This window comes from Glandiceps talaboti, chromosome 6 (genome assembly GCF_964340395.1).
Source record: "Glandiceps talaboti chromosome 6, keGlaTala1.1, whole genome shotgun sequence".
NCBI lineage: Eukaryota > Metazoa > Hemichordata > Enteropneusta > Spengelidae > Glandiceps > Glandiceps talaboti.
Genome location: NC_135554.1, coordinates 2,606,006 through 2,656,545, shown reverse-complemented (window position 1 = coordinate 2,656,545; position 50,540 = coordinate 2,606,006). Strand labels below are relative to the sequence as shown.

Below are 50,540 nucleotides of genomic sequence, written 5' to 3'. Positions count from 1 at the left end.
CAACCACTACAACACTTAGACTACACACTACCCAATCTCACTAGGTAAAATGCAATCCAACCACTACAACACTTAGACTACACACTACCCAATCTCACTAGGTAGATGTAGTGCTATAAGATTTACAAATTGATATGGTTAATACATGGTACACATAGAATAATACTAGTAGTACACACCTAGATTAATACATGGTACACATAGAATAATACTACATTGTAGTAGTACACACCTAGATTTATTTGATGGACTTTACAATATACAATCTGTATCAAATGTACACCAAACAATATAAAGTGGGGATTGAAATTGATTGTAATCTCTACATGTTAAAGGGGCACATGCTGAGTTGATATGTTTTAGGGTGAGATTTATGCTGCATTTTAAAAGTCACTCACAGTATTCTACTTACTGAAGCAAATGTAACTATCACTTGCAATTGACTAAACTCAAACCTGATATTAAGATATAACATGTAAATGATCCAGCGATGTAATTCTTTATACATGTATGTACCAACAAATGTTGAGGAATCCATACTTGGCAATCAACTAATCTAACAAACTTAGAAGGTAATTTTGTCATAGAAGGAATGCACCAACATTAATATTATACTAGAATAGTTTAATCAAGGTTTTATGTCAGTATTTTCACTTGAAAAGTTTATAAACTCAGTTTGTGCTACTTTGAGCACTTTATTTCAATCTCTACATGTTAACACTTTATTTCAATCTCTGAGTTAACACTTTATTTCAATCTCTACATGTTAACACTTTATTTCAATCTCTACGTGTTAACACTTTATTTCAATCTCTACGTGTTAACACTTTATTTCAATCTCTACGTGTTAACACTTTATTTCAATCTCTACATGTTAACACTTTATTTCAATCTCTACGTGTTAACACTTTATTTCAATCTCTACATGTTAACACTTTATTTCAATCTCTACATGTTAACACTTTATTTCAATCTCTACGTGTTAACACTTTATTTCAATCTCTACGTGTTAACACTTTATTTCAATCTCTACGTGTTAACACTTTATTTCAATCTCTACATGTTAACACTTTATTTCAATCTCTACATGTTAACACTTTATTTCAATCTCTACGTGTCAACACTTTATTTCAATCTCTACATGTTAACACTTTATTTCAATCTCTACGTGTCAACACTTTATTTCAATCTCTACATGTTAACACTTTATTTCAATCTCTACGTGTCAACACTTTATTTCAATCTCTACATGTTAACACTTTATTTCAATCTCTGAGTTAACACTTTATTTCAATCTCAGACTGCGGTTTCAAAAGGAAAAATTTATTTATCATATGTATTTTATGTCTGAAATCTCTAGTATGCAATCAATGCCAGAAGACAATCGTAATGTCGTAGAAGACATGCATTTTTTTCACTTGAAAAGTTTATAAACTCAGTTTGTGCTACTTTGAACACTTTATTTCAATCTCTACGTGTTAACACTTTATTTCAATCTCTACGTGTTAACACTTTATTCCAATCTCAGACTGCGGTTTCAAAAGGAAAAATTGATTTATTTATCATAATGATTTTGACTAGACTAACATTTGACACAGCATGAGTGGTCTTTGTTAAAGTGCACTTCATGAGTATTGTCTGGACATTCCCTGACAACTTGAAGGAGATGACACCATCAATTGGTTATTTACCATCTAGAATCATTCTAAGCTCTCTTTCAGTTTTTTGTTTTGAACTTTTCCAGCAGTATATTAAAGATACGGTCAGAGAAAGAATAGCCCCTGATGACAAATAGAATCGTAGTGACTTAAACCATGCTGGATAACCTGGTAAATTAATATCAACAATAGCTGATCCAGACAGTCCTGAAATGAGACAAATAAGACCAAGACTAGGTTCCAGTAGTAATCCAAGCCAGGCAATAAGAGATGGAGTCACGCTATATCCTAGGTTTAACCAATTCAGTTTGACTGATTCACTGCTAACAGTCATTCCCCAACGTACACCACCAAGAAATGCCAGGATAGTACTCCCATAGGCAATCTGTGCAAATAGTATACTTGCATCACAAGTATTGAAAACAATACTGTACAACGCTGCACTACCAAATGGAATGAGTCCTGAGAATCCAAGTAACAGGGCAGGCAATGGTGCCTGGCGTAAGTATTGCAGTTTGTAGACACTACCAGGGTTGATGTCTCTATTGTCTTTAGCCATGTGTTGAAATAACTGCCTGGAATTGGTGTGAAAGTAACACTTCCTTATTGTGAACTCTCTTGGGATATTTTTATGTACACATCCATTTGTTGAAGCAAAGGTTTGCACAGTTGCTACAGGACAGACATAACAAGGCCTTGCACATCCATTTATGAGTTGGTGACTTAATACTCTTTGGCTACAGTATTTACCATGTACAGCATTCAAATGTCTTGAGTAAGACTGGATCCCAAGACAAAACAATGGCTTTGTCATTTGTCTACCAAGCATATTGTAACCTCCCCTGATGCTGTGGTAGTACATCATCTGAAGCAAGACAAAAGAAAAAACATAAACAAGTCAAAACAAAACAAAAGATGAGAATGAAAAACAAATATTTCTATCTAATCAATAATTAATTGTTCTAATAAAGGATAGCCTGTTTATCATCAGACTTTTGTATACTGGTCTGAGGTTAATGGCAATGTTGAGATACATCGTTATGTGGTCATACCTCCCTAGGCTATAGTGGTTTGAGGTTAATGGCAATGTTGAGATACATCGTTATGTGGTCATACCTCCCTAGGCTATAGTGTTCTGAGGTTAATGGCAATGTTGAGATACATCGTTATGTGGTCATACCTCCCTAGGCTATAGTGTTCTGAGGTTAATGGCAATGTTGAGATACATCGTTATGTGGTCATACCTCCCTAGGCTATAGTGGTTTGAGGTTAATGGCAATGTTGAGATACATCGTTATGTGGTCATACCTCCCTAGGCTATAGTGGTCTGAGGTTTATGGCAATGTTGAGATACATCGTTATGTGGTCATACCTCCCTAGGCTATAGTGGTCTGAGGTTAATGGCAATGTTGAGATACATCGTTATGTGATCATACCTCCCTAGGCTATAGTGGTCTGAGGTTTATGGCAATGTTGAGATACATCGTTATGTGGTCATACCTCCCTAGGCTATAGTGGTCTGAGGTTTATGGCAATGTTGAGATACATCGTTATGTGGTCATACCTCCCTAGGCTATAGCCTGTTTATCACACTGTTAAGATACATCGTTACATTTGTATGTGGTCATACCTCCCTAAGCCTGTTTATCACACTGTTAAGATACATCGTTATGTGATCATACCTCCTTAGCCCTTGCATAACTGTTGATGCAGGGCTAGGAGGTACCACCAATGTATCTCAACATGCAGCGCTGTAAACAAAGGGAGAAACAATAATAATATCAAAGTTGTTCACAGACAAGCACAGTCTTAGCAGAATTGGTCTATCCACTTATAGATCACAACAAATTCAGTAATAATCAGCTAATTTTGGCAGTAACACATCCAAAGGGTAAAAAAGTGACCGGGACCTCTGATCAATCTCTCCTGCATTTTTCTGGTAGTAGAAGTAAACAATTGAAATTAAAAATAACCTTTTAAATATATTTAGAAATAAAGGTGCTACAATAAATTAATTAAAAACAAAAAATAAAGTAATTTTAATTAAGCAAACAGACCAAATAAAACTATTGGACAACGTGTGACATTCTGTCTTGGCAATGAACATCACAATAACGACATAACAAGACACTGACATAAAATTAGAATCAATATACAAATAAACGATTAAAATCAAATTCACTTTCTGGCACTTAACTTACACTAGTTACACTGTATCCAGGTATTTCACATATCAATGAACTCCGTGTATACATATATACACGGATATAAAGCGGTCCGTCCTGACACTATTTAGTATCGTTCGATTTGTTTTAGATGTACCTTATATCTGTTACAAAACGGTAGTCAGATTACCTAATATAGTACAAGCAGAAACTGTCCTTGCAAATCTACATTGATGTTTTGGCCAGAGAACAAACCCAGCTGTGGAACACGTGATAGTCATGTGATTTCGAAAACCCTCCGAAATACAAACATTGAAATAACTGTGCTGGTGTCGTCATTTTGCAAGATAAATTATTAATGACGTAGAATAGATGCTAAATATTACAAAAACACCAACTGAAATGTAAATATTGACCACTAAATACAACATTTGTGCCCGTAAATATTAGTCTCGCCAGTCACGAGAATTTATGAGATTTGTGATATTTCGCCAATGCGCATGCCAATTTTCGTATTATGGGATAGGCGACAGGAAGACATCTTGTTTGCAATAATCTGAAACTTGTTGCAGAATTCCACGACAGTTTTGCCAAAATTCCAAGGATAATTAACTATTTCCTCACGCTTCTACGACCCATATTACATAAACAAGGTACGGTCAGCACAGAAGAATATAAGAATTAACGCCAGGTACATGTAGCGATTATTTTATAAACTTTTATTTTGCAAAATAATAACTTGTTGGTTGCAAAGTGTAACTGGGATGACCCATGACACCGAGTCAGAGACGAGAAGACAGAACATGCTGGAAGGAGTTGCTTGAATTACAAATATATATCTAACCAACACACTCTCACATATATATACTGAAAATTTGCCTCGTTTATTTTTTCAGGTATTCCGTACAAAGAGGTGACAATGTGCTAGGTGGCCACAAATAACCTCAAAACTGATAACGAAAGGACGTCCTGCAAGCTGGCCACCACAACAAGAATAGCAAAACTATTGACACGTGAGTTGGCGTAATTTGAAACAGACCAGACCTTACCGAAACTTATAGCGAAGCCTTTAAGAAATAGAGATTGTTTCGGACAATCAAATTAACCGAAATTCAATGAGACGCTGGAAGTAACAGTTCCTGTTTACACGACAGACGGGTTGAATTGGACGCCATGTACTGTTGAGTTCGTTCCAAGGGTCAAAGTTTACTAAACAAGCAGATTGGTCACATTGACAGTTTACTCACAGTGTAGTTCGTATTTGAAAATAAGATTGGCGTGAAGCATAAAACAATGTGAGAAATCAACACTATTGACAAACAAGTAGCTATAGGAGCTTTACATATTGTATGAGATTGTCAGCTTTGTTTGTACGCTCTCCACAAGTGCCATTTTGTGACATTGTCTTTCCGCAGTACGATTTGGCACGTTGTTTTCTTGTGGTAGATTAGGCCTGTCTATGTTGTGATTATAAACGTCTAAGAGTAGGATACTGTGTACAAATCATTCTGATTTCTTTTAGATTGTATATTCAGGTGTGTGATATATTTTTGTAAATAGTCAAAATATTTGAAATTTTCAGATTCACTGTTATTCATCCCTTTGACTTTCATATAGGGAACAGTACATTGTTGTGTTGTTGGGTTCAAAGCAGGGCAAGCCTTTAAAGGCTATTCAAGCAATATCAAGTTAAATTTGAAGCTGTTTATTCTGTTTTTCAAGTTAACAGATTTCAATTTGAATATGTAAAATTAGGAATTATTGATGTTATCACTTCTCATGTTGATGCCAATACTGCCAGGAAAAGTGACTCAGTTTTACTAGTAGCAAAACTTATGGAGGACGACGATACAGAACTGTAAACATTATATAGATTTGTTGTCAACTGTAAAGAGATTGTTACAATTGAAAGGACTGGAACAGTAGCAGACTATATGAACTACCTTTGAAGAGAAGTTTACTTCCCTCAAAGAAACTTGCACATTGTACTATGACAAGCTAGCCAAAGTTGACATTTCTCATTTGGCTAGAACTGATATCGATACGAGGACTGAGAGTTAGCTTTCAATGGTAGACATTGTTAGTGGGGAGACAGCCATTGGTTTGCTCCCCCCAACTTCTTCCCACTCTGTCGTCTTATAGTATTCATGAAAAAGGTAAGTCAACTTTTAGTATTCATTGTTTGACCCACAACCCTCAGACTGAACTATTTGTGCTATTATGAACCAAGACTTCTTGAAAGAGGTAAAGTGCACATTGAGCTAAATGCACACTTGCTCACTTGCAAACTTTGAGCTTGTGTTTTCATTATGGGGAAAATGATAATAGTATTTGCACTACATGTAAATCTTGACTCAATAAATAAATTGAATTTCTAAATGACAAAAACCATACCCCCACCTGCACTCCCATGCAGACCAACAAGAAGAAACCCAGAAAATTGTCATTAGTGCAAGTTAGAACCAGTGTGGCCTCTACGCTAATTTCTTGTTCCACTGATGCACATAATTTGGTATTCTCCTATCTCTTACTTTATGTTGACTCAAAAAGAAATGTCAGGTTTTTTTTACCATTTTGACTCAACTTCGACAACATTAGAGGGACACACTTAAAACACAGATGAATGTCAAGTAAAATGGAACTACATGCAAAAGTTTTGTGGTGTGATGTCATTACCACAGTATTAGATAAATTTCTGTTAGAGACAGTGGACGATGTATTCATTGTAAGCCATCTATATAATGTACAAATGTATATGTTATGTTCAGTTATTGTTAATGCAAGTTTTAGCACATTGTATATTTTCAAAATACATTTTGAAGAAAAACAAAGACAAGTGTAGCCTATTTTCAGGGAAAATAGTAGCTGCAATAATTGTGATTTTGAGCACGTTTTCTTCAGTTTTGTGCTTTTTGTTCGTTCCGATGTTTAACTGAAAGCAAACGCTACAATTCCTGTAATGTTAACACAAACAGACAAGACAAAAACATGAGCAAGATGTCGGCGTACTACCCCCTTCCAAAATGCTGCATGCTGCTGCGGCTGCCACTTTTGCCGATTTTGATGGGATTCGGGTACCTTTGAACATTTCTTGGGTCTTGAAAGCTCTGTAATTAATGTAGGAGTTGGGAAATGTTTGATTTTTTTAACAGGTAAGGTGTAATTTAGCAGAAAAATCCTCCCAACTTTGCAATTCAGATCTGAATCTCTTCCGTCTATTTGCATTAATGTTACAGGAATTGTAGAGTTTGCTTCCAGTTAAACATTGGAATTAAAAGAAAGCACAAAACAGAAAAAAATACCATTAAAATCACAATAAACTCTACAATTATTGCAGATGGAGCTCTTGTAATGAAAACTGTGTGATGTAATTACTGTGCCTTGTATGATTGTTTATAGTGCAGTGAACGTAATGTCACTTTGAATTGACAGTGTGTAAAATAAACATTTCCTCAATGTTTTTATTGCAGGAGAGGTATGCTATGCCTATAGAAGTGATGGCTAACCCTCCTCAGCATGATTTTGCACCCGCATGGCTCAACTTTCCCAGTGAACAGGTATGTCACAAATCTACAGCTTATGACAAATTACTGTACCAGTTGCATGTCTTTAAATTTAGATGTACAAAATTTGTTTGCTTGCTGACTATATTACTTTCAAAGGAAAATTGTAAGAATGTATCACAGGCAAGATTATATTTTGTATTTTTGCTTCTCGGATGTCTTTATTATTGCAGTGTTCTTTTGTCCCAGTGGGGCTACTACGTTGAGTCCCATGTATCCCCACCTGTAGCACAAGCATACATTGTCTGATTTCAACTAAACCTTCAACAAATGTCAGGTGCTGTAGTCAGCTTATGCTTTCACTTACTTTGATGAGCTTTTTGACAACAGCTGAATGGCAGCCATTTTGTCATAAAACTTCACATTTTGACCATTAACTCTGGAAGCATGATAGAGACTTCATTTGTACACCCATGTTACAAATGTACATGTACATGTATATTCATAATAAACTTTCTATTGAAACCTTGACCTCCATCCTCAAGGTCAAATAGCCCAAAATTATCATAGTGCATACATGTGTATTTACACTTCTGAGATGCACAGGCTGATTTCAACAAAACCGATACAAATGTCTGATACAGTAGTCCACATATGCACATCCCTTTGTTTCGTGACCTTGACCAAATGGTGGCCATATTTTTTATTTAAAAAAATTCAGAATATGAAATAGAAAGTTGGAATTTTCAGAAACATGTCTTTGGCAAAGACTTGTTTATTGAACATCTATTCATACATTTGTATGCAATCCAGCATTCATGTGTTAATATACCATAATGATGGTGTGCAAAGCAGAAATGTAAATTATCAATAAAAATTACCAAAATCAACTTGCTTTGTTTGTCTATCAACCAACCTTTTAACAGCTTACTTTCAGTAACTCATCACTGACTTGTATAGGATATTTTCATCTACTTTGTTACTATCCTAAATGAAATTCACATCTGCAAAGGAGAGGGTGTGTAGCCATGCAAGTACATGTACATGGTAATAGGCTGATCCATGTCAAAATATCTCAGACATTTGATCTCAGTGTTAGCAGTAGATTTTGAAAACCATCAGCCATTTTGGCTAATGTTACCCAATTTCAATTAGCCAAATTGAAAACTGATTAGCCAAAATTTTATTTAATAATTATTTCACATTTCAAGCGTACAAATTCATTCTTTGCCGTAAGCATTCAAAATTAATTCAAAATAAATACAAAATGTACATGTACTGCTACAAACAATATATGGGGTGTATATATACATGTACCTACATGGTGTCACATCTGGCCAAAATCTCATGATACCTGAGACTTACATGTACTATACTTTACTATGAAGGACTTCAAAAACTCACAAGATTTTGTGACGTCATTACCCGCCATGTTTGAATTTTGGTATACAGTCGCCCTGGTCAAACTCTGCGATATACAATGGCCAACTATTAACCTAAAAGTGTTTTCAGAGTAAATTCAAACATAAAACCAATGATAGGACACAGCATCCCCACTTTATCAAAAGGTATTTGAGTCTGTCATACTTTTTTGATGACGTTGAAGAATAAGTCGAAAGTCTATAGCATCGCGTTTGCCATGTATGATGTAATTGTATTTCAAGTCATCATAGACAGTGGAGGGGAAACGTATTATCACATGGCACAACGTTGTCACAACATTTGAAGCAGGATGCAAAACATTAAAGCAGGGCGTTGGCTGTCATACCAGGCACCGCGTCCTGCTAAAACCCCTCATGATGGCAACTACCAGAATTACGGAGAAGTATATGTTGTGAACGATCATTTGACCATCAAGATCGAACTGTCACTGTGGCGAACAAAGCATAAAATATTTTTATCAAATTTAAAATGAGTTTGCATTTGTGAATTTGGCGAATGTTAGCGCAAACACTGGATCTGTCACAAGATCCTCAAGTAAAAACAAACAAACAAGTACATCCAATCAAAAACAATGAATAAGTTCAAATTAAAAATGTGTGTTATTCAGGGCTCAAAAAATGAAAAAAATTACAGAATCAAAAAGTGTTTATCTATATCAGGAAATTCTGTGTTGTCAACTCAAAGTGGATCTAGTGTATATTTTATTTGCACTACATGTATCAGTGTTCTCCACGAGGGGTTTTTGAGGGGCGCACCGCCCCTCTGTTTTCATGGACCACCCCTCTGTTTACAGAACCGCCCCTCTGTTTGCATTCAGCGCCCCTTTGTTTTGGTGTGAACGTCTTCAAGAGATTCTATTCAATTTCAATGCCGTTAATGAAGGAAGTGAACATCGACACTGTGTCTATCATCATTTATGAACTTATTTATCGCCTTGATTATAACAATGGTAGCCGAAACAAAAACAGTAAATGTAGTACCATCGTAAAGTAGAAGACGGTACGTTGGTAGTTTCTATGGCCGGGTATATCAAGCCGGTAATTTCCAAGTCTTCCCGTATACGCAATACAGTACGCATACGATGTACGATGTCACGACAAATTTCGCATTGTATCGATAAATACGAACAAAATCCTAAAATTTATACATGTTCTTTAGAAATAACTACTCCGGTACAGTTCCATGGTAAAATTTATGTCCTAAATGATCACGTTTGGATGTGAATCGCGATCGTAGTACCACGAGGTAGCTCCGATGTGGCAGCCATGTTTGTTACTGTACATTTGCACTGAACGTATTCGGTTATTCTTAGCCCAAATTCGTCACATTAAAAATGTACGTATTTCCGGCAAATTTGGATGAAAAATCATTTTCCATTCATGAAAATTAAAAGGATATCAAATTTTAGAGAAATAAAGGGAAATGAATTGTTTTCAATTAATTTGTATGAATGACATGCACATTTACAAGGTGAAACCAACAACTCAAAACTAAGTGATAGCTAGCCTAGAGGTGCATACATGTACATCAACAATGCCATGTGTTGTCACTCCTGTGTGTAAAACATGCTTGCCAACATTACTATAACATCGTTTGTGTAACTGTCAACCTCTTTCCTGAAATTTTTACATTGTGAATTATGTTAAAGGTTTGGAAATTGGTGATCTCAATACATTTCAGTGCATTTTAGTTTGCTGAATGAATAAAATAGGAGTTTTTGATTTTGGAAACTTTTTTCACTTCCTAATATTATGATCTGGAAATATGCTAATGATATGCAAATAAATATGCAAATTAGGGCGCCCCTGTATTTTTCAAAATTGTGGAGAACCCTGTGTATATACAGTGTATGTCTTCTGTTGTGTATTATCATACATGTTATGCATTTCTGTATTGGGAAATTGATAAAGTACCAGTCCTTGTTGTGATAATTTTAGTATTTTGCATAGTATTGATTGAATTGAAACTTTTTTGTGACAGAAGCCATTCAAATCTCATCATTACGAACACCACCATCGTTATGAAAGGAGTCCGCGCAGTGATGACCGTTACGAAAGTCAGGGCTTGAGTAACCGAGAACGACACTACTCATCAGAATCTCACCTTGCCCATGCTGGACACCCACCCCTACCACCTTCCCATCATGCAGGCTATGGATACAGAGGTAGAGATGGTAAGCAACATATGTCACCTTGTTAGTGACTAGTCATTATCATTTAGTGTCAAATTTGTCTTTTTGCAAAATGTTTTTTCTGACAATGCAATATATCATGTTATATTCTGTACATAGTGTAACATACAGCATACATGTAGTCATTGTTATGTGAATTTGCTGTCAGACTGGACATGCATCAGTATTATCATTTCAATGGTTTGCATTGGAATTCAGTGTGTAGAAATGTAGTGAAGAAGCCTATTGACTGTTAAGCAGTCATTTGAGTCCTCTTTCTTGTGGAGGGGGGGGGGGGTGGTAGTAGTATTTGTTTGTACACAAAAAGCTACAAGTTTCATTGGAAATACAGGATTAGAAAATGACAAGACTTGACCAGTTGGCGGCACTGGATGGTGAATATCTCCCATACATAAAATCAGCTACACTGACCACCGACTTAACCTGATAGTAATTGCATAGTAATTAGTAATTCAAATGATTTATTTATGTATGTAATTATGGAATTCTTTCCAGACAAACGTCACTATCCTCCTCAAGGATACACAAGACACCATTCCCTAGATGACGACCGCTACCATCATAACTTTTACCAAAGTGGTGATGCAATCTATCCCCCTGGTACATTATGGCGCCCTCGTGATGGCATCTACCAACATCCAAACTCTCGCTTCGGCAATGGAACTTACCACAACAGTGGAACTAATTACCATGGCAACCGAGGTGGTGGTAGACAGCGATACAACTCTGGATCTCGGAATGGGTATCATGAGCATGGTCTTGCAGATAACCAGGAAGATAGTATAGATGGTGAATGGAAAGATGTTAGTGAGGCTTCCAATAATAATAATAATAGTGTGGACACAGAGGAGAAATTTGAACAGGACTTTGTAAGTATAATAACAGACCATGATCATAACCAGTGTGTTTGCTAAGGAAAGTAAGAAGGTAAATTGTAGTGGAGTTGTCCAGTTATTTGACAAGGGTTATTGGAGATTATTTTGGAAACTATGCTGCTTTACCCCCTTCTGTTAGCAAAATTCCTTAACCTGAGCAAAAACCTCGATGGCATGTATATTGTCCACAATATGTCTATTTGTAGAGCAGTGTACATGTACACATATGAAATACTGTAACATTATGTCAAATCATCATACAATTATAATGCTGGATAAAGAAACAATTACTTTAGAGAAAAAAACGTTATTGTGATATAGTGTCTAGCATGGCTTATACATTGTACCATTCAATAATGTAGTGCTTTATGTTTGTGTACATGTACATTGTATATTAAGATATTTTTCCCCAATATTCTTCTTCATTCAATCAAGGGAAATACAAGTGACCTAAAGTGCATTGTCACATCACAAGTCACAAGAAGAGCAGTGGCAAAGCCTTGGGTCATGAATATTTTTTAGCAGAGTGGAGAAAAATATTGGGAATGAAATAATTAAACCTCCTCAAACATAGTTTATGAAAAAATGAAAATAATAATAGCAATTTGGCATGTTTTGACTCTTATTTCAAGCACCACAGAACCAGAGACGTAGACATGGATTGCCATAATGTAGAATGACCAGTCCAGAGTATATAATCCATATTTTCTGTTCAAAGATAATTACTTGGCTTATGTGGTGAAATATGCATAGAGCAAGTATTTGAATTCATTGATGTAGATTTACATGAGTTGGTAATTCGTTAACTTGGATGTATTTTGTTGCATCTTTCTACAGCCGTCACTGCTTGGTGGGGATGGTAGGGACAGTGGTGGTGTGAAAGAGGCCCAAAATAACAAACCAGCTGGTGTATGGGGTGAGTATAATATACTATAGCAGTGGTATATATGTAATATAATAATTGCATTTCTAGTATAATATACTACAACTTACTACAAGTCTTACTGCCAAGATGACACTCAAATAATTGCATTTCTAGTATAATATACTACAACTTACTACAAGTCTTACTGCCAAGATGACACTCAAATAATTGCATTTCTAGTATAATATACTACAACTTACTACAAGTCTTACTGCCAAGATGACACTCAAATAATTGCATTTCTAGTATAATATACTACAACTTACTACAAGTCTTACTGCCAAGATGACACTCAAATAATTGCATTTCTAGTATAATATACTACAACTTACTACAAGTCTTACTGCCAAGATGACACTCAAATAATTGCATTTCTAGTATAATATACTACAACTTACTACAAGTCTTACTGCCAAGATGACACTCAAATAATTGCATTTCTAGTATAATATACTACAACTTACTACAAGTCTTACTGCCAAGATGACACTCAAATAATTGCACATCTAAGAGACATTGGGCAAATCAGTGACAATTTTATATTGAATAAAACTTCCAATAATTCTTTTGTATATTAGCCTTTTTTCTAAAAACTTTAACCAAAATGGTACGTGTCTTCTTCTTTTTGTTTAGATTATAAAACTAAAATGCATATATGTATCTCGTCCAATTTTGTCCACTTTTGCCATGTTGGTATTCTAACATCCCTCATGCAGTTTTACATATCTACTTCATTTTGTTTGGTTTACAAAACTTTTAAATACACAACACAGACAACATTGTATTGTACACAGTTTATTAATATCAAGTCCAATATTCTCCAATCTTACAACATAGGAAATGTACATACATGTAGTAGTTGTCTAGTTATCTGTCTTTACCAACAGGAAATATGTATTTCAGCATTGTCATTACTTTCATGACATCACAATATTAGCAAATAATTGGTTATTGTGTAACCGTGACAACACAAGTTGTGAATGATGTTTAAGATAAAATAATATAATTGTAATCATAATCTTTAATTCTTATAAAGTCCATTATATTAAAAACAATCACTATGCGCTGTACAACTGATTGGAAAACAAAAACAAACAAAAGACAACAAAAATGCACTATTTGGAAAAAAAAACTGTTAAAAATGTCCCGACATTAGAAACATACTAGTAAAAAGGTTCATGAGCAAAAAGTAAAATATGTAAAATGACTAGTTATAAAATGAATTAAAAAGGTAAGTTTTCAAACTGCTTTTAAAACTGTTCAATGAAGAAGATTGGTGATGGCAAGACATTCCATAGACGAGTGGGCTCGGATTGAAAAGCTTGATTTCCATAATACATAGTGTTGCCAATAGGCGGGTGTAAATTAATGTTACCATTGGACTGAAAACGAAGGGTATGAACAGTGGCTCGTTTTGTCGGCAATTCCTTTAAATAAGAATGTGCAATTCCATTTATAAAAGTAATACATAAAATTTTGAATTCAGTATGTACTGTGTACTTCCTGTTTTGGAGTACGCAATGGTTGTAAGTGACTGCCATAGAGCCTTTTCCCCCAATATGAACAATATTAGTAAATCTGTGAATGTGTCCTTAATTCATCAACATCTACATGCACTTTTGTCATTAATTTTATGCCAATTTCTAGTCCTCAAAGGGCACTGCTGATAGGGACTTGCATGTATACATTGGGTTCCGTGCGTGCTTGTTTGTGTGGGTGCATGCGTTCACAATATGCATCATAACTTTGGAGGTATAATACGTAGTCATTCCATTCAAGTGCCGACACCCATATTATCAAATATGGGCTTTCTTTCAAGCCCTCGACCTTTGGCCTTAAAACTCTTTTCAAGGTCAAATAGCCAAATTTGAGGTATCTTGACAGCTTTGTAAATCAAGTATTCAAGTGATGATATTTTAAACATGTCATCGTTTTTACTGTGTCATAACCTTGACCTGAATAACAAAATGGTGACCATATTTGTGGTACAAAGCACATTTTGCCTGTTATCACCAAAAGTTTGATACATATGGACACCATTTAAATGTCTAACTTCACATTATCAATGATGAGCTTTGTAATGAGACATAACTCAAGTAGTTGAATAAACTAAGACTAACTACTCAGAGGTCAGCTTTCTTTACCATATCTTGACCTTTGCCTTTGGTCTCCATGTTCAAGGTCAGAAAGCTAATTGGTCAATAAACTATGAAGTTCTGTATCTTGAGACACCATTCAGATTTGCACAATAACTTTGCCATAAAACAAATAAGTTTAGGGTCTATGTCTTCGATTGAAGACTTGTACTATCTTAACATACAATTTCTGAATCAATAGAAGTGGCTAAAGTTGGTGTAAATCATCAAGAGCTGAATTTGACAGAGATATAGGCTAACATCCAGAATTTCACTAGGTGATATATAATGTAATAACTGAATATTACTTTATATTTTGTAAGGACATTAGGCAGGTAAAACTTAACTAACCCCCCCCCCCCCCCCCCCATACCTGTGTGTACAGGAGGTGGGAAATATGTATTGCCACATTGTGTATAAAGTTGACCACATTTTCCATCTCAGTTATTTAGGTTTCTCTACAAATTAGCAAAAACATGCTTTGTATGTGAGTCATTTGATACATTGTATGTGTTATTTGATACATTGTATGTGCATCATTTGATACATTGTGCATCATTTGATACATTGTACATGTTATTTGATACATTGTATGCAAGTCATTTGATACTTTGTATGTGCGTCATTTGATACAATGTATGTACTTCATTTGATACATTGTGCATTATTTCATACATTGTACGTGCGTTATTTGATACATTGTATACGAGTCATTTGATACATTGTATGTGCGTCATTTGATGTATTGTATGTGAATCATTGTATGTGCATCATTTGATACATTGCATGTGAATTGTTGTATGTGTGTCATTTGATACATTATGTGTCATTTGATACATTATATGTGTGTCATTGATACATTATGTGTCATTGATACATTATGTGTCATTTGATACATTGTATGTGTATCATTTGATACATTGTATACATTGTATTGTCATTTGATATATTGTATGTGTGTGATTTGATACATTGTATGTGCATCATTTGATACATTGTATGTGCGTTATTTGATACATTATGTGTCATTTGATACATTGTATACATTGTATGTGTGTCATTTGATAGCGAGACCTCATATTTTGTCAATGTTGTTGTTTGTACATTAGATAAACCACCAAATGCTAAGATGCATAATTTGGGTGGACGTCGACTACAGCTGATACAGAAACCACCACGCAATGAGAGTACAGATAGCAGTTGTACTAGTATTGCTATAGGAGACACCAATCCAAAGTTAAATCCTCATGCAGGAATTGTGAACCAAGCTATTAAAACAGCCACCTCAAATACTGCCAGTAATAGTATCTACAAATCATTGGTGCCTTCAAAGGGTCATTCAAAGGTAAGCCAAGCAATTGTCATGCAAACATGATAAAAGTAGATGAATAGAATTCAAATACAGTGAAACAATACTCAGAGAGATAGACAAATATGGATAGTTACAGATGTGTAGTCACAAATCAAGCCTAGGAAACTGATAGACAAGTTAGTTAACAATGTACATTATACATATTGCGTTATAGAATATAGTTGTTGTTACACACATAGAAGGAAGACATTTGACAAAATAGAAGTATTTACCTGCTGTATGATTTTACTTCACTGTCATGTATTTATAATCTACAAAGTGCATTGGGAACCTGTCTTCAATATGGTTTGTTCAAGGTGCCCTCACATTGGTCTTGACTTTGCTAAATGATATAAAGGATATGTATATCAGAGTTGAAGCAGAGATCGTGATTTTATATGTAACATATTTTTGATATCTTTGTTCAATTGACAGAGTGTACCTCGTAAACCACCAGTCAAAGAATTGAATACCAAGCCAACTGTTGTGTCAGTATCTCAGATTAAACCAGCTCCACCAATCACATCAACAATTCCTTCTACCACTCCTCCCCCTCCCCCTCAATCATTCATGAAGGAAGTAAGTTTCTTTCCACCTCTCACTAAGTTCCTTCTATCACTTCTTGAATGATATCTTGTAATGGATATAAAAATGAACCAGATTTAAACTGAATGCCTCCCGTAAGGGAATCACTAATTATGCAAATAACACATTAAACTAAAAAAAATATGGTAACAGGCTTTGTTTTTGGACAAGTGTGCTTTCTTAGGTTAATGTATGTAAGAGTGTATGATACTGCTTAATTACTGAATATCGTTCATTATTCAAAATACTCATTAAAGGTAAAAGTTGTAGCAACAAACTTCATAGGACAGGTGCGTATTATTATGGTTGATATATGTATCATATTATACGAAATTTGAAGCTTGCATTTTTAAGATACAACCTAGTTACCTAAAATCATTAATTATGCAAATTTTTCATTAAAACTAAGCTGTATCAAAAATGTTATAGGACATACACAATTTGTTATGGTTAATGTATGTACTGAATTGTATTGAAATTGAAGTATGCAGTCTTAAAATGTAGCCTAATTACCAAGAATCATTAATTATACAAATTATTCATTAACACTGAAAGGTACATCAACAAGCTTTACAGGATATATGCGATTGTTAAGGTTAACGTGTGTACTGAATTATATTAAAATTGAAGTATGTATTCTGAAGATATAGCCTAATTACCGAAAATCATTAATTATGCAAATTATTCATTAACACTGTAAGATACATCAACAAACTTGATAGGACGTATGTAATTTCTTACGGTTAACGTATGTACTAAATTATGTTGAATTTGAAGTATGTATTCTTAAGATATAGCCTAATTACCAAAAATAAATAATTATGCAAATTATTCATTAACGCTGTAAGGTACATCAACAATTTTTATAGGACAAATGTATGTTGTTATGTTTAAAAAATATACTAAATTATATTGAAATTGAAGTATGCAGTCTTAAGATATATACGTAATTAGTTGATTTCATTAATATGCAAATTTCTCTAATTAAACATTAACAGATCTGGCTTAAAACCTAATCAGGTCTAGCCATTACCCTAAAGATTGTATATCCCAAATTACAATTGAGCCAGGCGATTTTTAGAAAATGATGACACACACACACAGACGGACAGACAGACAGACATTCCCTTTTTAATACCCTTACGGGAGGTAATTAAATGAGTCTAGTATTTTTATAGAATTCTTGTTTCATAAACTGAAAGTTACTTTAAAGACGGAGTAACTTTGTGATTGCATAACAATGAATGCAGAGTTCTGCCAAGCTTGAGAGTGGTCCCAGTCACTAATTAATATTCATGCTAATTTGCATATATTCATGAATAAATTACTGGTACACTCAAAGTACATGGTGTATAATCAAAGTTGCCAATGAAAAAGTTAAAACCAAGTTTTCTTTCTCTACAGATTTATAACTCTAATCGCAATCTTTGCACATCAATTTTTTTCTATCACAGTTTTTGATAAGTTATCTCAGAAAAGCTAAAATTGTTTCAAACTAAATATCCAAAGACGAGTGCAGTTTCAAAACTCTAAAAAGTTGCGTATACCCACACATACGCATTGCGGCTAGACAAAATCTTGTGATACTTGAGACCTCACGATAGTTTGTGACATCACCACCCGCAATTTTGGAAATTACATGTTTTCATCGTCGTGCTATGTACGATGTCAAACTACTGACTAAAAGTGTTTTCAGAGTAAAATTGAACAGAAAACTAACGATCGAATACAACATCAACGCTTTATAAAAAGGTATATGAGGCTGTTATACTTTTTTGACGACGTGGAAGAATGCTAGTCGTAAGTCTGCAGCATCTTGTTTGCCCTGTAATTTACAGTGCTGTACATGCAGATATCAATGTGTAGTGTCAGCTGTGGTCAGTTCACACGTCGTCTTTATAAATAGTCGAGTATTTGTCATTATTGTAATTAATGGTCGTAATTAATGGTCAAAGACATTTTTATACTTCATTGTATTTTAAATCAATACGCACGCTTGAGCAGAAAACTTTGGTGACAATGAATCAATGATGGATCAATACAAGGGGAGAGAGAAAAATGCATTTCAAGTAGTTACCATTGGCAACCTCTGAGTCAAGGTCAGCAATTGTGAGTGGCAGTCGGCCTCGACAGCCTCCGACCGCCGTAAGCCAGACCTTGGAATGTAAATGTACATCAAGTCCTAAAAGAAAAGTATTTGTTAGATCTATGTTATCTAAATTTGTATTAAGTTATTGTATTGAATTATATCGATAACACATAATTTTTACCTTGCATCTTTAAAGGTTCCACAGCGTCCAGCCTCCACTCCACCCATTGAGATCCTGAACCCCCGACTCGTGACTGCACAAACAAAGAAACTTGATAAAAGTGATTTCCTGAAAGAGTTAAGAAAGGGTGGCGGCAGTCAGAAAGATGACAGTAATAAAGATGACAGTGTTTGCAGCAGTGATGATGACGGTGGTGGCGGTATGAATGAAGAAGAGAATGGAAACCCAGATAATGAGGTATTGACAAATAACATAGTAACTGGCCAGTACTTTTATACAGTGTACACTCTGAAGTGAAGTTTAGGGTTTGGTTTAGATACTAACATTTGCATTCAAGTGAAATTTCACATTTGACCAATCTGCCATCAAATGAAATGTTTGGTTTACAGTCAAAATTATAAACACTGGGTTTTCTTGCAAGTCACAGCATGGTAAGGGATTAGGGAATACCTGGTTTTGGCAAGTCACAGCATGGTAAGGGATTAAGGAATACCAGGTTTTGGCAAGTCACAGCATGGTAAGGGATTTGGGTAATACCAGGTTTTGGCAAGTCACAGCATGGTAAGTGATTTGGGAATACCAGGTTTTGGCAAGTCACAAAATATTGTTCAGCATGTTTGGCACTTCAATGTTGCTATGACAGCACACTCCATTTTACCCCCATATTTAGCTGGTATATCCATAGAGTAACATGTTTGGAATAGTTGTTTGTTGAAAAAGATGAATGAGTAGTGTACAATATTGGTTATTATGGTAGAGAGTTTCAAAATGAATAGTAATTGTCATGAGTATAGGTGGTCAACCAGCACACCATTGGAACTTACAGAGAGCCCTGTTTACTGTATGACATTCTGTAGTACTGTTCAAAAGAGAGGATTGTCTTTTTACTTAAGCAATAAACCACCCCTTGGGATGGTTTACCAAAAGGTTTTCACCAGTGAACGAAATGTTATATTGAGTTCACTGGTCAAAACCAAGTGGTATACCTTCCCTAGGGAGTGGTTTATCACTATTATATTATACCAATATATTGAAAATATCGGAAACAAGATAAGAACTAACGTTTTCTAGTTTCATATGCGCCACCTGTGACTAATTTACATAACAATAACACTGCTTTCAAGACATCGACAGCTGATCTGGGCCTCAACCATGACATGAACGCCATGCAGCGACTGGATTTATTTTATCTGCTAGTCATTTCTAGGGATAATCTGTACATTGACCAGCTCATTAAAAGTGTACAGTGACAAATAAACAACCTGTTTGACTCAAGGTATAAACTTGAAGTACTTTATTGAATACAGCAAGCTTTGTGCCCAGTCAACATCGCGACTCGGTGGAGTGACATGGCAGCGGATTGATATTTACAATGTATTTATATTACTGGAAGTTATGTCAATAGATTTTTGGGTTTGAGGTTTGATGACTGATACTCTAGGACAGGATTCCAGACAAATTTTTATTTAGATTAATGGTAAGTCGGCTGGTGTAAGCTCTTACACTTGCTTCATTTTTATGACAGACAGGACAACTCACTTGCTTCCACTCCAGCCGAGGCTAGACGGTGCTACTAATACTAGAACTGATCCTGTGCATGCCTTGACCTTAGTAGGCAATGATTTGTACAAATACGTGATAACTCGGCTGCTTTCGAAATTTCTGTCGTAATTTCCCATAAAATATTGTCTCATTGAGAAAATCCTCCACTGACTATTCGTAGAGTTCACTCGTTTTAGACATGCTAGTTCGATGTCTAGACCAATCAGATCTCTCGATTTGCGCCACCAATATACTGGTATAATATAATTACAGTTTTACCATGACTTACAACAATATGTGTTAAACAAGAAGAGAAGAGTGGTTGTCCTTACAGTTTTACCATGGTTAACTTAAATATTATATTTTCAGAACAAGGTGAAGGAGAACAAAGCCAACAGAGTTGAGAGATTTAGTAATAGAGAAAATATAAGCAGGTCTACTGACACACTAGATGTCAATCATTTAGAAAATGTGACAATTACTCCAAGCCCAGGTTCCTCACCAATCAAGACAGAATTGTCAAGTTCTTTAGAGGCAGAGAGAAGGTAAGTTTATTTGTGTACAATATTAATGATGATCTAGAGAGATGGCTCTCTCACTATCTAGATACGCACAGCAAATAAATTAATACTGTCACCATATTTATTTTGACACCTAGATTTTTGGCTAGTCACGTTTTTACAGCTTTTTTACAAAATGAAGAACGAACATGTTTACATAGATATTGTTAGATTACTAGTATTTGTTTCCAACTTTGTCTTGACATTGTTGATGATATTATCATTACTAAACACCAGGGTGCACACACTTAGTAGTTCCTTGTGTGGAAATACTAGTCCCATGTATTTTTTAATGATATGGCTGCTACATTAGTAATTTATTCAATTTTAACCCTAATCAGGTCAAGTCAGTGGTCAGTGTAGCCAATTTCATGTATGAGAGATTCAACATCCAGGGCTGCCAACTGGTCAAGTCGTGGTCAGCGTATGTCAAAATGTTGTGTAAATTGGGTCAAGTCGGTAATTTTTGTTTTCCAAAAAAGTTGAACTCTGAGGGGCAGGCCCTCCGACCCCTGAGGTTTCAGAGAATGGAAAGGTTAGGTCAGAGACTTCCCTGATGTACTGTTCACCATGCCAAAATATGCAAAAGTGGGGGTTGATTAATTTTGGGTAATGAATCAATGCTTTCCTACAGCTGGTTTTCACTGCCTTGACCTGTTAGCGTATGCTTGTATCAAGGAATGTTTTCTATTGCATTTGACTGGCCTGGACAAACATATTTTAACGACAGGGCTGTTAGGGCACAAAAAAAAGTTGTTTGCGATTTCGGCAGTGAATGCCAGGGCTCACTTGTTAGGCAACATGCATACAGGCCATCACGCGAGACCAGTGTCACTGCCCATGCACTGTTTATTTGTACATCAAAGTGTGATTTTAAGAAAAAAAAATACTTAATCTCAAAAACGACTGGGCAGATCGGTCTGAAATTTGGTGGGAACAAGAAATCTACCGGCCATGATAATCCCATCAGTGCTATGCAAATTAGGTGTAAAAATGTGAATTTTTGGTCAAAAACTTATATATCAAAAAGTACTCGGGTCATTGAGACTGAAACTTAATGAGATGTTTCGGAAAGTGTTATGCTGCAGATTTTCTTCAAAACATTTTGACAAAATTGGCCCTAGCAACCATGACAACGCCCTTAGCAACAACCAAATGGCAGTATATGTTGGTCAAATAACAACATCATCTGGTAGGCAAGTGAGTAAACATTCAAAAAATGTATACAAATAACCTAGCAACCATGACCACGCCCATAGCAACAGCCAAACGGTCGTGTAATTCAATTAATAGACAATTGAATAAACATTCAAAAAATGTATGTAAATTTTCCTAGCAACAAGACCACGCCCATAGCTAGCAAAAGCCAAATGATCACTTATATTGCATAGGTAATATCAGGAATTCATACACAAGTGAACAAAACATACAAAAATGTATGCAAATATATCTATCTAACAACATGACCATGCCCATAGCAACAGCCAAATGATAGCATATATCGTAAAGATAGCAACGTGCATGGTTGGATAGGCAACTGGATAGTCATTCAGCAAATGAACACCTATTGTTAGCATGGACTAGCATATGGATAAACATTTTTAAAAAACTGTACAGTTGTGCTACAATGCCATTGGCGGTAGGTATTTTTCAAGATTTTACATGTAATGTTAAAAATAGCATCGAATTACTATATTTGAACACATTGTTGTGTGGTCAACTCATTTGTACAAAATAGCAGTGCTGTCATTAAAATAGATTGTGTGATATTGTATGTCAAGTGACGTGTTTGCCATGGGATCAGTTATTTTGAAAAGCTTGCCATTCTTCCAAAAATCATGTGCTGCAAACAGTGTACATAATGATATTCTGACTGCACTCGACTCCGGACAAATTGTTCCTCTTGTTCTATTAGACTTATCTGCAGCGTTTGATACCATAGATCACGAAATACTTCTAAAGCGTTTGTTAGATCTTGGTATCAAAGGAACTCCTCTTAAATGGCTTTGCTCATACCTCACAGACAGATTTCAATCAGTTACAGTAAATGGGAAAATGTCACTTGCTCAATTGCTACGGTTCGGAGTACCTCAGGGCTCTGTCCTAGGACCTCTATTGTTTACTATTTATATTTCACCACTCGGTCAGATCATTCGCCGTCATAAACTTCAGTTTCATCAATTCGCTGACGATAATGAACTGTACTTGTCTTTTAAGAAATCCAATACCACCTCTGCCATATCTTCTATTGAAGAATGTGTCAAACATATTAAGAAATGGATGACGCAAAATAAACTGAAGTTAAACGATTCTAAGATGGAAGTCATTTTAAATCGTTCCAAATTTGATCATTCGCCGTTGCCTCTCACTTCCATCAACATATGTTCAAGTGTTATTGAAACTACTTCATCTGCGAGAAACATTGGTGTTATATTTGATGACAATTATACATTTCAACAACACATAATTACCACCTGTCACACCATTCACTTCCTCCTTCGTAAAATTGGACACATCAGGAAATACCTCTCTCAGGATTCTTGTGCCACCCTCGTCCATGCTGTCATATCATCGAAGCTAGACTACTGTAATTCCTTACTATATGGTCTGCCTGACGTTCACTTACAGCGCTTACAATGTGCCCAAAATACGGCAGCTAGGATTATTACGTGCACCAGGAAATTCGAACACATAACCCCTATTCTAAAACAACTTCATTGTCTTCCAGTATCTCATCGTATTGTTTTCAAACTTCTGCTCATCACTTATAAAGCCCTAAATGGAATCTCTCCACAATATCTCAAGAACTTAAAGTGTACATGCAAAGGTACATACTTTTTTTCGTAATTATGTTTATTTTGCCATAAAAATAAAGGAAATCGGGTTTGTAATAGTACAATATAATTCTAACACGAGAAATTGCGCGAAAAATGAGGCACTCTTGGCTCAGCCACAGAGCACCTTCAGGTAAGTACCTCTCATTTGCATATGGATAGGACAGGATTTGGAACTTTATGACGTCACTTCGGGAACACAAACGCATTCGTCAGTGTATCTTTACATGGAAAGCCATTATGGTCGAACCAGAAGGTCAACTTCAAAACCCGTTTTCGCCAGAACCCGACGTTGAATATTGATCAGATTCCTCAAGCGTAGAGCAATACACTCCAGCATTAACATCTGATGGTGTGATTTAGCCAAATTCATTCGAACCGACCGCTAGCAGTAACGATAGTTCCTCTGGCAGTGAATGAGTATGTCCTAGTGAAGCCGTGTTGTTTGCATAAAGTGGATGCTGTTATCAGCGTCCTTTGTTGACATAACTATTCAATGGGTGGAAAACAGCTCCTGCAGACGATGTAATCGAAACGAAAATTATGTAATATTTCCATACCCATCAAACATACAGAGAATGAGAATGGCTTCAAGAGTTCCCCATAATATTCTCTCAAGTTGTTCAAATGTAGCGTGTTGTAACAGTACATTCAATCTATGACCATTCAAAATCTTCGCGAAAGTAGACCCACAAATTCGTTAGAGCAGAACGTTTTGTTGGATAACCGTCCCTCTTGAAAGCTATGTGTACACGTACTTTATTTCATTTTTTACTGCGTTCATTACCATCCACACAGTAACATGAAGTGGTTTCATCTTCTTTCAAAGCACGGCCCATGTTCACTGAAGCCGGCCGTACTGAGGTGTATTGTCTCCGACCATTTTTGTTTGAGTTTTTTATGGATAGACATGTCTTACGTTGTGGAAGTTATTTGACCTGGGAGCGTGAAGCTTAGTGCTGACTGTACTTTGCTGTGTCCATCCACTTTTGACATGTGATTGGCATGACACAGTAATTGTTCATGTAGACAAAACAATGGAAACAAAAATAGCAACATTATAATGAGCGTTGCGTCTTTTTACTTTGATATGATTTCGACGATGTATGTGATGGTATCACAATGAAAACGATCGACTCCCAGCAACATGGAAATCAAAACATACAATCGGACTACGCATTGTTTAAAAACAAATGCTATCGTAATGAAAATATTTTATGAAGCTAACTTGCTTTCTTGAAAACATCACTTCAAATTATTTTATTTGTCTTCCTTTTTTCGCTTTGATCATGGCTACACCGGTGGCGTGGAGAACCCCGGCCCCGGTAACATTTACCGACTTTAACTGTATGGCGTCACTGTCCAGTTTTTACGTGATTTCAACTGCCTTCACCCATTATTACCTACTCAGTTATATCACTCGGAAATGTGTGTAGGGTGATGTGTCACTGCGGGTGCTGCCGACAAAACACCAATGAACCATTGTTGTCGGAAGACTAAACTGGTACACCACAATATGTACAGTTACAGATAATACTATATGGCAAGCGTAATTAGTAATTCATAAGTAAACATTACACAAAGGCTTAGAAGGCTTTTGTAACACGTGGGACATCGGCACCTTTCGTGAGCTGGTTGCGGTGCCGAAGTTAGTCGAAGCACAGGGGATTAAGGGGCAAGTATTTTTGCGACTTTCTTGCCAATGCGCGCAATATTTAGAGGTATGAATGCAATTTCATTTATTTTTATGGCAAAATAAACATAATTACGAAAAAAAGTATGTACCTTTGCATGTACACTTTAATTACACCTCATTCTTCATTTCGCACTCTTCGTTCATTGGATAAATGCCTTCTGCATACACCCAAATGGAATCTGGTTTCCTATGGTCGCCGCTCCTTCTCTTCAGCAGCTCCTGAACTTTGGAACTCTCTACCCCTGGACATTAAAACCTCTCCTAATGTAAACATTTTCAAAAGACGCTTGAAAACTCACATATTTCAGAGAGCTTTTTCATCTCCTTGCTAACTCTAAGTGCCACTGAACATTGTTTTCTTTGGATATTTGGCACTATATAGATTTATTAGATAGATAGATAGATAGATAGTGTGAACTGTCAAAGTGTGCCATGACCCCAGCAATAATGACATCACAAAGTTTGTATGAACTGACATTTTTTGCAAAGTAGTGTTCTGATGCCATTTAAGTAGTATGACTGAGTGTGTTTTACAACAGAATTTACTTTTATAAAACGTTTATTCCTCACAAATAAGTGTTGATTTTGATGCACAAAAATGTTTGTTTCTGCATGCCAAAATAGTTCCAGGTTGATTTCATTCAATATAAAAAAAGAGTTGCGGGTCAATTTCAATCAGTACCGTTTTATATAGACCACTGTGTCATCATCACTTTCTCCATTGAAAACAATGCATAACAGGGTGGTCCAATATATGTGACATATAGTAATATCTATGTAAACATTTATAAGACATGTCAGGTGCACTTGATTTTGGTAGACAGTGCAAGGGGAAATTAGACACTTCACGTCATTTTGGTAGACAGTGCAAGTGGAAATTAGACACTTCACATCATTTTGGTAGACAGTGCAAGGGGAAATTAGACACTTCACATCATTGAGTCATTTGACTGGCCATGGGTAGTCAGTGCAACTACTGTTGATACCTTTCTACATACAACTGATGAATATTTAAATATGTCACTTCTAAGTTCTATACAATGCATACCACTATGGTTTTTATCAAAAACATGCTTACATACAAACCTATATAGCAGGTGAGATTAAGACTTCAGCAATGGTCTATATAAATATCAATTATTATTCTATGTACAGGTTATTACGTGAGATGGGATGGCAGGAAGATATTGATGAAAAGCCTCTTACCGAAGATGAGCTCCGTGAATTTCAGGCGATAACTGCCAAACTGGATACTAAACCAGTAAGTTTGATATTAGTATTACAAACTAGATACTAAACCAGTAAGTTTGATATTAGTATTACAAACTGGATACTAAACCAGTAAGTTTGATATTAGTATTACAAACTGGATACTAAACCAGTAAGTTTGATATTAGTATTACAAACTACAAACTAAACCAGTAAGTTTGATATTAGTATTACAAACTAGATACTAAACCAGTAAGTTTGATATTAGTATTACAAACTAGATACTAAACCAGTAAGTTTGATATTAGTATTACAAACTAGATACTAAACCAGTAAGTTTGATATTAGTATTACAAAGTAGATACTAAACCAGTAAGTTTGATATTAGTATTACAAACTGGATACTAAACCAGTAAGTTTGATATTAGTATTACAAACTGGATACTAAACCAGTAAGTTTGATATTAGTATTACAAACTAGATACTAAACCAGTAAGTTTGATATTAGTATTACAAACTAGATACTAAACCAGTAAGTTTGATATTAGTATTACAAACTAGATACTAAACCAGTAAGTTTGATATTAGTATTACAAACTAGATACTAAACCAGTAAGTTTGATATTAGTATTACAAACTAGATACTAAACCAGTAAGTTTGATATTAGTATTACAAACTGGATACTAAACCAGTAAGTTTGATATTAGTATTACAAACTGGATACTAAACCAGTAAGTTTGATATTAGTATTACAAACTGGATACTAAACCAGTAAGTTTGATATTAGTATTACAAACTGGATACTAAACCAGTAAGTTTGATATTAGTATTACAAACTACAAACTAAACCAGTAAGTTTGATATTAGTATTACAAACTAGATACTAAACCAGTAAGTTTGATATTAGTATTACAAACTGGATACTAAACCAGTAAGTTTGATATTAGTATTACAAACTAGATACTAAACCAGTAAGTTTGATATTAGTATTACAAACTAGATACTAAACCAGTAAGTTTGATATTAGTATTACAAACTAGATACTAAACCAGTAAGTTTGATATTAGTATTACAAACTAGATACTAAACCAGTAAGTTTGATATTAGTATTACAAACTGGATACTAAACCAGTAAGTTTGATATTAGTATTACAAACTAGATACTAAACCAGTAAGTTTGATATTAGTATTACAAACTGGATACTAAACCAGTAAGTTTGATATTAGTATTACAAACTAGATACTAAACCAGTAAGTTTGATATTAGTATTACAAACTAGATACTAAACCAGTAAGTTTGATATTAGTATTACAAACTAGATACTAAACCAGTAAGTTTGATATTAGTATTACAAACTAGATACTAAACCAGTAAGTTTGATATTAGTATTACAAACTAGATACTAAACCAGTAAGTTTGATATTAGTATTACAAAGTAGATACTAAACCAGTAAGTTTGATATTAGTATTACAAACTGGATACTAAACCAGTAAGTTTGATATTAGTATTACAAACTGGATACTAAACCAGTAAGTTTGATATTAGTATTACAAACTACAAACTAAACCAGTAAGTTTGATATTAGTATTACAAACTACAAACTAAACCAGTAAGTTTGATATTAGTATTACAAACTAGATACTAAACCATTAAGTTTGATATTAGTATTACAAACTGGATACTAAACCAGTAAGTTTGATATTAGTATTACAAACTGGATACTAAACCAGTAAGTTTGATATTAGTATTACAAACTACAAACTAAACCAGTAAGTTTGATATTAGTATTACAAACTGGATACTAAACCAGTAAGTTTGATATTAGTATTACAAACTAGATACTAAACCAGTAAGTTTGATATTAGTATTACAAACTGGATACTAAACCAGTAAGTTTGATATTAGTATTACAAAATGGATACTAAACCAGTAAGTTTGATATTAGTATTACAAACTGGATACTAAACCAGTAAGTTTGATATTAGTATTACAAAGTAGATACTAAACCAGTAAGTTTGATATTAGTATTACAAACTAGATACTAAACCAGTAAGTTTGATATTAGTATTACAAACTGGATACTAAACCAGTAAGTTTGATATTAGTATTACAAACTACAAACTAAACCAGTAAGTTTGATATTAGTATTACAAACTACAAACTAAACCAGTAAGTTTGATATTAGTATTACAAACTACAAACTAAACCAGTAAGTTTGATATTAGTATTACAAACTACAAACTAAACCAGTAAGTTTGATATTAGTATTACAAACTGGATACTAAACCAGTAAGTTTGATATTAGTATTACAAACTAGATACTAAACCAGTAAGTTTGATATTAGTATTACAAACTAGATACTAAACCAGTAAGTTTGATATTAGTATTACAAACTGGATACTAAACCAGTAAGTTTGATATTAGTATTACAAACTAGATACTAAACCAGTAAGTTTGATATTAGTATTACAAACTAGATACTAAACCAGTAAGTTTGTTATTAGTATTACAAACTAGATACTAAACCAGTAAGTTTGATATTAGTATTACAAACTAGATACTAAACCAGTAAGTTTGATATTAGTATTACAAACTAGATACTAAACCAGTAAGTTTGATATTAGTATTACAAACTAGATACTAAACCAGTAAGTTTGTTATTAGTATTACAAACTAGATACTAAACCAGTAAGTTTGATATTAGTATTACAAACTAGATACTAAACCAGTAAGTTTGATATTAGTATTACAAACTAGATATTAAACCAGTAAGTTTGATATTAGTATTACAAACTAGATACTAAACCAGTAAGTTTGATATTAGTATTACAAACTGGATACTAAACCAGTAAGTTTGATATTAGTATTACAAACTAGATACTAAACCAGTAAGTTTGATATTAGTATTACAAACTAGATACTAAACCAGTAAGTTTGATATTAGTATTACAAACTAGATACTAAACCAGTAAGTTTGATATTAGTATTACAAACTAGATACTAAACCAGTAAGTTTGATATTAGTATTACAAACTAGATACTAAACCAGTAAGTTTGATATTAGTATTACAAAGTAGATACTAAACCAAAGATAGACATACTGGACTGAAGCAGGGGTGGGGGGGCTGATATAGGTATGTCAAATATAGACGTACTGGACTGAAGCAGGGGGGGGGGGGGGGGGGGTTGATATAGGTATGTCAAATATAGACATACTGGACTGAAGCGGGGGGGGGGGGGGGGGGGGGGGGGCTGATATAGGTATGTCAAATATAGACGTACTGGACTGAAGCAGGGGGGGGGGCTTGATATAGGTATGTCAAATATAGACGTACTGGACTGAAGCAGGGGGGTTGATATAGGTATGTCAAATATAGACATACTGGACTGAAGCAGGGGGGTTGATATAGGTATGTCAAATATAGACATAATGGACTGAAGTAGGGGTGGGGGGGTTGATATAGGTATGTCAAATACAGACATAATGGACTGAAGTAGGGGTGGGGGGGTTGATATAGGTATGTCAAATATAGACATACTGGACTGAAGCAGGGGGGTTGATATAGGTATGTCAAATACAGACATAATGGACTGAAGTAGGGGGGTTGATATAGGTATGTCAAATCATAGACCCTCCACCAACAATAAAGGCACACTGCCATGATGTTGACAAAGACACTAAATATGTTTTGTTTGTCTATTGTTGTTTCAGGGCAAACTGAGGAATGGATTTAATCACAACCTTATTACTAAATGGAGCCCAGTACATAATATCAATAAGATTCATTTCAATGAGTCGGAATCAGAATGTTCTTCCGATTCCTCAGATGATGATGAGACTGGTCCTTAATAGGACAGACATCACAAACACTCAATGTTATCTTTTTTCCTTTCTGCATTTTTTTGTTCTTTTTTCTGGTGTGATGAAAATTACCAGTCATCATGCTATATGCAATAAAAAAATTTTATCAGCTTGTGGAATCAAACACTAAATCATTACATGACAAGCAGAACATTACAGTTGCTCACCATTTTGAGTAAGAATTTTATGGATTTTTTCTTTATCCTGTTTTGTTCAAGAGTATTGCGATTGTATGACTTTGAGCATTGAGATGCTTACAGAACAAGCCAAGTGAGAGAGACAGTGTAGGGATTGTATTTTGTCTTTCCCTGTTTCACTTGGGCTTTAAAAGTTGTTAGTTTATTACATATGGTGATTTACCCTCCATGAAATCATTGAACAATAATAAAGCGCAAATCTGCAAGTTTTGCAGGGTTTTTTTCTTTGAAATCTTTGTATTGTATACAAAACTAAGTCACCAACTATCTACATAATGCATATGATACAACATCTATTTACTTGCTTTAATCTTGTACTAAGATTGCACAGCCCATCACCCTCCCTAACTTCCATACTATAATCTTTCTAGTCCATCACTCTCCCTAACTTCCATACTATAATCTTTCTAGTCCATCACTCTCCCTAAATTCCATACTATAATCTTTCTAGTCCATCACCCTCCCTAACTTCCATACTATAATCTTTCTAGTCCATCACTCTCCCTAACTTCCATACTATAATCTTTCTAGTCCATCACTCTCCCTAACTTCCATACTATAATCTGTCTAGTCCATCACCCTCCCTAACTTCCATACTTTAATCTGTCTAGTCCATCACTCTCCCTAACTTCCATACTATAACCTGTCTACTCCATCACTCTCCCTAACTTCCATACTATAATCTTTCTAGTCCATCACCCTCCCTAACTTCCATACTATAATCTTTCTAGTCCATCACTCTCCCTAACTTCCATACTATAATCTTTCTAGTCCATCACCCTCCCTAACTTCCATACTATAATCTTTCTAGTCCATCACCCTCCCTAACTTCCATACTATAATCTTTCTAGTCCATCACCCTCCCTAACTTCCATACTATAATCTTTCTAGTCCATCACTCTCCCTAACTTCCATACTATAATCTTTCTAGTCCATCACCCTCCCTAACTTCCATACTATAATCTGTCTAGTCCATCACTCTCCCTAATGTCCATACTATAATCTTTCTAGTCCATCACTCTCCCTAACTTCCATACTATAATCTTTCTAGTCCATCACTCTCCCTAACTTCCATACTATAATCTGTCTAGTCCATCACCCTCCCTAATGTCCATACTATAATCTTTCTACTCCATCACTCTCCCTAACGTCCATACTATAATCTTTCTACTCCATCACCCTCCCTAACGTCCATACTATAATCTTTCTACTCCATCACCCTTCCTAACTTCCATACTATAATCTTTCTAGTCCATCACTCTCCCTAACTTCCATACTATAATCTGTCTAGTCCATCACCCTCCCTAACGTCCATACTATAATCTGTCTAGTCCATCACCCTCCCTAACGTCCATACTATAATCTTTCTAGTCCATCACCCTCCCTAACTTCCATACTATAATCTTTCTAGTCCATCACTCTCCCTAACTTCCATACTATAATCTGTCTAGTCCATCACCCTCCCTAACTTCCATACTATAATCTGTCTAGTCCATCACCCTCCCTAACTTCCATACTATAATCTGTCTAGTCCATCACCCTCCCTAACTTCCATACTATAATCTTTCTAGTCCATCACCCTCCCTAACTTCCATACTATAATCTTTCTAGTCCATCACTCTCCCTAACTTCCATACTATAATCTTTCTAGTCCATCACCCTCCCTAACTTCCATACTATAATCTGTCTAGTCCATCACCCTCCCTAACTTCCATACTATAATCTTTCTAGTCCATCACTCTCCCTAACTTCCATACTATAATCTGTCTAGTCCATCACCCTCCCTAACTTCCATACTATAATCTGTCTAGTCCATCACTCTCCCTAACTTCCATACTATAATCTTTCTAGTCCATCACCCTCCCTAACTTCCATACTATAATCTGTCTAGTCCATCACCCTCCCTAATGTCCATACTATAATCTTTCTAGTCCATCACCCTCCCTAACTTCCATACTATAATCTTTCTAGTCCATCACCCTCCCTAACTTCCATACTATAATCTTTCTAGTCCATCACCCTCCCTAACTTCCATACTATAATCTTTCTAGTCCATCACCCTCCCTAATGTCCATACTATAATCTTTCTAGTCCATCACCCTCCCTAATGTCCATACTATAATCTTTCTAGTCCATCACTCTCCCTAACTTCCATACTATAATCTTTCTAGTCCATCACTCTCCCTAACTTCCATACTATAATCTGTCTACTCCATCACTCTCCCTAACTTCCATACTATAATCTTTCTACTCCATCACTCTCCCTAACTTCCATACTATAATCTGTCTAGTCCATCACCCTCCCTAACTTCCATACTATAATCTTTCTACTCCATCACTCTCCCTAACTTCCATACTATAATCTTTCTAGTCCATCACCCTCCCTAACTTCCATACTATAATCTTTCTAGTCCATCACTCTCCCTAACGTCCATACTATAATCTGTCTAGTCCATCACCCTCCCTAACTTCCATACTATAATCTTTCTACTCCATCACTCTCCCTAACTTCCATACTATAATCTTTCTAGTCCATCACCCTCCCTAACTTCCATACTATAATCTTTCTAGTCCATCACTCTCCCTAACGTCCATACTATAATCTTTCTAGTCCATCACTCTCCCTAACTTCCATACTATAATCTTTCTAGTCCATCACTCTCCCTAACTTCCATACTATAATCTGCCTAGTCCATCACTCTCCCTAACTTCCATACTATAATCTGTCTAGTCCATCACCCTCCCTAACGTCCATACTATAATCTTTCTAGTCCATCACCCTCCCTAACTTCCATACTATAATCTTTCTACTCCATCACCCTCCCTAACTTCCATACTATAATCTGTCTACTCCATCACTCTCCCTAACGTCCATACTATAATCTTTCTAGTCCATCACTCTCCCTAACTTCCATACTATAATCTGTCTAGTCCATCACCCTCCCTAACTGCCATACTATAATTAGTCCCCGCGGACGAAGTCCGGAACGGGGACTTATGGATTGGGTTCCGTCCGTCCGTCCACAGCCGTTTCTTGGAGATGCCTATACCGATTTTTTTGAAACTTGGTACAGGGGCAACATGCTATGGCATACATATGCACGTCAATTTGTTTTATGATACGATCCAATATGGCCGCCTAGCAGCCATTTTGTTTATGAATTTTCCCTGTCTAAAGCCATAACTCAGACATGCTCACACAGATCTCATTCAGAGTTCATATTAGGACAGTGTTCTATGGCATATATGTGCATATTCATTGTTGTCATGATACGATCCAATATGGCCGCCTGGCAGCCATTTTGTTTGTGAATTTTCATGTCCAAAGCCATAACTTAGACATGCTTGAACAGATCTCATTCAAAGTTGGTATTAGGACAGTGTTCTATGACATACATGTGCATATCCATTTTCATTGTGATACGATCCAATATGGCTGCCTGGCAGCCATTTTGTTTGCAAATTTTCCATGTCCAAAGCCATAACTCAGACATGCTTGAACAGATCTCATTCGAAGTTGGTATTTGGACAGTGTTCTATGACATACATGTGCATATCCATTTTCGTCATGATACGATCCAAAATGGCTGCCTGGCAGCCATTTTGTTTGTGAATTTTCCATGTCCAAAGCCATAACTCAGACATGCTTGAACAGATCTCATTCGAAGTTGGCATTAGGACAGTGTTCTATGACATACATGTGCATATCCATTTTCGTCATGATAGGATCCAATATGGCTGCCTGGCAGCCATTTTGTTTGTGAATTTTCCATGTCCAAAGCCATAACTTAGACATGCTTGAACAGATCTCATTCAAAGTTGGTATTAGGACAGTGTTTTATGACATACATGTGCACATCCATTTTCATTGTGATACGATCCAATATGGCTGCCTGGCAGCCATTTTGTTTGCAAATTTTCCATGTCCAAAGCTATAACTCAGACATGCTTGAACAGATCTCATTCAAAGTTAGTATTAGGACAGTGTTCTATGACATACATGTGCATATCCATTTTCATTGTGATACGATCCAATATGGCTGCCTGGCAGCCATTTTGTTTGCAAATTTTCCATGTCCAAAGCCATAACTCAGACATGCTTGAACAGATCTCATTCGAAGTTGGCATTAGGACAGTGTTCTATGACATACATGTGCATATCCATTTTCGTCATGATAGGATCCAATATGGCTGCCTGGCAGCCATTTTGTTTGTGAATTTTCCATGTCCAAAGCCATAACTCAGACATGCTTGAACAGATCTCATTCAGAGTTGGTATTAGGACAGTGTTCTATGACATACATTTGCATATCCATTTTCATATTGATATGATCCCCCATACCCGATCAATCCTTTATTGTTGTACGCATGTTCCATGTCCGACAAGCAGACACAACATATCTAAGTCTGTTTGATTTAGATTCACAAGTGTTGTTGCGTAATCAGAGTAGTGCTAATTCCTTAAAACCCAATCATAGCGGGGACTATGTCATTCTCAATGGCTTGTCTTTCTAGTCCATCACCCTCCGTAATGTCCATACTGTAATCTTTCTAGTCCATCACCCTCCCTATGTCCATACTATAATCTTTCTAGTCCATCACTCTCCCTAACGTCCATACTATAATCTGTCTAGTCCATCACCCTCCCTAACTTCCATACTATAATCTTTCTAGTCCATCACCCTCCCTAACGTCCATACTATAATCTGTCTACTCCATCACTCTCCCTAACGTCCATACTATAATCTTTCTAGTCCATCACTCTCCCTAACTTCCATACTATAATCTTTCTAGTCCATCACCCTCCCTAACGTCCATACTATAATCTTTCTAGTCCATCACTCTCCCTAACGTCAATACTATAATCTTTTTAGTCCATCACTCTCCCTAACTTCCATACTATAATCTTTCTAGTCCATCACCCTCCCTAACTTCCATACTATAATCTGCCTAGTCCATCACTCTCCCTAACTTCCATACTATAATCTTTCTAGTCCATCACTCTCCCTAACTTCCATACTATAATCTTTCTAGTCCATCACTCTCCCTAAATTCCATACTATAATCTGTCGTCCATCACCCTCCCTAACTTCCATACTATAATCTTTCTAGTCCATCACCCTCCCTAACTTCCATACTATAATCTTTCTAGTCCATCACTCTCCCTAACTTCCATACTATAATCTTTCTAGTCCATCACTCTCCCTAACTTCCATACTATAATCTGTCTAGTCCATCACCCTCCCTAACTTCCATACTTTAATCTGTCTAGTCCATCACTCTCCCTAACTTCCATACTATAACCTGTCTACTCCATCACTCTCCCTAACTTCCATACTATAATCTGTCGTCCATCACTCTCCCTAACTTCCATACTATAATCTGTCTAGTCCATCACTCTCCCTAACTTCCATACTATAATGTCTAGTCCATCACCCTCCCTAACTTCCATACTATAATCTGTCTAGTCCATCACTCTCCCTAATGTCCATACTATAATCTTTCTAGTCCATCACTCTCCCTAACTTCCATACTATAATCTTTCTAGTCCATCACTCTCCCTAACTTCCATACTATAATCTTTCTAGTCCATCACTCTCCCTAACTTCCATACTATAATCTGTCTAGTCCATCACCCTCCCTAATGTCCATACTATAATCTTTCTACTCCATCACTCTCCCTAACGTCCATACTATAATCTTTCTACTCCATCACCCTTCCTAACTTCCATACTATAATCTTTCTAGTCCATCACTCTCCCTAACTTCCATACTATAATCTGTCTAGTCCATCACCCTCCCTAACGTCCATACTATAATCTGTCTAGTCCATCACCCTCCCTAACGTCAATACTATAATCTGTCTAGTCCATCACCCTCCCTAATGTCCATACTATAATCTTTCTAGTCCATCACCCTCCCTAACTTCCATACTATAATCTTTCTAGTCCATCACCCTCCCTAACTTCCATACTATAATCTTTCTAGTCCATCACCCTCCCTAACTTCCATACTATAATCTTTCTAGTCCATCACCCTCCCTAATGTCCATACTATAATCTTTCTAGTCCATCACCCTCCCTAACTTCCATACTATAATCTTTCTAGTCCATCACCCTCCCTAATGTCCATACTATAATCTTTCTAGTCCATCACCCTCCCTAACGTCCATACTATAATCTTTCTAGTCCATCACTCTCCCTAACTTCCATACTATAATCTTTCTAGTCCATCACTCTCCCTAACTTCCATACTATAATCTTTCTAGTTCATCACCCTCCCTAATGTCCATACTATAATCTTTCTAGTCCATCACCCTCCCTAACTTCCATACTATAATCTTTCTAGTCCATCACCCTCCCTAATGTCCATACTATAATCTTTCTAGTCCATCACTCTCCCTAACTTCCATACTATAATCTTTCTAGTCCATCACCCTCCCTAATGTCCATACTATAATCTTTCTAGTCCATCACCCTCCCTAACTTCCATACTATAATCTTTCTAGTCCATCACCCTCCCTAATGTCCATACTATAATCTTTCTAGTCCATCACCCTCCCTAATGTCCATACTATAATCTTTCTAGTCCATCACTCTCCCTAACTTCCATACTATAATCTTTCTAGTCCATCACTCTCCCTAACTTCCATACTATAATCTGTCTACTCCATCACTCTCCCTAACTTCCATACTATAATCTTTCTACTCCATCACTCTCCCTAACTTCCATACTATAATCTGTCTAGTCCATCACCCTCCCTAACTTCCATACTATGATCTTTCTACTCCATCACTCTCCCTAACTTCCATACTATAATCTTTCTAGTCCATCACCCTCCCTAACTTCCATACTATAATCTTTCTAGTCCATCACTCTCCCTAACGTCCATACTATAATCTGTCTAGTCCATCACCCTCCCTAACTTCCATACTATAATCTTTCTACTCCATCACTCTCCCTAACTTCCATACTATAATCTTTCTAGTCCATCACCCTCCCTAACTTCCATACTATAATCTTTCTAGTCCATCACTCTCCCTAACGTCCATACTATAATCTTTCTAGTCCATCACTCTCCCTAACTTCCATACTATAATCTTTCTAGTCCATCACTCTCCCTAACTTCCATACTATAATCTGCCTAGTCCATCACTCTCCCTAACTTCCATACTATAATCTGTCTAGTCCATCACCCTCCCTAACGTCCATACTATAATCTTTCTAGTCCATCACCCTCCCTAACTTCCATACTATAATCTTTCTACTCCATCACCCTCCCTAACTTCCATACTATAATCTGTCTACTCCATCACTCTCCCTAACGTCCATACTATAATCTTTCTAGTCCATCACTCTCCCTAACTTCCATACTATAATCTGTCTAGTCCATCACCCTCCCTAACTTCCATACTTTAATCTGTCTAGTCCATCACTCTCCCTAACTTCCATACTATAACCTGTCTACTCCATCACTCTCCCTAACTTCCATACTATAATCTTTCTAGTCCATCACTCTCCCTAACTTCCATACTATAATCTGTCTAGTCCATCACCCTCCCTAATGTCCATACTATAATCTTTCTACTCCATCACTCTCCCTAACGTCCATACTATAATCTTTCTACTCCATCACCCTTCCTAACTTCCATACTATAATCTTTCTAGTCCATCACTCTCCCTAACTTCCATACTATAATCTGTCTAGTCCATCACCCTCCCTAACGTCCATACTATAATCTGTCTAGTCCATCACCCTCCCTAACGTCAATACTATAATCTGTCTAGTCCATCACCCTCCCTAATGTCCATACTATAATCTTTCTAGTCCATCACCCTCCCTAACTTCCATACTATAATCTTTCTAGTCCATCACCCTCCCTAACTTCCATACTATAATCTTTCTAGTCCATCACCCTCCCTAACTTCCATACTATAATCTTTCTAGTCCATCACCCTCCCTAATGTCCATACTATAATCTTTCTAGTCCATCACCCTCCCTAACTTCCATACTATAATCTTTCTAGTCCATCACCCTCCCTAATGTCCATACTATAATCTTTCTAGTCCATCACCCTCCCTAACGTCCATACTATAATCTTTCTAGTCCATCACTCTCCCTAACTTCCATACTATAATCTTTCTAGTCCATCACTCTCCCTAACTTCCATACTATAATCTTTCTAGTTCATCACCCTCCCTAATGTCCATACTATAATCTTTCTAGTCCATCACCCTCCCTAACTTCCATACTATAATCTTTCTAGTCCATCACCCTCCCTAATGTCCATACTATAATCTTTCTAGTCCATCACTCTCCCTAACTTCCATACTATAATCTTTCTAGTCCATCACCCTCCCTAATGTCCATACTATAATCTTTCTAGTCCATCACCCTCCCTAACTTCCATACTATAATCTTTCTAGTCCATCACCCTCCCTAATGTCCATACTATAATCTTTCTAGTCCATCACCCTCCCTAATGTCCATACTATAATCTTTCTAGTCCATCACTCTCCCTAACTTCCATACTATAATCTTTCTAGTCCATCACTCTCCCTAACTTCCATACTATAATCTGTCTACTCCATCACTCTCCCTAACTTCCATACTATAATCTTTCTACTCCATCACTCTCCCTAACTTCCATACTATAATCTGTCTAGTCCATCACCCTCCCTAACTTCCATACTATGATCTTTCTACTCCATCACTCTCCCTAACTTCCATACTATAATCTTTCTAGTCCATCACCCTCCCTAACTTCCATACTATAATCTTTCTAGTCCATCACTCTCCCTAACGTCCATACTATAATCTGTCTAGTCCATCACCCTCCCTAACTTCCATACTATAATCTTTCTACTCCATCACTCTCCCTAACTTCCATACTATAATCTTTCTAGTCCATCGCCCTCCCTAACTTCCATACTATAATCTTTCTAGTCCATCACTCTCCCTAACGTCCATACTATAATCTATCTAGTCCATCACTCTCCCTAACTTCCATACTATAATCTTTCTAGTCCATCACTCTCCCTAACTTCCATACTATAATCTGCCTAGTCCATCACTCTCCCTAACTTCCATACTATAATCTGTCTAGTCCATCACCCTCCCTAACGTCCATACTATAATCTTTCTAGTCCATCACCCTCCCTAACTTCCATACTATAATCTTTCTACTCCATCACCCTCCCTAACTTCCATACTATAATCTGTCTACTCCATCACTCTCCCTAACGTCCATACTATAATCTTTCTAGTCCATCACTCTCCCTAACTTCCATACTATAATCTGTCTAGTCCATCACCCTCCCTAACTTCCATACTATAATTAGTCCCCGCGGACGAAGTCCGGAACGGGGACTTATGGATTGGGTTCCGTCCGTCCGTCCGCAGCCGTTTCTTGGAGATGCCTATACCGATTTTTTTCAAACTTGGTACAGGGGCAACATGCTATGGCATACATATGCACGTCAATTTGTTTTATGATACGATCCAATATGGCCGCCTAGCAGCCATTTTGTTTATGAATTTTCCGTCTAAAGCCATAACTCAGACATGCTCACACAGATCTCATTCAGAGTTCATATTAGGACAGTGTTCTATGGCATATATGTGCATATTCATTGTTGTCATGATACGATCCAATATGGCCGCCTGGCAGCCATTTTGTTTGTGAATTTTCATGTCCAAAGCCATAACTTAGACATGCTTGAACAGATCTCATTCAAAGTTGGCATTTGGACAGTGTTCTATGACATACATGTGCATATCCATTTTCATTGTGATACGATCCAATATGGCTGCCTGGCAGCCATTTTGTTTGCAAATTTTCCATGTCCAAAGCCATAACTCAGACATGCTTGAACAGATCTCATTCGAAGTTGGTATTTGGACAGTGTTCTATGACATACATGTGCATATCCATTTTCGTCATGATACGATCCAAAATGGCTGCCTGGCAGCCATTTTGTTTGCAAATTTTCCATGTCCAAAGCCATAACTCAGACATGCTTGAACAGATCTCATTCGAAGTTGGCATTAGGACAGTGTTCTATGACATACATGTGCATATCCATTTTCGTCATGATAGGATCCAATATGGCTGCCTGGCAGCCATTTTGTTTGTGAATTTTCCATGTCCAAAGCCATAACTTAGACATGCTTGAACAGATCTCATTCAAAGTTGGTATTAGGACAGTGTTTTATGACATACATGTGCACATCCATTTTCATTGTGATACGATCCAATATGGCTGCCTGGCAGCCATTTTGTTTGCAAATTTTCCATGTCCAAAGCTATAACTCAGACATGCTTGAACAGATCTCATTCAAAGTTAGTATTAGGACAGTGTTCTATGACATACATGTGCATATCCATTTTCATTGTGATACGATCCAATATGGCTGCCTGGCAGCCATTTTGTTTGCAAATTTTCCATGTCCAAAGCCATAACTCAGACATGCTTGAACAGATCTCATTCGAAGTTGGTATTAGGACAGTGTTCTATGACATACATGTGCATATCCATTTTCGTCATGATACGATCCAATATGGCTGCCTGGCAGCCATTTTGTTTGTGAATTTTCCATGTCCAAAGCCATAACTCAGACATGCTTGAACAGATCTCATTCAGAGTTGGTATTAGGACAGTGTTCTATGACATACATTTGCATATCCATTTTCATATTGATATGATCCCCCATACCCGATCAATCCTTTATTGTTGTACGCATGTTCCATGTCCGACAAGCAGACACAACATATCTAAGTCTGTTTGATTTAGGTTCACAAGTGTTGTTGCGTAATCAGAGTAGTGCTAATTCCTTAAAACCCAATCATAGCGGGGACTATGTCATTCTCAATGGCTTGTCTTTCTAGTCCATCACCCTCCGTAATGTCCATACTGTAATCTTTCTAGTCCATCACCCTCCCTATGTCCATACTATAATCTTTCTAGTCCATCACTCTCCCTAACGTCCATACTATAATCTGTCTAGTCCATCACCCTCCCTAACTTCCATACTATAATCTTTCTAGTCCATCACCCTCCCTAACGTCCATACTATAATCTGTCTACTCCATCACTCTCCCTAACGTCCATACTATAATCTTTCTAGTCCATCACTCTCCCTAACTTCCATACTATAATCTTTCTAGTCCATCACCCTCCCTAACTTCCATACTATAATCTGTCTAGTCCATCACTCTCCCTAACTTCCATACTATAATCTGTCTAGTCCATCACTCTCCCTAACTTCCATACTATAATCTTTCTACTCCATCACCCTCCCTAACGTCCATACTATAATCTTTCTACTCCATCACCCTCCCTAACTTCCATACTATAATCTTTCTACTCCATCACTCTCCCTAACTTCCATACTATAATCTTTCTACTCCATCACCCTCCCTAATGTCCATACTATAATCTTTCTAGTCCATCACCCTCCCTAACTTCCATACTATAATCTTTCTACTCCATCACCCTCCCTAACTTCCATACTATAATCTTTCTACTCCATCACTCTCCCTAACTTCCATACTATAATCTTTCTAGTCCATCACCCTCCCTAACTTCCATACTATAATCTGCCTAGTCCATCACTCTCCCTAACTTCCATACTATAATCTTTCTAGTCCATCACCCTCCCTAACTTCCATACTATAATCTGCCTCGTCCATCACTCTCCCTAACTTCCATACTATAATCTTTCTAGTCCATCACCCTCCCTAACGTCCATACTATAATCTTTCTAGTCCATCACTCTCCCTAACGTCAATACTATAATCTTTTTAGTCCATCACTCTCCCTAACTTCCATACTATAATCTTTCTAGTCCATCACCCTCCCTAACTTCCATACTATAATCTGCCTAGTCCATCACTCTCCCTAACTTCCATACTATAATCTTTCTAGTCCATCACTCTCCCTAACTTCCATACTATAATCTTTCTAGTCCATCACTCTCCCTAACTTCCATACTATAATCTGTCTAGTCCATCACCCTCCCTAACGTCCATACTATAATCTGTCTAGTCCATCACCCTCCCTAACGTCAATACTATAATCTTTCTAGTCCATCACTCTCCCTAACGTCCATACTATAATCTATCTAGTCCATCACTCTCCCTAACTTCCATACTATAATCTGTCTAGTCCATCACCCTCCCTAACTTCCATACTATAATCTGTCTACTCCATCACCCTCCCTAACGTCCATACTATAATCTTTCTAGTCCATCACCCTCCCTAACTTCCATACTATAATCTTTCTAGTCCATCACTCTCCCTAACTTCCATACTATAATCTGTCTAGTCCATCACCCTCCCTAACGTCCATACTATAATCTTTCTACTCCATCACCCTCCCTAACTTCCATACTATAATCTGTCTAGTCCATCACCCTCCCTAACTTCCATACTATAATCTTTCTAGTCCATCACCCTCCCTAACTTCCATACTATAATCTGTCTAGTCCATCACCCTCCCTAACTTCCATACTATAATCTGTCTAGTCCATCACCCTCCCTAACTTCCATACTATAATCTGTCTAGTCCATCACCCTCCCTAACTTCATGTTGTAATCTTTCCAGTCCATCACAGACCCCTCTCATTTCCATACTATAATCTTGCTAGGCCATCACCCATTCCTGTTGCTATGGGCATTGCCCTGTTGCTAGACATATTTGCATACATTTTTGGAATCTTTATTAACTTGCCTGCCCTTCACACTTTTCTTCTTTGCAATATAAACCATCAATTTAGCCCTTGCTATGGGCGTGGTCATGTTGCTAGGCATATTTTCATACATTTTTTAATCATTGTTATCATTTACCTACCCATCACTTGTTATCTTTGTAATCTGCATTGTCATTTCACTTTTGCCAAGGATGTGGTTATGGTTGCTAGGGCCAAATGTGTCAAAATGTTTACAATAATAACTGCAGAATAACAACTACGGAAACACCCCCCCCCCTCAAGTTTCAACCCCATTCACCATGGAGTTTTAAGATATAAGTTTTGAACAAAATTGACATTTTCAGACCTAATTTGCATATTGCTGATGGGATTATCATATTGCGAACACAACTTCATCTACACATATACATACCCTGATGCATCCCCTATATATTTCAGCCCAATCTGCTTGGTAGTTTTGGAATTATAGATTTTCACCAAAAAGACACATTTCAGCTCTAATTTACATATCATTGATTGGATCATCTTTTCATGAATGACCTGTTGAACATTCCATTTCAGCCCAATCTGCTCAGTCATTTTGAAATTACAGATTTTTGGCCAAAAAGACGCATTTTCACACATTTACCTAATTTGCCTATCACTGATGGTATCATCATGTCATGAACAATTCTTAATCTAAACACCTTTAAGAACGTTCCAACTAAATTTCAAACCGATCTGCGAGTAGTTTTGGAGTTCAAGTTTTCTGACCAGAAATCTCATTTTTGGACCCAAATCACACACTGGTGGTAAGATCATTTTGATTTGAACAATTTCCCAACTAGACACCCACCATATGGCAATCCATCCACCAGTTTTTGACTTTTAAGTTGTTCACACACACACACACACACACACACACACACACACACACACACACAAACACACACACACACACACACACACACACACATACATACATACAGACAGACAGACAGACAGACAGACAGACACTTTGGCACACCTTAAGCGCTACTGAACCTTACCAGTTCAGTTGTGCTAAAAAAAAAAACATTTGTGGAAAAAAAGTAAACATTACACACAAAATTTGTGAACAATTATGGTCCATTTCAAGCCCCTGTGGTCGTAACGTGACCTTGTAATGTAATGATGACTCCACAGACACTTGTGACCCGAGATATGTTTCTTGATAGTAAAGGGCAGGGGGGTAGCAGACATCTTGATAGTAAAGGGCAGGGGGGTAGCAGACATCTTGATAGTAAAGGGCAGGGGGGTAGCAGACATCTTGATAGTAAAGGGCAGGGGGTAGCAGACATCTTGATAGTAAAGGGCAGGGGGTAGCAGACATCTTGATAGCAAAGGGCAGGGGGTAGCAGACATCTTGATAGTAAAGGGCAGGGGGTAGCAGACATCATGATAGTAAAGGGCAGGGGGTAGCAGACATCTTGATAGTAAAGGGCAGGGGGTAGCAGACATCTTGATAGTAAAGGGCAGGGGGTAGCAGACATCTTGATAGTAAAGGGCTGGGGGTAGCAGACATCTTGATAGTAAAGGGCAGGGGGGTAGCAGACATCTTGATAGTAAAGGGCAGGGGGGTAGCAGACATCTTGATAATAAAGGGCAGGGGGGCTAGCAGACATCTTGATAGTAAAGGGCAGGGGGGTAGCAGACATCTTGATAGTAAAGGGCAGGGGTAGCAGACATCTTGATAGTAAAGGGCAGGGGGTAGCAGACATCTTGATAATAAAGGGCAGGGGTAGCAGACATCTTGATAGTAAAGGGCAGGGGTAGCAGACATCTTGATAGTAAAGGGCAGGGGTAGCAGACATCTTGATAGTAAAGGGCAGGGGGTAGCAGACATCTTGATAGTAAAGGGCAGGGGTAGCAGACATCTTGATAGTAAAGGCCAAGGGTAGCAGACATCTTGATAGTAAAGGGCAGGGGGTAGCAGTCATCTTGATAGTAAAGGGCAGGGGGTAGCAGACATCTTGATAGTAAAGGGCAGGGGGTAGCAGACATCTTGATAGTAAAGGGCAGGGGGGGTAGCAGACATCTTGATAGTAAAGGGAAGGGGGTAGCAGATATCTTGATAGTAAAGGGCAGGGGTAGCAGACATCTTGATAGTAAAGGGCAGGGGGTAGCAGACATCTTGATAGTAAAGGGCAGGGGGTAGCAGACATCTTGATAGTAAAGGGCAGGGGGTAGCAGACATCTTGATAGTAAAGGGAAGGGGTAGCAGACATCTTGATAGTAAAGGGCAGGGGTAGCAGGCATCTTGATAGTAAAGGGCAGGGGTGGGTAGCAGACATCTTGATAGTAAAGGGCAGGGGGTAGCAGGCATCTTGATAGTAAAGGGCAGGGGGTAGCAGACATCTTGATAGTAAAGGGCAGGGGGTAGCAGACATCTTGATAGTAAAGGGCAGGGGTAGCAGACATCTTGATAGTAAAGGGCAGGGGGGTAGCAGACATCTTGATAGTAAAGGGCAGGGGGTAGCAGATAGATATTCACTTCCTATTCAGATCCTTTCAGGCAATGATGTTCAAGCTGTATAAGACCACACCAAAATGTAATTAGCAACTACACAGTGTTAAAATATTTCTAAATTAAAAACATTTAATAGCATCTTCACAGTAAGAAGTGGGGGGGGGGGGCTTGAGACTCGTATGTCCGTTCACCTCATGTGAGTGGGAGGTGTCATAGGGGTCTCCCCCAGAAGCTCTTGAGATCCAATTTTTAGGTTATTCAGAGCCTTTCGGCAATAATTTCTAAATTTTACAAGACAGCACCATCAAGTAAAATTATTCTTTATACACTAACCACCATTATATTACAAATGTAAAGGTCAGACTGACTCAGCACAACTGATGGTTGTATCATTGGTAGTGGGAGAGTTAGAGAGTCTCTTTACTCTGAGAGTCTTTTTAAGGCAATTTTTAGACTATCCTGGCAATAATTTCACATCTTTAAAAGACTGTATCATCTACTAATCTTTCTACTTAGGGTTAAACCCCCTCGTTTATTGGCACATAACCCTCCCGAACTCGTTGACTATCTAGTACATAACTTCGAAAAACTAACGTTAATGTAAGTTTTAAATGAGTTTCGCATGTCACATAAAATGGGCTATGTAGTAACATTTGTATAGTGGCATTACTATGGCAGATAATAGTAGACATGTTAGGGAACTTTAGGTGCTCATACTTACTATGTATGATACAAACTGGAATCTGATGAGACGTGGTGATTTGTAGTGTCGATAACATGTAGTGGCCGAAATAGAAACTGGAATCTGATGAGATGTGGTGATTTGTAGTGTCGATAACATGTAGTGTCCAAAATAGAAAGCATACAATGCATATTAATCCCTTCATACTGAAGAGTAGAAAGCATTGTCCATTTGTTGTGAAATACCCGAGTGTTTACATGACATGTTCTGTAACTAATGTGGTAGGTAATTACGAAAGCCTATTGGGGACTTCATACTTCACACTTCACACTTCACACTTCACACTTCACAGTTACGAAAACTGTGATGAAGTCTCGCAAGAAATAGTGAATGCGGAAACTGACATCAACTTAAAAAGATAGATATAAAACAGTTCTTCCAATCTGTAATGGCTGTACATCTGATGAGAAGAAACCAATAACACAGAGAGAACATTCGGAAAACAACGGAAAACATTAAACTACCTGAACTAGACACTCATATGAAAAAATAAATAAAATAAAATAAAAAATCTACCTACTAGTACCTATTCTACAATTGAGCGTAATCGGAACCACTTAACTTTTTTATCAGGCCTAACTGAGACATTTTATTTTCAGGAGAGAATGTTATGTTATAAAGCATTGGATATAGTTTTGAGTGATGTCCAATCATTGAGAATTATATGTGTTTAATATAGACTGTCGACAGTCGTTCGTGCCTTTTAAAACAAAGTCGTCGCGTCGCTCCGTAGCACTGAGTACTAATGCATACTGATAGAAACTGTATCTCAAGAATGCACGCTTTAAATTCAATATACTTTGGTACATACATTTGCGATACCTAAGCGCATCTGTCCTGAAAATATCATCGATGTAGCTTTCAGTTTTAATAAGATATTGGCATTTTTTCGCTAATTAGACGTCTAGGCCACAAAAAAGAAGTTGTTGTTTCTGGTCAGAAAACGTTGTCTAAAGTGGTGTGACGACGCGAATTTTTTTTAATTGTTCATGATTAGTTCTGCAGTTGTCTTCCCTGAAGGAACAATTGATGTGGGGAGATTGAGTTATTTTGTGTTTTCCCTCTCATCTGCAGTCTGCATTGGCTGGACCAACACCAAGACGCACATGTCGATTGTGGTGTTAGTGCGACAAAAACTATATGTGACAAAGTTGATGAAAGTTGTAATCAGAAACATATAGGATTTCGAGCAGATGGTGTGTCTGTCAGTCTCAGTCGCAACAAAAATGTATACACTTTTATACCCAGGGAGGAAGTAGGGCAGTTAACTGTATTAAAGTTGTTAAACTGTTACGATGCTTATCATGAAGTATGTAGACTTTCCGATGCATAACAGCAATGTTATGTGAGTTTGAATTTCGTTTATTATTTGCCGTGGAAACTGGTGTACATATCCCGGGTATGTAGGGGATCACGAAAGCCGAGTGAAGTCGAGGATGGCAAGCTTTCCTGTGTCGAGAATAGGAAACGGGCATTTGAAAAACATTTTTGACAACTAACTTTCACTGGGACTTGAAAAAAATCACAGAAACTGATGTAGAGCTAAATTTTTTGCATAAATCATGACATTGCAACACTACCCTTATCGAAGGCATTCAGTTTAAATATGGTTTATATATTTCTTAATGATCTCCCAGATATTTTTGGTGATAATTCAGATTCTCCAATTGAAATGGATCGTTTGAAAGTAAATTGCTTATGCTGATGATTTAATCCTGATGTCAAAATCTCCAGATGGTTTACAGAATTTTCTGAATAAATTAAACTCATTTAGTAAAACCTGTGGATTTTCTGTAAACACTAAAAAGACAAAAACAATTATCTTTAGTAAGGGTAATCTTCTCATTGCAAATCAGTCATTTTATTTTGAGAATAATGTAATTGAAGCAGTGAGGCAGTACACATATGTGGGTGCAATATTTATTCCAAATGGAAAGCTTACTCCAAATCAAGTAAACCTGCAAAATAACGCAATGAAAGCAATGTTTAATATCAAGAAGTCTGTATTATATGAGAAAATGTTAAATCTGAAATTTGTTTACATCTCTTTGATAGTTTAATCATACCAATTCTTTCGTATGATTCAGATATTTGGCAACTGAAATTAAATATGTTGGTAACTGTCTAGAAAGTTTATGTATGTCTTATTACATGTTTATTTTATGAGTGAGTAAACATACTCCATTAGAAGGTATTAGAGCTGAATTAGATAGACTGCCATTAAAAGATTAGTCTTCATATATCTGTGTTTAAATATTGGAGTACAATTTTACGAAGTAATCATATTCTGAAAAAGGCACTTAAAGTAAATACTGACAAAGTCACCCAGGGCAATTTCATCAGAATTTAGGAAGTTACAGTCATGCTATAGTGTTCAAATCATTTGGAGTATATATAATAAATCATATCATCTGTTAAACCAGAAAATAAAGGCATTCTAATGAATATTTGATTGCTTGGAGAACAAATCTATTCAACGATACAAGGAAAAATGGAAGTGGTAACAAATTGCGTACTTATAGAATTTTAAAGAATAAATAATTAAGTTTGAAGACTACTTAAGTTATGAATTAAATTTTACACTACATAGAAATTTGTCAAAATTTAGATTAAGTGATCATAATTAGGTATTGAAATAGGAAGAAAAAGTAAACCAAGATTACCTTTAAATGATAGAATTTGTCACAGCTACAATAATAATGAAATAGATGACGAGTCGAGTATCACTTATGCTGAATTCATGTAAGGAACTCAAATCTGAAAGAATTATATTGTTCCAGAATTGTAATTTAAATACTTCTACCTGTTTCACTATCTCACAAAAAAAGTCTTAACAAATGATGATGATGAAACACAATTATCTTGATCTTGCTTATTTTTTAAAAAATACCGCCAATGGCGTTGTAGCACAACTGTACAGTTTTTAAAAATGTTTATCCATATGCTAGTCCATGCTAACAATAGGTGTTCATTTGCTGAATGACTATCCAGTTGCCTATCCAACCATGTTGCTATCTTTGCTATCATTTGGCTGTTGCTATGGGTCGTGGTCATGTTGCTAGATATATTTGCATACATTTTTTACATTTTTGAATGTTTGTGTTCACTTGTGTATGAATTCCTGATATTATCTTTTCAATATGCCTGATCATGCCCTGACTATGCCTGATCATGCCCTGACTATGCCAACGGCAAAAACATCTACACTGGATAGAAGTTTCCTTCACTCTGCAATAAGAATGTGGAACAACCTTCCAGATGTAGTCGTAGGAAAAATTAACAGTGATGGTATCCAGTCTTTCAAATGCCGAGTGCACGAACACTTAATATAGCACCATTGACAGGCAGACTTTAATCCTGTGTAATTCATGTAATCATGCTTCATGTTATCTTTGGCAAGGTATGATACACTTGGTGAGGGGTGGAATGCATGACTGGTGATTCAAGAGATGTAGGCAATTCACCTGGCTTACTAGAGCACTTGTGATTTATGAGCTGGCTGGACCTGTTCCTTAAACTGCCAGAAAACAGTGCAGTAAGACCTGGTGCTGTAATTCTCTAGTAGGGTCTTGTTCTTTTATTGGTCACTTG

General features: G+C 36.6%; 2 protein-coding genes across 3 annotated transcripts; one reads left to right on the top strand and one right to left on the bottom strand.

Annotated features, from left to right (window-relative positions):
* Positions 1 to 1,301: 1,301 nt before the first annotated feature.
* LOC144436744 (transmembrane protein 69-like) lies at positions 1,302 to 4,057 on the bottom strand. The gene is made up of 2 exons (XM_078125601.1): positions 3,860 to 4,057; positions 1,302 to 2,523 (listed from the first exon to the last, which is right to left on the bottom strand). The coding sequence occupies exons 1-2, from the start codon at positions 3,911 to 3,913 to the stop codon at positions 1,684 to 1,686; spliced, it is 894 nt and encodes a 297-aa protein (XP_077981727.1). The 5' UTR covers positions 3,914 to 4,057; the 3' UTR covers positions 1,302 to 1,683.
* A 304-nt stretch (positions 4,058 to 4,361) lies between these two features.
* Positions 4,362 to 31,216, top strand: LOC144436246 (vasculin-like). 2 transcript variants are annotated; one of them, XM_078124988.1, is made up of 12 exons: positions 4,362 to 4,514; positions 4,720 to 5,979; positions 7,294 to 7,380; positions 10,750 to 10,942; positions 11,456 to 11,829; positions 12,673 to 12,751; positions 16,005 to 16,240; positions 16,682 to 16,825; positions 19,117 to 19,338; positions 21,013 to 21,188; positions 26,889 to 26,994; positions 30,659 to 31,216. In XM_078124988.1, the coding sequence occupies exons 2-12, from the start codon at positions 5,971 to 5,973 to the stop codon at positions 30,794 to 30,796; spliced, it is 1,764 nt and encodes a 587-aa protein (XP_077981114.1). In that variant the 5' UTR covers positions 4,362 to 4,514; positions 4,720 to 5,970; the 3' UTR covers positions 30,797 to 31,216. The 2 variants fall into 2 exon arrangements, with proteins under 2 accessions (XP_077981114.1, XP_077981115.1); XM_078124989.1 differs by having other exon boundaries at positions 4,376 to 4,476.
* The last annotated feature ends 19,324 nt before the right edge of the window (positions 31,217 to 50,540 follow it).

Coding starts and splice junctions, on each gene's coding strand:
- LOC144436744 (XM_078125601.1), bottom strand. CDS start 3,913: ATGTATACACGGAGTTCATTGATATGTGAAATACCTGGATACAGTGTA. Junction 2,524..3,859: donor CTGGATACAGTGTAACTAGT/GTAAGTTAAGTG, acceptor GTCTTGCTTCAG/ATGATGTACTACCACAGCAT.
- LOC144436246 (XM_078124988.1), top strand. Junction 10,943..11,455: donor TGGATACAGAGGTAGAGATG/GTAAGCAACATA, acceptor AATTCTTTCCAG/ACAAACGTCACTATCCTCCT. Junction 26,995..30,658: donor CCAAACTGGATACTAAACCA/GTAAGTTTGATA, acceptor TTGTTGTTTCAG/GGCAAACTGAGGAATGGATT.